General features: G+C 45.7%; 6 protein-coding genes across 7 annotated transcripts in view; 5 read left to right on the top strand and 1 right to left on the bottom strand.

Moving 5' to 3' along the window:
• The window catches only part of stradb (STE20 related adaptor beta), a 9,588-nt gene extending 5,252 nt beyond the window's left edge, over positions 1–4,336 (bottom strand). Inside the window, exons 1-5 of the mRNA XM_080519732.1 lie at positions 4,214–4,336; positions 2,971–3,058; positions 1,575–1,683; positions 1,390–1,474; positions 1,048–1,114 (exon numbers count right to left, since the gene is read on the bottom strand). Coding sequence (XP_080375858.1) covers positions 1,048–1,059 — 12 coding nt within the window. The 5' untranslated portion in view covers positions 1,060–1,114; positions 1,390–1,474; positions 1,575–1,683; positions 2,971–3,058; positions 4,214–4,336. The remainder of the gene's footprint in view (positions 1–1,047; positions 1,115–1,389; positions 1,475–1,574; positions 1,684–2,970; positions 3,059–4,213) is intronic.
• trak2 (trafficking protein, kinesin binding 2) lies at positions 1,918–14,413 on the top strand. 2 transcript variants are annotated; one of them, XM_080519730.1, is made up of 16 exons: positions 1,918–2,045; positions 4,513–4,628; positions 4,889–5,110; positions 7,378–7,454; positions 7,565–7,681; positions 7,994–8,218; positions 8,300–8,378; positions 8,959–9,089; positions 9,162–9,236; positions 9,319–9,450; positions 10,440–10,519; positions 10,596–10,736; positions 11,728–12,023; positions 12,106–12,609; positions 12,711–12,810; positions 12,884–14,413. In XM_080519730.1, the coding sequence occupies exons 2-16, from the start codon at positions 4,574–4,576 to the stop codon at positions 13,650–13,652; spliced, it is 3,003 nt and encodes a 1,000-aa protein (XP_080375856.1). In that variant the 5' UTR covers positions 1,918–2,045; positions 4,513–4,573; the 3' UTR covers positions 13,653–14,413. The 2 variants fall into 2 exon arrangements, with proteins under 2 accessions (XP_080375856.1, XP_080375857.1); XM_080519731.1 differs by lacking the exons at positions 1,918–2,045; positions 4,513–4,628; positions 4,889–5,110 and adding an exon at positions 5,296–5,383.
• A 1,040-nt stretch (positions 14,414–15,453) lies between these two features.
• On the top strand, positions 15,454–18,870 carry atp5f1b (ATP synthase F1 subunit beta). The gene is made up of 10 exons (XM_080519918.1): positions 15,454–15,612; positions 16,530–16,703; positions 16,788–16,962; positions 17,046–17,167; positions 17,243–17,427; positions 17,514–17,672; positions 17,747–17,869; positions 17,953–18,165; positions 18,244–18,445; positions 18,528–18,870. The coding sequence occupies exons 1-10, from the start codon at positions 15,510–15,512 to the stop codon at positions 18,623–18,625; spliced, it is 1,554 nt and encodes a 517-aa protein (XP_080376044.1). The 5' UTR covers positions 15,454–15,509; the 3' UTR covers positions 18,626–18,870.
• Positions 18,871–19,715: 845 nt separating this feature from the next.
• pspc1 (paraspeckle component 1) lies at positions 19,716–22,695 on the top strand. Its single transcript, XM_080519561.1, has 9 exons — positions 19,716–20,145; positions 20,516–20,665; positions 20,744–20,895; positions 20,980–21,075; positions 21,178–21,374; positions 21,480–21,564; positions 21,643–21,800; positions 21,883–22,022; positions 22,317–22,695. Exons 1-9 carry the CDS (start codon positions 19,795–19,797, stop codon positions 22,491–22,493), a joined length of 1,506 nt encoding a protein of 501 aa, XP_080375687.1. The 5' UTR covers positions 19,716–19,794; the 3' UTR covers positions 22,494–22,695.
• A 1,216-nt stretch (positions 22,696–23,911) lies between these two features.
• trim25l (tripartite motif containing 25, like) lies at positions 23,912–31,830 on the top strand. The gene is made up of 16 exons (XM_080519588.1): positions 23,912–24,537; positions 24,714–24,809; positions 25,155–25,388; positions 25,476–25,635; positions 25,706–25,738; positions 25,814–25,849; positions 25,912–25,956; positions 26,044–26,094; positions 26,163–26,210; positions 28,074–28,136; positions 28,214–28,435; positions 28,519–28,635; positions 29,757–29,792; positions 29,864–29,932; positions 30,032–30,097; positions 31,151–31,830. The coding sequence occupies exons 1-16, from the start codon at positions 23,935–23,937 to the stop codon at positions 31,723–31,725; spliced, it is 2,454 nt and encodes an 817-aa protein (XP_080375714.1). The 5' UTR covers positions 23,912–23,934; the 3' UTR covers positions 31,726–31,830.
• A 2,771-nt stretch (positions 31,831–34,601) lies between these two features.
• LOC308147450 (uncharacterized protein) lies at positions 34,602–66,422 on the top strand. Its single transcript, XM_080519585.1, has 36 exons — positions 34,602–34,699; positions 35,888–36,048; positions 39,397–39,971; positions 41,382–41,402; positions 41,480–41,542; positions 44,221–44,274; positions 44,374–44,418; positions 44,499–44,525; positions 44,700–44,744; positions 45,623–45,667; positions 46,167–46,220; positions 48,997–49,065; positions 49,168–49,236; positions 50,548–50,616; positions 55,083–55,151; positions 56,191–56,259; positions 57,463–57,531; positions 57,963–58,031; positions 58,116–58,187; positions 58,260–58,328; positions 58,524–58,595; positions 58,675–58,743; positions 59,746–59,814; positions 60,260–60,328; positions 60,721–60,789; positions 61,195–61,263; positions 62,076–62,144; positions 62,239–62,307; positions 62,389–62,469; positions 62,658–62,693; positions 62,771–62,807; positions 62,963–63,520; positions 63,649–64,100; positions 64,176–64,368; positions 65,611–65,805; positions 65,893–66,422. Exons 2-36 carry the CDS (start codon positions 35,895–35,897, stop codon positions 65,898–65,900), a joined length of 3,822 nt encoding a protein of 1,273 aa, XP_080375711.1. The 5' UTR covers positions 34,602–34,699; positions 35,888–35,894; the 3' UTR covers positions 65,901–66,422.
• The last annotated feature ends 1,059 nt before the right edge of the window (positions 66,423–67,481 follow it).

The following is a 67,481-nucleotide window of genomic DNA, read 5'->3' as shown; positions in this document are numbered from 1 at the left end:
TGATTGAAAAATAAATCTCCAGATAAATAACGCTATACAGCCAAAAACAACCCGGATAGCTGCAACTGTCAAAAATAGATAAAATGAATAAAACAGTTAATTCAAAAATTTTTATAAAATACAGAACACTGGCAAAATTGAAATGATTTAAGTTTTTACAGCAAAAGAAAAAAAAAGTAAGAACTAAGAAAAATAAAGAAAAAATGGGAAAAATTAAGAAGAAAAATTAGGAAAAAAAGAGTGAAAAAAATTAAGAAAAAAATTTGAATTAAAATTAGGGGAAATCGAAGAAAGAATAATAAAAAAATAGAAAAATAAAGAAGACATGAAGAAAAAAGAAAGAATAATGAAGGAAAAAAGGGGAAAAAAGGAATTAAAACAAATGAAAAAAGGAGCGAAAAAGAGGAAATTAGGCAATGCGGCTATAAATAGTTAAATAGCTAAAGTGTCCAAAATGCATGAAACGTATAAAGCAGGAGAATCCATGAATCCATGAATCTCTAAAAATGTAATAAAGTATATTTTCTTTATTCCAGATTATAAATTCTGCAGCCCCAGAAAACAACTCTTTTAGTCAATCAATCAAACTACTGCTAAAACCGAGCTGTTTCAGGATCAGATGGATAATAAACATTTAAAAAGTTTAAATTCTACTAAAAACCTCATTTCAGTGAGATTGTTTGGTGACAGTGTTGTAAAAAATGTACAATTGCTGAAAAACAATATAATAGTGAAATAGTAAAAGTGTTGTAGAATTCATATCTTACAATCGTTTGTGCATTATTGGCTTCAGTTGTTACATTTTAAAATATTTAATTTTTAATGCTGCTTCACTTAATGCTGCTTCAAAATGTTATTAATATAACTACATATCTCATTACACTATGAGCAAGTTATTACATTATTGGATTTATTACATTTAAAATGATGAGATTAATGGAAAGTATGGTTGTTCCATCTGCCTTCTTATAAGATGTTCTGTGAGTTTGTGTGTACATTTTTTGATTGACGCACAAAACACACACGCGTACACGCGCACACACTTACCAAGAAAGACATGGAGTCCTTTTGATGATAAAATCCCCGACACCAGCATTAAATCTCTCACACACTGCTGCAGAGAGAAATAGAGGGGATTGTCACACGCACGCGCGCGCGCACACACACACACACACACACACACACACACACACACACACACACACACACACAATATCAAATACATCATATTAAATACACGCAACACACATTAAATGCATGCAACACACACACACACACACGCACGCACGCACACACTGACTACATATAACACACACCATATCAAATATGCAAAATACACACTCACACACACACACACACACACACACATCCATTCATAAATCTGTTTACCTTCACGCATCAGCTGGTGTCGAGGTCACCCTGCGCACTTCACGTCATGTGGATGAGGGAATACGGCTGCGATTTAACTCCACCGCTTCATTAAAGACGCAACAATACAGATAAAGCGGATTTCGTGTAGTTTCTCCCCAGTTTTTCGCAAAATTATGTCCACATAAGGAAAACAAGGCGCCTACCTCTACTCGACGGCAAGTCTCCTTTCTTCGACCGAAACACGCTCAAAATACGATTTCGATGTCGATGCTCTCCACGACATTCCCACACGAGCACCTATATTTTGGGATTCTTTCAAAGAAAAGAGACAGATCACACCTTTTTAAAAGAAAAACGGAAGGTTTTGCTCGCAAAACACTTTTTAATTTAATACAGATTCCAGGCGCGTGTTTATTACGTCAAGACCACGTCCCTCAGTTTAACGAATCCTACTACGAGGACGCCTGAGCTCGCCCATTGCTGAACTCTGATTGGTCAATACTCGCTGTCAAGAAACTTGATGAACCAATTAGAATTGAGAGTAGGGTCGACCGATGCCGTCGCAATAGTAGGTAAACATCTGCCTCCTCCCTCACATCTCTGTTCCGCTCCATTGTTTGAGGCGTTTCTCAACGGGCATCGACCGCATGTAACGCTGGAAATCCCGACGCAGGGTAAGACTTCTCAACATTTAACACTTCTTTTACGTCCCCATCTTGTGGAGGATGCCTTATTTTGGGACTAATAAGCTCGTCGTTCGCCACCGCGGTGCGAATCATCCGTTATGACGCGTTAGCTATGATGTTAGCATCTTCTACTGTACGAGCATGTAAATAGTAACATCAATGAATATTCTATTCACATACCAACTGGTTAGTCTCATTACCACTGTAAATCAATAATACTGTGCGTGTTGAAGTATAATACTGAAGTGTTAAATATATTTGAGCTCGTTCTTTGCGGTGTTTCGAGGTAGCTGGTTTTCGTGTTAACTGTTGACCGACTTCCTTTAGCGTCCCTTGTTGCTGCTAAAATCATACGATTAAAAACCCGAGCGAAATCCGGAGCTGACCCGGCTAACGCCGTTTCACCACATTTACATAATCGGTTAAAGCATCGGACCGTTTGTGAGTCGTATTTCAACATCTGCTGTTACCAACAGCTAGTGACAGGAGTCGGTCACCACTTAACAGGGGGATCAATTAAGCCGTAACACCGTACGTAAACAAGCGAAACTTCATCTAGCTTTTTTATTCAAAATGTTATATTTTATGTATTTTCGGGTCATTTTGACTCAGACTGAAATATATAGATAAGATATATAATATCCCGTAACAGAAAAGATATATTTATAATATATATATATCTTTTATGTTGAGGTATATTATATATTTGACTTTCTGCTGAATTGTATATGGCTCATTTTACCTCACTGCTGATGTAACAATGTAAATTTCCTTGTGGGACCAATAATGCCAATGTAATTTGATCTAAAACATCATGAAACTAGTATAAATACCATGTATTCAGTGTAGAAGAAGACACAAAGACATCTAAATGCACCGTTGTGAATGGTATTTCATGTGAATGCATATTTACTGAGCTGAAAGCGGGAATGTCTGCTGATGATCCAGCAGATTACCATGGTCCAGTCAGTGTCACATGCCTCTTTCCTCCGGACCGTCATCTGGAAAAAAAAAAAAAAAAACCATGACATTTCACCTTGGAGGCTTAGTAGACCCCCCACCCCCACCCATAACCAACACCATCCAGGCCCTTGTGTCCAGCTGGGATTCTGTTTTGAGATGCTGTCGTCTCCATTGTAGGTCACCGTGGATTAAAAAAAAAGAGCTGATGTAAAGAGAACGAGGCGTTCCCCTGTGGGCCTCCGCCGTTCCACCAGAGAGTCACTTTCAGGGCCGCCGTGTGGATGTGGCGCTCCACACCGTGGGCAGCAAATGAAGCACTGCCGCCCGTGAAGTGACTCACTCGCTGGTGGAATAATATCGAGCCCGGCGGAAAGAGGAACAGACGTACTAATAGACAGGTTTTGTGGTGCGAGAAATCCAGTCGCGTTCAGCAGCAAAGGGTCTCAGTGTGACCGTTATATAAGCCGAGAGGACGAGCGTGGCCCGAGGACGCCCTCCTCCGCGTGCTCAGACGGAGGTCAGCCATCTGCATGACACTCGGATTATCCTTCAAAAGATGTCCAGCTTTTCTTTTAAAGTGCAATAATGCAGCCGTGTCAGTTCCCGTCTGTTTTAGGAATCACGTTTCATCAATTAGCCTTTTGCCTGATTCAGCGATCTGCAGCCTTCATTACCAAAAGAGACTTTTTTTTTTAGATTTACCACCAAGAAAATGTGAATTTGATGCCAGAAAAAGGTATTAAATAAAGTGTCATAGCGATGATTTAGATTTTATTAGATTTTTCAAAAATATTTTCTTTTTTTCAGGGATTATTTTCTTTTTCTGTTTTTTTCTCGTTTTTCTGTTTTCATTCTTTCTTCTTGTTTATTTTCCTTCCATTTTGTACATTTTTTTCCCCTTTTCTTTCCGTTCTTTTCCCTTTTTCCCCTCTCTGAAAAAGAATAAAAAAATACATGTTATATTTAGTTCAAACATTTTATTTTGATTATTTTCCCTGCATCTTTTTTGATTTTTCTGACTAGTTTCCTCTATTTCTTTTACATTTTTATCCGGTCCAGCTATTCTGGATGTTTTACCTGATTCTAACCAGGAGATCAGACCATTGGAAAAACTGTGTGAAGTGAAAATGGAATAAAAATCGTGTATTTCCTAATCCTTTTCTGATTGGCTACAAGTTGTTGCTGGTCCTCACCGTGAGAGAATCACCTCTGGGAGAGCGAAGCCTTGTCGTCTGATTCGTTTTGACTCATTTTGTTTCTGTCGGTTTCAATGAGAGTCTTTCACTAACTCACACCGACACTGAGGGAAACAAAGGAACCACAAACAAGCGACGCTCCGATTCGTTCCCACGGAATTCCTGCTGCCGGCCCTTTAAGGATCCTCCGGGGACGGCAGCCGGATGTGGGACGGGTTCTTAGAAAAACAAAAAAAAACCACCATGTGTGCTCATGGCGAGAGATGTAAACAAAGCTGCTTCGCCCTCTGCCGCAGGTGAGAGAGCGCCGCCGCCGCCATGTGATGTCATCGCGCTCTGCGGCTCCCGCGTCCCGTCATGTTCGAAGTGAAACCGCGAGCGGTGGAGAAGAAGGAGTCCAGCACGGAGACGGGTCAGCGGTTTTTCATTTCACGTTGCACAGAAAACCAGACGACTGAATACATTGTCTTTCCGGATGAAACTTGGTTTTGGATTTGGTGAAATAAATTTTGACGTAAACGCCAACTTGTAGTCCAGTGGGACTTGTAGTCCAGATAATACGGTAAAACTGGGCTTTGGCGAGACCCGTGTGATCGTTGCCTGTGTGCCAAGTGGATGTTTGTATATTTCAAAAAAACAAAACATGCAGTGATATTTCCTGTCTCGCTGCAGATGAGGGCGTGGGCAGCAGCGGCGGCGGCGGCGGCGGCGGGCGGCACTTCGGCTCGGGCTCGCTGGGCTCGGGGTCGCTGGGCTCGGGGTCGCTCTACCTCTCCGACAGCCAGGACTGGGCCGTCTCCCCCGGCTGCTCGCCGGATGACGCCCCCGCGCAGCCCGCCGACAACAACAGCGCCATCTCGCCCGTGCTGGCCGAGGAGACGTTCCGCTACATGAGTGAGTGTCGGCGAGCAGATGGCGAGAGGATTTAACTCTGGATGTGATACTTTGTTTGTCTTTCTGGGAGGGAGGGAGGAGGGAGGGAGGGAGGGAGGGAGGGAGGGAGGGAGGGAGGGAGGAGGGAGGGAAGGAGGGAGGGAGGGAAGGCGGGATCCAGCCGCTGAGTGGAGAGTCAGTATCAGAGTCACGGGACAGGCAGAGAGGACACTGGGATCATGCCGGTGTGGAACGTCCACGGCAAGGAGGCGTACGACGGCTTCGCCGTGGAAGGTGAAAGAGTCACTGAGGCGACATCTGATATTTTAGGGACTTTTTTTGTCTTTTTTTTGTGTTTTACCATTGGATTATGGTCCATTTTGCAGGTTCTTTGGCATCTATTCTGAACATTTTTAAGGATTCTGCATCCATTAACGTCTATTTCTGATGTTTTTGCATCTGTTTTTAGTTGGTGTGTCGTACTTTTTTGTGTCTTTTAACAGTCATTTTGCATATTTTGAGGTTGTCTGGCACCTCTTAGAGACCAATAAGTAACTCTAAGTAATGCCTTTATCTTTACCTCATTTTTTTGCTTTTGTTTTGTTTGCATATGCATATACATTTGCATATTTTGAGGTTGTTTGGCACCTGGTTGAGACCAATAAGTCAACATTTGTGTTCATTTTCTGAACATTTTTTAAGATTTCCAGTTGCTTGCTGGTCATTTTGTGTCTGTTTGCTAATTTTGCATCAGTTTATCGTAATATTTTGTGTTTTGACGGCCATTTAGCATCTCCTTGTGATCCATTTTTGCATATTTTGAGGTTGTTTGGAATGTCCTTGAGACCAATAATCCATGTCTGTGCATATTTCATTAACATTATTGCATCTTTGTGGTAATTTTGTGTCCCTTCTGTAGTTTTGCATCCATTTCTCATGCTTTTATGTCTGCTTCTCATAGTTTTGCATCTCTTTCTGGTTGCTTTGTGTCTGTGTGGTGCATTTTTCATTTAAAGTTGCGAGAACAGAGAATGAATGAAGAAAAGTGAAGAGGAGAATGAGTACGAAGTGTTGCACGTGCAGATGAAGGGCACAGCGAGGAAGTCTGGGTTTCACGTTCCTGGACGCTCCACTTCTTGCACATGATAATCAAACTATTAATAGGGCGTACGGAGACGTGTCGGTGGCTGCGCGCTTGACAAGCGTCCAGCTCGAAGGAGCAAAGCAAGAGGAGACATTTTATCGGTGCCAAAGGTCAAATGTTGTTATTCAACAAAGCGGAATGCGTAATTCACCACGACTGGACTTTGTGCGGTTTATTGTGATCAGAGGTCAGAGATGGGGTGACTAAAACATGGCCGCCGAACACGATCCGTCTCTTCCAGCGAGAGATAAAAGTGATAGACGTGTTATTTTTATACCAGACTGTTGAGTCTGACCTCTTTTTTTTTTTTCCTTCTCCAATCAAAGAGGCTTTCCAAGGCCCCCGTTTCCACGACAACGCTTCTTAAGACAACACCTTGACCGTTAAAGGAAGGTGTTTGCATTCACACTGCAGCGGCGGACACACCGTCAACGGTGTAGTTAGTCTGCCGGGCCACCGGGGGGCGATGTTGCTTGTTTTTGGAATGAAACCTAACAGACATGTATGCAGAAAAAAATACACTATAAACGGGAAGGAAATCAAGAAAAGCTGACATTCGTATCAGGGGAGAGTCTCAACTATAAAACTACTTATGTTGCATTCTTGAAGTTTCAATTACAATTTTGGGAAAATGTACCTTTTCCAGTTCTTCCAGCATATTTTTTTCCAAACTTGAATGGAAATGTGGTTAAACGGTGCCCGCAGGGACGGCTACGGATTTGGGCTTCAATTGGACGATCCAGGAAGTCAGTCACCACTTAACAGGGAAACCGGTTCATCCGAAACACTGGTGGTTTGGGTTTTAAAAAGGGGCGGGGTTAACCGAGTCGGGTCCAGCAGCTGCTCGTGGAAAAGCCCCCCCCCCGTGTGTGTGTGTGTGTGTGTGTGTGTGTGTGTGTGTGTGTGTGTGTGTGTGTGTGTGTGTGTGTGTGTGTGTGTGTGTGTGTGTGTGTGTGTGTGTGTGTGTGTGTGTGTGTGTGTGTGTGTGTGTGTGATGCTTCGTCCATCACTGGCTGCTGATTTGACGACAGTAGTTCAATAGTTGCATGTTTCCGCACGCACATCCTCACGATTCGAATCGTCTCGTGGTCTGACCAGTCTGTCCCCCCCCTCCCATCCCCCCACCCCCCCTCCCCCGGCGCAGTCCTCAGCGGCGACCACGTGGAGCAGATGACCAAGACCTACAATGACATGGAAGTGGTCACACACCTTCTGGCTGAGGTAGGCCACACCCACCAACCCCCCCCCCCCCCCCCCCCCCCCCCGATTCCCTTTATTGTTTTTTTCCCTCACGATTGGGATGAGACGCCTGACGTGCTCTGATTGGACAGCGGGACCGAGACCTGGAGCTGGCGGCTCGGATCGGACAGTCGCTCCTGCAGAGGAACCACCTGCTGCAGGAACGCAACGAGGCCGTGGAGGAGCAGCTGACGCAGGCGCTGGACCAGGTACACGGATGACCAGCCGGTATACATCGTAGCGCGATATAAAAATGTCTGTCATCGAATACATCCCGCGATTATTGCTAATTGGTTAGCCCGGTTGCTACGCCAACGGTAACCTTTCTCCAGCTCGTCGTGCATCGCACAGCTTGACGTCGAATAATCCAAATGTAACTGAAGCAACGCTACATTTTTATGCATTTTTACAACCTATATATATATATATATATATTTAAAAATATATATGAATTTTAACGCTCCACTGTAAAGTATGGCGGCGGCACCATCATGCTTGTCCCCTGACTCCGGCCCCCCCAGGTCCACCAGCTGCAGCATGAGCTCAGCAAGAAGGACGAGCTGCTCCGGATGGTGGCGAGCGCCTCGGAGGAGAGCGAGACCGACTCCAGCGTGTCCACGCCCCAGCGCCAGGCGCCGCTGGCGGCGGGCGGGCCGGGCACCGCCGCCGCCGCGCTCAGCCAGCTGGAGTGTCTGCAGAACAAGCTGCAGGACCTGGAGGAGGAGAACCTCACCCTGAGGTCCGAGGTACGAGGCGGGTTAGGGCGAGGGCTGGCGAGGAATACCCGACGAGATCCCCTCACTATGTTTGCCTCCCGTCCGCCGCAGGCGTGCCAGCTGAAGAGAGACACCATCACGTACGAGGAGAAGGAGCAGCAGCTCGTCAGCGACTGCGTCAAGGAGCTCCGTGAGTGTGGCGAGAATATTGTACCGTTCACTCGCGTTGCCCGACTTGAGTTATTGCGCAGAAGAAGAATGTAGGAAAAAAAAAACATTTTATTTGTTAAATCGGGACTATTAAAACTTCCAGAAACTCAAACGTCACATTTGTCACCATGGAAACCAATATATTACAAGGTTATTTAATCCACCACACCACTCCTTCCATAATTAATCATGGCTGATTGACTGTTATCACTGTTTGACACTGATATACACACATTTTACAATTTCCGTGTGACCTCCTACTTGACCTTTGACCCCATAACAGCTAGCCAAGGTAATGATGTCACTACATTATGTGGCAAACCAGAGGATAGGAAACATTTTTGTGTTGGTTTCACGTCAATCGAATTAAAACGGACAGAGTTATGATGAAAATACTTCTTTTGACCTTTTCGTGACCTTGACCTTTGACCCAATCGCTCTCAAAGCCCAGTCAACTGGTCTTTGGATGATGACAAATCATCCCTGAAAAACGTCACACAAGTCGGGTCATTTGCGTGCAAAATGTCGGCCCCGAAGTGAAACGATTCCCGGCGTCTCAGGCGAGTCCAACAGCCAGATGGCGTCGCTGAGCGACGAGCTGTCCCAGAAGAACGAGGAGCTGGTCCGGCACCAGGAGGAGATCGCCCAGGTGCTGGCGCAGGTCGTGGAGCTGCAGCACCGCGTGAAGGAGGTGGGACTGAAGGACCGTCGCCCTGCCGCGCGGCGGCGTCTGGAGACGCTCACGTTGTTTGTTTGTGCGCAGCTGGCGCTGGAGAAGGAGGAGCTGAGGATCCACCTGCAGGCCTCCAAGGAGGCTCAGCGGCAGCTCACGGCGGAGGTGAGTTCACGGCGCCGGCTCGTCGACGTCGTCCCTCGCGAGTCGATTGTCAGTGACGAGGCCGACGTGGGTTCGTTTGCAGCTGAACGAGCTGACGGAGAGGAACTCGGAGTGCGTGGAGATGCTGCACGAGTCCCAGGAGGAGCTCAAGGAGCTCCGCAGCAGGAGCGCCCCGGGCATGCGGCGCCACCTCTCCTACGGCCTCTACCCCATGGTGAGCCAGCCACCATCCACACGCTCTGCAGGAACGTCTCCGAGTGTTTTCAAAAAGTTGCATTTCCCACTATTCCCACAGAGTTTTCAAAAAGTTTTGTTTTTCCCTGTTTCCACAGAGACTGAGTGTTTATAAAATTTAAAAAAAAAGGCATTACCCCCATTTCCATTGGGACGGAGCATTTTGAAAAGCTTTTGTTTTTCCATCGTTTCCATGGCAAAGGAGTGTTTTCAGAAAGTTTTGCTTTCAAAAAGATGCGTTTTCACCCGTTTCCAAGGAGATTGAGTGTTTTCAAAAATTTGCATTTTTTTCTCCATTTCCACCGATACAAAGCGTTTTCAATAAGTTGCATTCCTTCCCATTTACTGAGAGTTGGGTAGTGTTTTCAAAAAGTCAGATTTATTTATTTTTTTTCCCCGTTCCTTCAGAGCTGGAACATTTTCAAAAAGTTGAGTATTCCCCCATTTCCATGGAGACAAATTATTTTTAAAAAGTTGCATTTCCCACTATTCCCACGGAGTTATCAAAAAGTTGTGTTTTTCCCCATTTCCACAGAGTCAGTGTTTAAAAACAAAAAAAATCCATTGGGACGGAGCATTTTCAAAAGCTTTTGTTTTTCCCTCATTTCCATGGAAAATTAGTGTTTTCAGAAAGTTTTGCTTTCAAAAAGATGCGTTTTCACCCGAGTGTTTTAAAAAATTTGCATTTTTTTTCTCCGTTTCCACCCATACAAAGTGTTTTCAATAGGTTGCACTTCTTCTCCCATTTACTGAGAGTTGGGTAGTGTTTTCAAAAAGTCAGATTTATTTATTTTTTTTACCCGTTCCTTCAGAGCTGGAACATTTTCAAAAAGTTGAGTTTTCCCCCATTTCCATGAAGACAAAGTATTTTTAAAAAGTTGTGTTTCCACCCATTTCCACAGAATCTGAGTATTTTCAAAAGGTTTTTTGTGTGTGTGTGTGTGTGTGTGTGTGTGTGTGTGTGTGTAGGACTCGTTGGCGGCGGAGATCGAGGGAACCATGAGGAGGGAGCTGAGCGTGGAGGACGAGATCGCCTTCCAGGACCAAAGGTTGGTCTCAGTGTTGTGTTTGGAATCAACCTCCTAGCTTGGTGCTCTCACACGCCGTCCGTCTGTCTCCCGACAGAGTTTCCCAGAAGCGCGTCTTCCAAACGGTGCGCTGTGTGAACGCCACGTCGTCGCGCGCCAGTGCCGCCGTCCCCCCGATCCCCGGCTCGGGCCACAGCTCCTTGGTGATGACCACTCAGCCCTTCCAGTCCAACCAGGGGTGAGGAGACGCTCCGGGCGTGGCGTCGGTCAGAAAATGGCGCCACGCGTTAAAGTCCTAGTGAAATGTAAAACACTACTTTGCAAAAAACGATAGCTGGGCTACTACTTCTAAGGTTCCTCCGACTCTGCCCCACCACTGTTGCCGCATAACAAAGTTATTTGAATTTTGAATCGTCGGGGGAATCCTTCTTCGTGACGTCAAGAGTTGTGCAGATCTCCATCTGTTGTGTTTATATCGGCTTGTTTCCCTCTTAAATATCCAAGTTTTAACAGTGTGTTGAAGTTATAGTCGGCGTTTTATGAGCCTTGACGAAAGATTGAGCCTGGAAGAGACCAGAGAGAGGAGAGAAGGAGCACAGGCAGCGGGAGCGGCTAGCCGTTAGCTCGCGCGGCTAGCGGGAGCCGTGAGGTCGGACGGCTAGTAGACGATCAAGTAATACCTGGACTCATCTTCGGTGATTCCACGCAGTCAGAAAAGCGCTTCGACATGATCCAGGAAGTCGGTCGTTCTGCCAAAAGTCATGAGCCTCAAAGCCTCAAAGCCTCAAAGGTGGCTGGCGGCTGCTGAGGAGACGAGGACGAATGGAGGACAAAGCGTCTTCTGCTTCCTCAAACATGTTCCAGACGGCGTCACCGATGGCAGAACGACACATTCTGCGTCTTCTTCATCAATCACTGGGTTTGAAATGACGACGATGATGAAATTCAGCCTCTTCATGGTCAAAACTCTGATCCTCCATAATGTAAACACAACTTGGGCGTGTGCACAACTCGTGACATCACTCTATTATTGTCAGAAGCTCCGCCCAGCAGCGGAAATACCGCTGTTTATCGGCTATTTTCTCGCAGATTGCCGTGTTTTAACATTTTGCCCTTGAGACCAGTTGGCATAAAAAATGTCCCTAGAAGCGACAGCCAGAGTGTTTTGGAGGTGGAATTTTCATTTCACTGGGACTTTAAGTTTCTAACACTCCTTCATTTGCCCGCAGTGACGAGGTGCGTCTCGGCCAGCCCGGCTGCCCGGGAGGGAACGACCTCACCAAGGCGCTGCACCGCCTGTCGCTGCGGCGGCAGAACTTCCTGTCGGAGCGGCAGTTCTTCCAGGCGGAGCGCGAGAAGAAGCTGCGAGCGCTGGGTGCGACGGAGGCCGACGGCGGCAGCGGCTGCAGCTCGCCGACGGGCAGCGTCGTGTCGTCCTTCTCCAACCTGTCGGAGCTGTCGTTCGGCTCCAGCGTCTTCAAGACCTTCCTGCCCGAGAAGCTCCAGATCGTCAAACCCATGGAAGGTGCGGGGGAGGGGATCCGCGGCGGCGGCGCGGTCGTTCCCCGTCGAGCGCCATCACAGATCGTGGCTCTTGTTCCCCTCAGGCTCGCTCACGCTCCACCACTGGCAGCAGCTGGCCAAGCCTCACCTGGCGACCATCTTGGACCCGCACCCCGGCGTCGTGACCAAGGGGTTCCGCCCGCTGGCCCAGGACTCCGCGTACCGCCTGTCCGACACGGAGGAGGACGGGGAGGACGAAGACGGCGGCGGCGCGGCGGTCTTGGAGAAAGGCGCGGCGGAGCGCGGTAAGGAGGAGGACGAGGAGGACGAGGAAGGCGGGATCACCTTCAAGGTGCGCTGCTCGTCCACGCCGGAGGAGAGGAAGGACAGGAAGAACCTCCCGGCCCAGACGTTCTCCTCGCCGCCGCTGCCGGCGTCTCCCGGGGCGCCCGCCGCCGCCTCCTCGCTGCAATCCGACGTCTGCCTGGCGCCTCGGCACGTCGCCCAGAAGTCCAGCCAATCGCCGCAGCCCATTCTCGGAGCCCCGACGGCCGCGGGCCAATCGCAGATCCAGATCTCCACGACGACCACGGTGACGTCCTCCTCTGGTAACCGCGCCTTTCAAACACACACAGAAAACACTTGAGGCTTTGTCTTTTCTTTTTTTTTTTTCTCCCCCCCCCCTCACCGCCTTCTCTGCTGTGTTCAGTCCAAAACCCCGGGAAGAGCCACAGCTCCACCTTCTCCACCTACACCTTCACCACCTGCCGCATCCTGCACCCCAGCGACGTCACGCAGGTCACGTCCAGGTGAGTCGCCGCCGGAAGACGCGTCCGGCGAGTCTGACGCGGCTAACCGACGTTCCGTCTCCTCCTCCTCCAGCTCCCAGTCGTCCCTCATGGCCAACACGCCCAGCTCCATGAGGACGGGTCCCAGCACCCCCGTCACCCCCTGCAGGCTGAGCTTGGGCGACTCCTTCCCCCCCCGGCGGGCCCCGGCGCCCCCCGGCGGCCTCGCCAAGCTGGTCCTGGAGCGGGGCATCTCGGCACAGGTGTCCACCGAAACCCCGCCCCCGTCCCCGAGGCCCACCCCCCGCCGGCCGCTCCTCCGCCTCCTGCCGGGCACGCCCCCCAACTCGCCCTCCCGCTCGCCCCCCGCCCCCTCGCCGGCGCCGGCGGAGGGCCGCCAGCACCAGTCGGCCGACAACTTCCTGGCCTCGCGGCCCGCCGAGCTCTTCCTCCAGGACGTTTACGGTTTGAACCTGGGCCGCGCGCCGCACCCCGACCTCCCCAGCCCCTCCCAGGAGACGGCGGGCGCCGCCGGGCCCGACCCGGCCAGAGTGGGCCTGGTGGAGCGGCTGCGGCGGCTGGGCTTCTCCAAGGTCCTGCACGGCGCCGAGTCCGAGGCCCCGGCGCCGAAGGACTCCTCCACCTTCGTGTCGGCAGGCGGCGGAAGCCTGCTGGACGGCCTGCGGCGCAACCAGAGCCTCCCCGCCATGATCGGCGCCCGGGCGGGGAAGCCGCCCGCCAACCCCCCGCCTCCTCACCCCACGTCCCTCGCCCTCCCCCCTCCCCCCTGGGGGAACCCCAAAGAGCGGCGCAGACGCCTCGGCTCCGCCTCCCAGCCGCCGTCCAGCTCGCCCAGGCGCTGAGGAGAAGGCGCCGACGGGAACCTCCTCCTTTCGCCGGGGCGTCGGAACGATCCCGCCTTCACGACTTGATTGGAAAAAAAGAAAAAAGAAGAAAAGCACAAGCTAACTGAGTGGAGCCCTCCATGTTTGTCGCCACAGTGCTCGTCCATACGGCCTTAGCTTGCCTCTCGGTAGGTCTCTCTCTCTTTTAAATAGATTAAGCTCCCGGACACGAAGGAAACGCGGAAGTGTGCGAGGGTTCGTGGAAGTGGATTTGTTGGGAGTGGAAGTGTGTGAATAAGAAAGCATCAGACGACGAAAGAAGACGGGAAGTTTAAAGGGCTGTTTGAGGCCTTGCGTCAAAGCCACGCTTGTATATATGAGTTGCACTGGATCAAGAATACCACTAATATTCCAAACGCTTGCGTCGCTCTTTTCTATTTAACCTTTAGTTTTAAGATATTCTAACATATGGTGTGCCTGCTGTAACGTTTCCGTCCTAAGATTTTAATATATGTAGTGTTTTTATTTGCTTTCCACGTGAAGGGAAACCAAGCTAAAAGTGGCATCTTATTCTTGAAGGATTCAATGTTTCTTTTTGGGGATTTTTTTTACAAAAAACAAGGGAAGACACATTCAGACGCACAGTGAAAGCAGGAGGTTCAGGTCCTAACAGATAAATCATCTGTCTTGTTTCTCTCCCGCTGTGATCATGATCCTTTGATGGGTATTATTAAATTGCCTCTTTTTTTTTGTTTTTGTTTTTTAATAAAGTTATAAAAAGTAAACGACTGTCTTGCAAGTTTCTTTTAGTCAGATTTAAGATATTTAATTTTCATTTATATACATATTTATAATTTATTAAAAGATAAACTAAATACACTACTAAATTACAACAAAAAGATAAGAAAAGACTAAACAGAGTTGTCCCCGTTCACATTGCCATATTTGCCCCATGGAGGAAAGAATTGATTTTATTAATTTATTCTTGAGAACGTTAAAGAACAAGGAATAAACGCATGATCAAATAGAACCAGCTCAAACAATTGTATGGGCAAGTGCTCACAATGCAGAATACACCTAGATAATCTAGATCTCTATGATAAGTAATTTTAAAGTTTTTACACAAAAAAACAACAGAATAATATATTTTGAGAATTAACAATATAATAGTCATACGAAAGGGACAAGTGAAACGGCGTATTGTTCCTGTTTTTGGAAGAGTTCTTTAAACATTTTGACAGTCGTGATTGTATTATTTAATTTATGAAAATATTTTTTTAAAATTCAACAGAGAACTTCGAAGGAAAGGGTTTATCTTTACCAATCTGTATTTGTGAACATGAAATTTGCCAATTAGAATCATTAAATATGAATTCTATTTCTTTAATTTTTGGAATCAAAATATGTGATTACACTTTTACATTGAATTCTAACAATGTAGTTTTACGCAGTATATAATTCTCAATTTTAGCCCGAAAATTAGTTGAATATAGGCATTTAATAAAGATTAGTTAGGATTCGGTTCCACTGCTACCTATTACAGAAGGTACATTTATTTTCAATAAATAATAATTTGGATAGGTATGAATTTGTGTGTGTAAAAAATATACATATATATAAATATGAATGTGTACTTGTATGGTAACAACTATGATCTATGTCAAAACTCCTCTGGGACTCACTCTCCTCTATGGAGGGCAGAATGTCAGCAGTTTACCGGGTTTAGCGACCTCAGCACGCATGCGCCGCTGCGTCTGACGTGAGCTCCGTCTCTGTGTCTGTACGTCTTACGTCAGATGCAGTGTGGGCGGAGCCTCAAGTCTTTATAAATCCAATACCTCCGCCGTCTCCTTCCACCTTCAGCCATCTTTAACCATGCTAGGAGCCGTGGGACGCTGCTGTACCGGGGTTCTGCAGGCTCTCAAGCCTGGGGCCCAGCCCCTCAAGGCCCTCGTCGGATCCCCGGCCGTCCTTTCCCGTGAGTCCCTCGTGCACGCTCCGCTGCTGTCTATGAAAGGCCTTGACTCACGCAATGACTCGCGACACCGGTGACGTTAGCTTATAGCAGCACGCTAGCTACGGCGCTCCTGCAGGCCTCGCGATTAAAACGACGAGTTTGCACTTCACTCGAGCTGATCTGCGTCTTCACATCGATTTGAACTTGAAGACAGACGTGTTATGGATGATTGCTGTGGGTGGAAGTTACCCAAGCTGTGCGATTTGTGCTGCAACAGAGATGACCTTTGTGTAATGACATGAGGCGGAGCCAGCCCGTTAGCATAGCTTGATAGCAAGGTTACACTACCACGTCAGCCACATTAAAATCACTTGATTACAATAACAGACATTGCTTTTACTATTAATGCTATTATTAAAGACGCATGTGTGCTTGTTTGTCTCTAAAGGGAGGGGCCGTAGGCAACATTAGCTTTCCGTCGGCGTCATTCATTTGTCACGTTGAGAAGATTAATGCCAATTGATTTTTACTTTAATACATTATTGCAGCGGGATCAAAATGCAAAATCACGCCGTGACTTGCAATTCTGACCTGCCATTGAGAAGTTTATTGAATGTCCCTCATTGCAGAGGCCTGCAATGTGTTCAAGGACATGACTGACATTTGGTCACAGTGGGACTCGAACCAGCAACCACCTTGTAGCTGCCCTTCACGGTGTTGGTCAGTGGGATTTTTACTGTGAACAACACAAGGTCACAGCTGTGGCTCACGTGCGTGAGGGCCAGCAGCAGTGATTGGACACAACGTGCAATCCACTTGCAGGCTTCGCATTTTAAAATGAAAACGAGGAATTGAACCTGCAACTTTCCAATTGAGAGAAGACCATTCTTCCCACTGCCTTATCGCATGTTAACGGTTTCCAACTTTTCTCTCCACAGGTAGAGATTATGTTGCGCCCGCCGCAGCGGCCAGCGTGGCCTCCGGCCGCATCGTGGCCGTCATCGGCGCCGTGGTGGACGTCCAGTTCGACGAGGGTCTTCCCCCGATCCTCAACGCCCTTGAGGTGGCCAACCGCGAGAGCAGACTGGTCCTGGAAGTCGCTCAGCATCTCGGTGAGCAACATGCTGTTACAACCTTATAAACTCCGGTGAAGGAGCTGGCGCTGACTCGACTGTGGTGCTGTGGCGTTTTTCCAGGGGAGAACACAGTGCGTACCATCGCCATGGATGGTACCGAGGGTTTGGTCCGTGGACAGCAGGTTCTGGATACCGGCGCCCCCATCAGAATCCCAGTGGGACCCGAGACCCTGGGCAGGATCATGAATGTCATCGGGGAGCCCATCGACGAGAGGGGTCCCATCTCCACCAAACAGTGAGCGCCTGTCACAGTTTCAGTCAATCCTGGGTCGTTGGCGAGAGTCTGGGTGTTCAAACGGGGATTTGTTTTCCTCGCAGGACTGCACCTATTCACGCTGAGGCCCCCGAGTTCACCGACATGAGTGTGGAGCAGGAGATTCTGGTCACAGGCATCAAGGTGGTCGACCTGCTGGCCCCCTACGCCAAGGGAGGAAAGATCGGTACGTACGTCAAATAAAAGAAGTTTCCCCATGCGGACTTGGTGGAAGGCTGACCGGGTTCCGGTGTGGTTCCAGGCCTGTTCGGCGGCGCCGGTGTCGGCAAGACTGTGCTGATCATGGAGCTGATCAACAACGTGGCCAAGGCCCACGGTGGTTACTCCGTGTTCGCCGGCGTGGGCGAGCGTACCCGCGAGGGCAACGACTTGTACCACGAGATGATCGAGTCCGGCGTCATCAACCTGAAGGACACCACTTCCAAGGTGAGGCGCCATTTAAGACCCGGAGGAGTCAAATTGAGCCTCGCCTGCTTCGCCTCTCACGCCTCTCGGGTGTGTGTCCTCCTCAGGTGGCGTTGGTGTACGGACAGATGAACGAGCCCCCCGGCGCCCGCGCCAGAGTGGCCCTGACCGGACTGACGGTGGCTGAGTACTTCCGTGACCAGGAGGGTCAGGACGTGCTGCTCTTCATCGACAACATCTTCCGCTTCACGCAGGCCGGATCAGAGGTCCGTGTCGCTTCTCTTCTCGCCGCTGGAGTTTTAAACCGTGCGCTAATGGCGGTGTTGTTCTCCTCCGTCAGGTGTCTGCTCTGCTGGGACGTATCCCCTCCGCCGTCGGCTACCAGCCCACCCTGGCTACCGACATGGGCACCATGCAGGAGAGGATCACCACCACCAAGAAGGGCTCCATCACTTCTGTGCAGGTGACGTTTCAGCTCTGATGGTTTAAAAAAAAAAAAATCATCAGTCAGGACTCTACAATCTAACTTTCTCTCCGTCTCTGAAGGCCATCTATGTGCCCGCCGACGATTTGACTGACCCCGCCCCCGCCACCACCTTCGCCCACTTGGACGCCACCACTGTGTTGTCCCGCGCCATCGCTGAGCTGGGAATCTACCCCGCCGTGGACCCGCTGGACTCCACCTCCCGTATCATGGACCCCAACATCGTGGGCGCCGAGCACTACGACGTGGCCCGCGGCGTGCAGAAGATCCTCCAGGTGACGACCGCCGCCGTCGGTGTTGCTTCACCCCGTCTGTGAGCGTTCAAGAAACTGACGGCTGCCGTCTCGTTTCAGGACTACAAATCCCTGCAGGATATCATTGCCATCCTGGGTATGGACGAGCTGTCTGAGGAGGACAGGCTGACCGTTTCCCGCGCCCGCAAGATCCAGCGATTCCTGTCACAGCCCTTCCAGGTGGCCGAGGTCTTCACCGGCCACATGGGCAAGCTGGTGCCCCTCAAGGAGACCATCAAGGGCTTCAAGAGCATCCTTGGCGGTGAGTCTGACACTCAATCTGCGCTCCTATGTGAGGCCGAACTTCCACCAGCTTAACTTCCTGTTTGTGTTGTCCTCCCCAGGCGAGTACGACCCCCTGCCAGAACAGGCGTTCTACATGGTGGGCCCCATCGAGGAGGTGGTCCAGAAGGCCCAGAAGCTGGCCGAGGAGCACTCGTAAACCGTCGAGAACAACTAAATGAGTGGTTCTGTGGTTAGGAGCACTTGGTTTGTAAAACATGTCAGATACGAAAATATACCCGTTGCGTCATCCTGGAAAAAAACGAAAAGTTCTATTTAATGTTTCCCATGAGAGATGGAATTAAACACTTGTCTTTACACAAAAAAAACGCTTGTCAACTGTACTTCCTGTCTGAACTGTGATGCAGCTGTTGCATACTGAAATAAAAGTGTAGCCGGAACATGTGTGTTTGGAACTGGACGTGCTTCACATTGTAATGGCTGAGGGGATGATTGACTTTCAAAATAAGAGTCACGAAAACACTGACGTAGGTTAACAATCTGGAAGTAGACTATAAAGTGTTAAATATCCTTTTTTGGTAGAAAGTATTGCTAAAATGTGTGAAATTAATTTAAATAAACTGCTCCAGTTAAGGTCCTATTTCAACATGGGTAATTACTTTAAAATACTAGTTACTCTAGAGATGACAGTTGGTCAGAAATGGTTTTTGTTTATACAACTTTCTGTTCCGCTTGAAGTGATCGTGTAAACAGTTGTACTGCTACTCAATAGCTTATAAAGGAGTAATTTCTGTATTCTGTTGCATTGACAAAATGAAGATGAATAGGAATATTAAGATTAAAATTGAGTAGCTATTTGGGTCAGAGTTGAATAGAATGTGACTTATGTTCTTAACTTGAAGCTTAAGATTTATTTTAACCTATTAAATCTTCATTTTATGAAACCTGGAATGTTTCAATTTGTCCTTTAGGATGATGATTGATCCTGATAACATCTGGGTAATTTTGTGTTCTTAAATCAAATCCCGTGTTGATTAGGGCTTTTAACTTAAGACTTTTTGGGCTTGTAATTGAAATTGCATGAAACTAAAATAAAACCAATACTTTTACTGTAATTAGCGAGACAATTTATTGCAGTTAAGTAGCGCTAATCACTAAATGTATTCTTCGTTTATTGTTTCTGTACAGTGTTTGGTTGTGTCAATAAAGTTTTGGAGAAACACAAAACCGTGAACTCTCGCGAGAGGTGGATTCAAACGCGGCCATATATAAAGAGGGGGGAGGTTCGGAGTCTCTCGGCTGAACCGGACTCATTTATTTATGTTATTAGTATAGACAATAAACCGTCCGGAACCTGAGCCAGCCGCCATGCAGAGCAGCGATTCCCCTCCACCGGACAAACCCGAGGCCGACTCCCCGGCGGCGGAGCGCCAGTCCCCGCAGAACAAAGCCAGCCCGGCCGCCGCGCAGTCCCCCGCCGCCGAGCAGGAGGCGGCTGCCGCCGGGGAAGGGAGCTCCGAGGGGCCGGAGGAGATGACCCTGAACCTGTCCAGCTTCCGGCGGCCGGGGGAGAAGCCGTTCACCCAGCGGGCTCGGCTCTACGTCGGCGGCCTGCCGCTGGATATCACCGAGGACGAGTTTAAGGACCTGTTCTCCAAGTACGGAGACGTGAACGAGGTGTTCATCAACACAGACCGGGGCTTCGGGTTCGTCCGCCTGGTGGGTCACTTCTGCTTCACCTGGAGCGTAATTTGACACCGGCATCAACCTGGTCGAACGTACCTACATCGGTTACATCCTTATGTAACTTGCCAATTATATTAAAAACACGTTTTAAAATGAAGATAATTGTGGCAAAATCACATGGATTTGGTGTAATTTGACACAAGGGTCAACTTGTTTTACCTGTAGCACGTACCTAAATGCTGTTTGATATTAAAAACATGCATTAGTTGTGTTTAACGCAGCATTTAGAAAAACTTGTGTTGTCCTGCCAGAAACAGAACTTTTAAAAAAAAAAAGTTGCGTTGTCACCTGCCAATCAAAGACTTGGATTGACACTTGTGGTTGTTGGTCTTGGTCCCTCCAGGAGAGTCGGACGCTCGCAGAGATCGCCAAAGCCGAGCTGGACGGGACCGTCTTGAACAACCGGCCGATCAGGATCCGCTTCGCCACGCACGGCGCCGCGCTCAAAGTCCGCAACCTTCTCCCCGTGGTGACGAACGAGCTGCTGGAGCAGGTAGCGGCGGGCCGCACGCCTCCTCCTCGTCTCTCTTGGCGGCGTTGTGGCCCTGACGGTGTGCCCGTGTGTCTCCAGGCGTTCTCTCAGTTCGGGCCAGTGGAACGAGCCGTCGTGGTGACGGACGACCGGGGGCGGCCGACGGGGAAGGGCATGGTGGAGTTCGCCAGCAAAGGGGCGGCGCGGAAAGCCCTGGAGCTCTGCACGGAGGGGGCGCTGCTGCTGACCACGTGAGCGCGACAGGCGGCGACCTGTGTGTCTGTTTGCTTTTACTCTGCGGTCTGATCGCGTTTCCTCCTCCTCCTCCTCCTCAGCACGCCGTGTCCCGCCATCGTGGAGCCGTCGGAGCACTTCGACGACGAGGACGGCCTCTCGGAAAAACTGCTGCAGAAAACTCCCCGATACTACAAGTGAGTGAAGAAATGGCTTTGGGCGGATTTCCGTAGCAGCGTCACGGTGCCACCTTTTCGCCCCGGCACATGCACTGCACCGTTCTCCCATCGTTCCCGCAGGGAGCGCGAGCAGTCGCCGCGGTTCGCCCAGCCGGGCACGTTCGAGTTCGAGTACTCGTCCCGCTGGAAGGCGCTGGACGAGATGGACAAGCAGCAGCGGGAGCAGGTGGACAAGAACATCCGCGAGGCCAAAGAGAAGCTGGAGGCGGAGCTGGAGTCGGCCAAGCACGAGCACCAGCTAATGCTGATGAGACAAGGTGAGGACCATGCCCCCTCCCCCCACCACCCGGCCCAGGTGGATTGTTCTTCGTCGAGGAGTGCAAGAACTGTGTCATCATGGGAAAACGCCCGCTTGTGTGCAGATCTGATGAGGCGCCAGGAGGAGCTGCGGCGGCTGGAGGAGCTGAGGAACCAGGAGCTCCAGAGGCGGAAGCAGATCGAGCTGAGGTTGCCGTGAAACGCCGCGGTTGCCGCGCGGAACGGTTCTGGTCGGGCGGCGTCACCAGACGATTTGTCTCTTCGCAGACACGAGGAGGAGCGGCGGCGGCGGGAGGAGGAGATGCTGAGGCACCGCGAGCAGGAGGAGCTACGGCGGCAGCCCAACTACGCGGAGAACGTCTCTCAGAGGGAGCAGGAAGTGAGGGCGGGCGAGCCCGGCCTGCGAGGCGCCGTCAACATGTCCGGTGCGGCCAATTCGCCACGGCGACAAATAATCCCAGCTGCTCTGGCCGAGGCTTCACTTGTTTGTGTTGTTGTGAGTTGCAGACGGCTTCAGCCAGGCGGCTCCGGGCTCCGTGGCGGCGGGCCAGGCTCAGATGATGACCACGAGCGGGAGGACGGCGCCCGGCGGCCCGGAGGGGGCGGGGAACATCGGCTCGCCGCTGACCGCGGACAACGGCGCCATGGTAACGGAAACCCGGGTCCCGGTTGCATGTTTCTAATGAAAACGTTTCACAAAAGTTTTGCGAACGTTTTGACCCTGTGTTTTAACCCGTTTCCATGGATACAGAGCGTTTTCAATAAGTGGCGATTTCGCCCCTTTCCACTGACAAAAGTTAGGTTGTTTCCACGGAGACGGCGTTTTCCAGAATAGAAAAAATGCATTTCCACTGCCTTCGTCGCCGTGGTAACGAGGGTTTAGAATCTTCCTCTGTTTGTTTTGGAGCGGTAACCATCTCGTCTCTCCTCGTCTGACGTAGCGGACCGACCGCTACCCTCAGAGCGTGCCGTCGATGGGAGGCCGAGCGGAGGTTGAATCCCCGAAGCAGCAGCAGCAGCAGCCGCCCCCGCAGCCCGGACCCGCCCCCGGGTTTGGACGGGGGAGTCCAGCAGGGGGCGTCTTCGACGGGCCGAACAACAAACGCAGAAGATACTGACTCCCCACACTTCCCGAACGCCCGTCGATCGCTGGTCTGAATGAGTGACGCTGCTGCTTTCTGCGTCGTTGCTATGGCAACCGTCATGTGGATTTCACTCAACAGGCTGAATTGGGACTTTAAAAGGTGGACGCTGAAAACTCTTTTCCTCAAACCTTTTGTTGAAATAATAAAGGAATCTGGTGTTTTTCCTTGTTTTTGTCTCTCCTCTCACAAATAAACATGTTTTGTAGTAAAATGTGCGTGTTTGATTTGACTTTTACCAAGTTTTCGATGAGCAAGTAGTTTTACTGCGTGCAATTCTCACTTCATCCTCCAGGGGGTGGTGTGGTGCCTTCACGGTCTGAGTGGTGTTTCTATTGATTGATATTGAAGTGAAACTCTAAAGCAAGTATTCTTGATTCTTTTTTGTCATCTATTTTTTTTTTTTTTTAAAGTCAGATTACATTTAGTTATTAGCAGTAAATTAGAAAAAAAAATCAGAAATCACGAACGAATTAATAAAGAATTCAAATTGTTAATTGAAGTAAATTTACTCAATTAATACATGAAGTAATAAATTGGTTACTTGAGGGTAAGACATGAAAATAATTCCAATTAATTGAAAATTGAAATCTTTTGTTTCCCTTTTTTAAAAAGTAAAACTTATTTTCAGTTTCTCCCTTTTTTCTTTGTTAAAAGTATTTTTTTTTGTTGTTTTATTCCTTTTTCAGTTAATTTGAATTTCATTTCTTTTTTCCCCTTTTCCCATTTTTTCCTTTCTCAGTATTTTAACCAATTTCATCGGGGGTTTTTGTACAATTCGCTTCTGGCTTTTTTTAGCAGTTGTTTTTTTTTGTAAGTTTTACAAAACATATCAAAGCAGAGCAAAACGAGACCACACCAAAAAAAACAACAACAAACCCCTTATCTCCTGAATTCAGTCCATCATGTCTATTTATATCCTACTTTTCTTTCATCTAAATGTTTTTTTTTTCTATTACTGTTTGTATGGTTGAAATATCCCTATCTATCTATCTACCTATCTATATCCTACTTTTCTTTCATCTAAATGCTTTGTATGTGTTTGTATGCTCAAAATAGAGATTCATAAATAGTTATTTATTCATTTATTTATTTATGTATTCTAAATCTAATGACCCTCCAGCTCCCATTTTTTCTTGCCACAGCCTAATTTCACCTTAAACTTAATCAAACTTGGATTTCGATCTCCTCTCTTCTCACTCCTTGACGTTAAAGGTTGGTTGACGATAGGCTCCGCCCCTCCTCTTCCAGTTTGCCCTGCCTGACCTGCCTGGTGACTCTGGCTCCGCCCCCCCACCCCCTCCCTTTTCCCTCTTCCCTGCTCTCACCTGAGAGGAAACACACCTGCTGGGGCTCTTGAAGCCTCTCTACGTCTCCTGCTCCTCAGAGTCTGCTACCCCCCCCCCAGCTCGTCGCCATGACCTCCAAGCTGTGGACGGAGGAGCAGTTTAACTGCCCGGTGTGCCTGGACCTGCCCAACGACCCGGTCACCATCCCGTGCGGCCACAGCTACTGCATGGCCTGCATCAAGGACTACTGGAGCAAGGACGACCCCAAGGGGGTCTACAGCTGCCCCCAGTGCCGGCAGACCTTCTGCCCCAAGCCGTCGCTGTCCAGGAACACCATGCTGGCCGAAGCCGTGGAGCAGCTCCGCAAGGGCGCCCTCAAGTCCGAGGTGCGAGAGTCTCTCCGGTCCCGGTCCCGGCCCAAGATGTCCACCTCGGCGGTGCCGTGCGACATGTGCAAAGGCGAGCGGCGGCCGGCGGCGAAGAGCTGCCTCTCCTGCATGAGCTCCTTCTGCGAGGCCCACCTCAAGCCCCACCAGACCAAGAAGGCCCTGAAGCAGCACGAGCTCATCGCGCCCACCGCCAACATGGCCGACAAGATCTGCACGCAGCACAAGTACCTGCAGGAGTTCTACTGCCAACAGTGCCGCATGTTCATCTGCTGGCTTTGCACCAGCAACCAGCACAAGGGCCACGAGTGCTCGTCCACCAAGGCGGAGCGCTACGAGAGGCAGGTAGGGACGGAGGGGAACGCGGAGAGCCGGAACGCGGAGAGCCGGAACGCGTAGGGCGGCTTTTGTTCGGTTCAATGTGACGAACTCTTTCCTATTGAGGAAACCAGTTCCTGACCGCATTCCTGTGGTGACGGCGCCACCCGTCACTGTGTGTGTGTGTGTGTGTGTGTGTGTAGAAAGTTCTGACCGAGCTGCAGGCCGAGAACCAGCAGAGGCTGAAGGAGCGAGAGCAGGAGCTGAAGGACATGAAGAAGATGATGGACGGGATGAAGGTGAATCCAGACGGACTGAGGAAACCCCCCCCCCCCCCCCCCCCCCCCACTCCTCCCTCATGTTTTATTGTTTTAACAATCACAGTGACTAACAACTTCCCCTCTAATGTCATTCAGACCTGCTGGTAACTTTGGGTCAAAGGTCAAAGGTCATATTTTCCTCTCTGCTTACAAATTGAATTAAATATGCAAGAAAACTGCGATTCCGTTACGGAAAATGTGCAATTAACTGAGCAAAACCTTGAATTTATGAGATGAAGGGGGAAAAAAATGACTAAGATTAAATTAAAGCGACGTCTTTCCTTTCGAGGTGCTGACGGGCGCGTTTGTTTTTTCGCTCCGCAGCACTCGGCGGACGGCGTGCACTCGGACGTGGGCCGGGCGCTGCTGGAGCTGCAGCGCTCGGTGGAGCGTCTGCAGGAGCTCCTGGAGGAGGTCCTGGACCAGGCCAGCCTGGAGAAGCTGGGCCAGGCCCAGGAGGTGGTGGCGGGCCTGGAGGCGGAGATCGTGGAGCTGAAGAAGCGGGACGTGGAGATGAAGGACCTGGCCAGCTGCCAAGACCACATCCACTATCTGCAGGTGGAGTCCTCGCCAAAGTTCCACTCGTCGTCGTGGAAACGGGATGTGGAGGGGGCGGTGGGGTTTAAAATCGTTTTCTCCCGGTAGACCTGCGACTCCATGGCCACGCCCCTCGAGGCCGGACGCCTCCCCGCCGTGCAGGTGGACCCCGACGCCTCCTTCGAGCCGGTCCGAGACGCCGTCCTCAACCTGCGGGACCGAATAGAAGACCTGTGCAACCAGGAGCTGGGGAAGATCACCAAGCAAGGTCTGAGTCGCCCCCCCCTTCCCCCCTTCACGTTCTTCTCCCCTCCATCACCTTTCATCTTCCTCCTCAGTTAACGACACCACCCCGTTCACGCTGGGCGACTGTAAGTTGGACCCCCGCCGCTCTCAGATTAACTTCCTGTTGACTTTCTGACCGACGGGCTCCTGATGTGTTTCAGCCGGACGCAGCGGACAGAAAGGAGGCATCTTCAAACGTGAGTTCTTCTCTTTCCTTGTCGCTTTGCGAGGCACTGAAACTCCACACTCCCTCCACCAGTGTTCTCCGGCCTCGCGTCCCGCAACGCCAACAGCCGCCCGCAAGGTAAACGCCGCCGGACGAGAGACGGCCCAGGATCGCTCTTCCTTCATGTCTTTAAAATAAAACGACGCTTCCTGTCCTCTCCCTCAGCCTCGCCCAACATCTCGGTGGGAGGACGGCACGCCGAACGACGAGGACTTGGTAGATTTTAAATTCTTCATATTCGTAAAAAACGTTTTATCACGTGACGGCGGTATTCTCTGGTCCAGGTATCGGCAACAGGAGTCCTGACGTGAGGAGCAGAGATCAAGCACGAGGTGAGTTTTCATTTGTTTGTTGTCATTTTCATTCAAAAGTAAAAAAAAACAAAAACAGTCTGAACAACAAAACTTCCAATTCAACACATTTTGAATGAAAAGGAGCAGAAGAGAAGATATAATGTCTCCCTTTCTAAACCTTAAATCAGTCTGTTACACAACCTTCTAAATATTTACAGATTTAATTTGATGTTTTCAAGCATTATTTAAGACGTTCAGGATCCGTTCAATCAGAAGCAATTAGTTGATGTTAGTGAAGAAAAAACTGTTTTGAGGCATTTTTTTGGGGTCACTTCTGATAGTTTGTGTCTTTTTTTTGTGGTCATTTTGGAAATTAGTGGTGATTTTCTTTTGGTGTTTTTGTGTCCTAAGCTCATTTTCCAACTTTGTGTTGTCCTTGCTGAACTTTGTGTGGTTGTTTTTGAGATCTTTGTGGTTATTGTTGAACTTTGTGTGGTTGTTGTTGAGCTTTGTGTGGTTGTTGTTGAACTTTGTGTGGTTGTTGTTGAACTTTGTGTGGTTGTTGTTGAACTCTGTGTGGTTGTTGTTGAACTCTGTGTGGTTGTTTTTGAGATCTTTGTGGTTATTGTTGAACTTTGTGTGGTTGTTGTTGAACTCTGTGTGGTTGTTGTTGAACTTTGTGTGGTTGTTTTTGAGATCTTTGTGGTTATTGTTGAACTTTGTGTGGTTGTTGTTGAGCTTTGTGTGGTTGTTGTTGAACTTTGTGTGGTTGTTGTTGAACTCTGTGTGGTTGTTGTTGAACTCTGTGTGGTTGTTTTTGAGATCTTTGTGGTTATTGTTGAACTTTGTGTGGTTGTTGTTGAGCTTTGTGTGGTTGTTGTTGAACTTTGTGTGGTTGTTGTTGAACTCTGTGTGGTTGTTGTTGAACTCTGTGTGGTTGTTGTTGAACTCTGTGTGGTTGTTTTTGAGATCTTTGTGGTTATTGTTGAGCTTTGTGTGGTTGTTGTTGAACTTTGTGTGGTTGTTGTTGAACTCTGTGTGGTTGTTGTTGAACTCTGTGTGGTTGTTGTTGAACTCTGTGTGGTTGTTTTTGAGATCTTTGTGGTTATTGTTGAACTTTGTGTGGTTGTTGTTGAGCTTTGTGTGGTTGTTGTTGAACTTTGTGTGGTTGTTGTTGAACTTTGTGTGGTTGTTGTTGAACTCTGTGTGGTTGTTGTTGAACTCTGTGTGGTTGTTTTTGAGATCTTTGTGGTTATTGTTGAACTTTGTGTGGTTGTTGTTGAACTCTGTGTGGTTGTTGTTGAACTTTGTGTGGTTGTTTTTGAGATCTTTGTGGTTATTGTTGAACTTTGTGTGGTTGTTGTTGAGCTTTGTGTGGTTGTTGTTGAACTTTGTGTGGTTGTTGTTGAACTCTGTGTGGTTGTTTTTGAGATCTTTGTGGTTATTGTTGAACTTTGTGTGGTTGTTGTTGAACTCTGTGTGGTTGTTGTTGAACTTTGTGTGGTTGTTTTTGAGACCTTTGTGGTTATTGTTGAACTCTGTGGTTGTTGTTGAACTTTGTGTGGTCGTTTTTGAACTCTGTGTGGTTGTTTTTGAGATCTTTGTGGTTATTGTTGAACTTTGTGGGGTTGTTTTTGAACTTTGTGTGGTCGTTTTGGAACTCTGTGTTGTCGTTTTTGAACTTTGTGTGGTTGTTTCGGATATTAGTGATATTTCTGAGTTATTTTGAGCTCGTTTTTTAACTTTCTCTTATTTTTTTACATTTCTCTTGTGGTCATTTTACCACACATGGATGACATTGTGTGTGTGTGTGTCTCTGTGTGTGTGTGTGTGTGTGTGTGTGTGTGTGTGTGTGTGTGTGTGTGTGTGTGTGTGTGTGTGTGTGTGTGTGTGTGTTTGCAGACAAAGGAAACACACACTCACCCAGACCGCGGGAGCGACAGAGAAGAGAGGACAGAGAGTCGGGTAGACCAACTTCCTCATCACCTCTTCCTTATTGAGTCACGTGTAGATCTGTCATCTCGTTTCTCGTCTTCGTGAAGCGTCGAGGGAGAGCCGGTCCAGTCCCACCCCGAGCCGGAGGGACTCCCAATGGAGCCGGTCCAGTCCCACCCCGAGCCGGTCCAGTCCCACCCCGAGCCGGAGGGACTCCCAATGGAGCCGGTCCAGTCAGAACCAGGGTTCCCTGGCGGCGACCACTCCGATCCCAGTCACCGTGACTCCAGCCTCTCCGGCTCCGGCTCCGGCTCCGGCTCCGACTGGAGGCAAGCTCCTAGTCTGCTATCTACCGCCACCATGTGGCAGGAGCAGACATGGAATTTAGTTCATATCTTCCCGATCCATCCAGGTTTCAGTCGGATGGCGTCCATCACCAGTATCTTCCGCTCGCATCGCCGGGGCACCACCCCGGCCTCGCCCGCCGCCCCGGTCGCTCTGCCCAACAACACGCCAGCTGGGAATGCATGTAAGGCCAGACCACACCCTTAATCCACTCTTTTGCATCAGTTTGTAATTTTTCTGTCACTTTAATGCCATTATGCATTGGTTTATTGTCATTTTCTCTCATTTTGTGCCATTTTGCATCCCCTTGAGGTCATTTTTCCATCACTTCTCATTTTACGTGACTTCAGTCTATTTTCTGTCTCTAAATGTTATTTTGCATCCCTTTGTGGTCATTTTTTCTCTTGTTTCTTCATATTGCATTAGTTTGGTAATTTGCATGTCTCTTCTCACCATTTTGCAACCCTCTGCAGTCATGTTGGGCCATTTTGCATCCCTTTACGTTCATTTGGTGTCGTTTTACAACCCTTTGTGGTCATTTTGTGTCATTTTGCAACCCTTTGTGGCCATTTTGCATGCCTTTGTGGACATTTTGCATCCCTTTGTGGACATTTTGTATGAGTTGTGGTCACTTTGTGTCATTTTGCATCCCTTTGTGGTCATTTAGTGCCACTTTGCATCCCTTTGTGGTCATTTAGTGCCACTTTGCATCCCTTTGTGGTCATTTAGTGCCACTTTGCATCCCTTTGCGGTCAATTTTTTGGTGCCATTTTGCATCCCTTTGTAGTCATTTTGTGCCATTTTGCATCCCTTTGCAGCCATTATGTATCCCTTTGTGAGCATTTTGTGCCATTTGGCATCCCTTCTGTGCCATTTTCAACCCTTTGCAGTAATTTTGTGCCACTTTGCAACTCTTTGCGGTCAATTTGTGCAACTTTGCATCCCTTTGTAGTCATTTTTCTGTTATTTCTTGCCATTCTGCATCCCTTTATGGTAATTTTCTCTCATTTGGTAAGTCTCTGGGACATTTTTCTGTCATTTTGTGCCATTTTGCGTCTGTTCCTGCAAATGTTTCTGTCACATTTTGCCATTATGCATTTGTTTGTGGTCATTTTGTACCGTTTGGTAAGTCTCCGGGTCATTTTTGGTCCCTTTCGGGCACTATGTCTGTCCAGTTTCCAGTCTTTTCCTGACATCATATGAAAGGTTGACTTCCCCAGCTGGTGACTCTGACGTCTTTATTTGGATTATTTTCATTTTCACGTATTTGAGCCCAACAAACACCAATAATCAATGTGATTCCAGGGGGAATGGCTGCAGTTCCAGAAACGCCCACAGAAAGTAAGACGTCTGTGTTTATTTGTCAAATGGACACATTATAGCCACTCTCACGCTCTGCTCTCATTGGTCAGTTAACCCTGGACTCTTCCTGGACTCGCCCACACCGGGGACCATGAACCAGCCCCCAGCTTTCCCCTTACGTGAGTCGCCGTTATCGGCAAAACAAGTGCTGACTCGTGTTGAAAATGTCCGAAAGGTGAAGAAAAATGCTGATTTCACCTTATTTTTTTTTGTCCCAGTGAGAGAGATCAGCATCGACAGCATCCAAGCGCCGGAGCCGCGAGCCAGGGAGGAGTTCCTTCAGTGTGAGTCTCCAGAGTGAACAATATTCAATAGATCCAACGAAATTCACGAGCCGTAATATAAATGGATCGCTCTGATTTATTGTTAATTTTGATAGTGTTGGTTGTTCTTAATGTTCTGGCTCTAGTGGCCAAAGAAGGAAACGTGCACTTTATTCTAAAGTCTCAAAATGACTCTATGATCACTCCTGGCTGTTTCACCGGCCAACAAGTGGCCATTCAGGGTGTTTATGGGACATTTTTCTGCTTTGTGGATCAAGTAACGCTTTTACTTTGATGTTTTGTTATAAAGGCAATTAAGATGAAAGGGGGAAAAAAGAAAACAAGTTGGATTTATTTATTGAGCATTCTTTTTTTTTTAAGAAAAAGAAAAAAACAAAAACGGAAGGAATGGATAAAAGAAAATGGGCAAAAAAGTAATAAAAACTGAAAAAAGTTTATTTATTTGGTTTATTATTTGGTTTTTTCTCTTTTTTAGAAAAAGACAAAAAAAACAGGAAGAATGGGGGGGAAAGAACAGGGTAAAAGTTGGATTTGTTATTTAATATTAATTCCGGTTTTTTTTAAAGAAAAAGAAAAAAGAACAAACAAAATAGAAAATAGTGGAAAAAAATCAAAAAAGAAAAGTTTGATTTATTATTTAATGAGTGTTTTTTCTCTTTTTTTCGAAAAAGAAAAAAAAAGCAAAGAATGGGGGGAAGGAACAGGGAAAAGTTGTATTCGTTATTTAATATAAAAAATGTTTTAAAAGAAAAAGAAAAAAGAACAAACAAAATGGGAAAATAGTAAAAAAAAATCAGAAAAAGAAAAGTTTGAGTGTTTTTCTCTTTTTTTTAGAAAAAGAAAAAAGCAAAGAATGGGGGAAAGAACAAGGAAAAGTTGGATTTGTTATTTAATATTTAATAATAATTTTTTTTTAAAGAAAAAGAAAACAGAACAAACAAAACGGGAAATGGGGAAAAAAAAAAATTTTTTTAAAGAAAAGTTTGATTTATTAAAGAGAAAGGGGAATTTAAAAAAACTGACTATATAACAAGAGTTAAATATCTTTCCCAGACTCTGTGACCTTGACCCTTGACCCCAACACGGCTCACCGCCGCCTGGTCCTTACTGAAGGCAACACCAAAGCCAGCCTGCAGGGGGCGCAGCAGGCCGTCCCCGACACGCCGCAGCGCTTCGACGGCTGGACGCAGGTGCTGTGCGGCGCCCCGCTGGGCCGCCAGCGCTGCTACTGGGAGGCGGAGTGGCGCGGCCGCGGCGCCGTGGTGGGCGTGGCCTACGGCGCGCTGGCCCGGAAGGGCTCGGAGGCGCGCTCGGGTCTCGGGTACAACGCCCAGTCGTGGGCGCTGGAGCTGTCCGACTCGTGCTGCCTGGCCGTGCACGACAACGAGAAGCGCGACGTCGCCGTGGCGTACTCGCCGCGCCTCGGCCTCTACCTCGACCTCTCGGCGGGGACGCTGGAGTTCTACGAGGTGGCCGGCGCCATGACGCACCTGCACACCTTCCGCGCCAACTTCACGCAGCCGCTGTACGCCGCCTTCGGGGTGGGCAGCGGGGTCGGCGTGGGGCTGGAGTTCGCCCGGGGCCAGTTCACGGCGAGTACCGACAGCGTCAAGATCTGCCCCCTGTGACGGCGGCCATTTTGGAGCGAGGGACGTCACGGTTCACTAAAATGTATGAAATCTGTTTGTTCCTTTTAATTCTGTTAAATTAAAATAAACTTCCTGTTAAGAGTGTTTGGTCGAGAGTCTGCAGACCACGTTTCTAATTAATGTCTTTTAAATTGGAGAGTTTAGAAGATCTCTCTTTAAATAAAATATCATTGAAGCAATTTTAAATACAAACCAGGATTAAAGAAACCTTCCTATTTGAGATTAGGAATGAATTAAAATCAGAAAATGTTGTGGAATTAATTAAACTGACGTAGTGACTCGAGTTTTATATGAAACTCTCTAAATTAGCAGTATTACTGAATTTATTTTGGACTTCCTGAGTGGTTTTCTCTACAGATGTACACTCACACTGCCTCCACTAGAGGGCGCCGTTGGATCTTCCATGTTGAAGAATTTTGGGTGTCTTTAGTGTTTAAAAGCAGACTATTTCTCAGATGAAGAGTCAAAATGTTGATATAAATGTAAATAATAGAAGATTCTCAGTTCAAGAAAACAATGACAAAACAGCAAAAAGTAGAAAAATATAAAAAAAACAGCACAGCAGCATGGTTTGAAAAAGGAGTGCTCCACAATAAAAGCTCCTCTGCAGTAAAACGGAAATAAAAAGGGGGGAAATGTTGGAAAAGGAACAGAAAAGAGAAAAAATAGAAATGTTCCCCCTTTTTTCTTTGTTCTTTTTTCCATACCATTTCCCCCTCTTTTTAAAAAAAGAGAAAACCGAAAAGAAGAAAAAAAGTCGTTTCTTTTTTTTAAAGAGAAAAAAGAGGAGGAAAGAAAAATTTTATTTTTTTGATTCAAAAAACAAACTAAGGTGACTAAGTTACTTAGTAAACCGCCACCTGCTGTTTTCAGAATATTTCAACAAAACAATTTTTTTCCCCACCAAAAGCCATTTTTTTCTAAATCACTCATCGCTCCTCTCCATCCTAGTTTTATCGTATGGTGCCAATTGTCAAAAAAAAGATGTTTGCTTGAAAACTCACTTTGATTCCCCTGAGATTGCCAAAATAGAAGCTTTACAAAGGGTAAAATTATGCCTTGAATGTGTGTTTGAGGGGGAAGAAACGACGGCTGCCGGTGTTTTTCTTTTCTCTTTTTTTAATTTGGCGGGGGATTCATAGTTCTTTGCTCCGGAGAAATCCCCCTGAGAAGGAATCTCCCCGGCAATTAGACTTTATATCGGCGGCTCCGGGACGCAATTTTGAAAAAGCAGAATATTCCTGGATCCCTGTTGTTCAAGACTGATATCATACCGAGCGCTTTTATTTTTTTTAGGTTTCTCTTGTCGGAGGCACAATAAGTAATCCACACAATAAAATGTTAAATATGACAAAGATAAATAAATGCTTGGATCTTTGGACAGAAACTAAAAACGACACATCTCATGAGAAGCGTCGTTCTCGGGGCCAAACGACCAGCTGCAGAACATTCTTGAGGTACGATCGGTTTATTTGAGGCTCGTGTACAAAGGGATGTTTGTGGAAGTTGCTAAATTGCAGTGACGGCAGCACAGATGACAGCGATCAGGAGACGCTGTGAAAGGTTGGCTGGGAAACGCAACGTTTCATCAAGTTCTTCAATGTAAAGTGTGTAAGCAATTGACTCCAGGAAGGATTTGACTTTTAAATGTGTTTAAAAAATTTTTTGGGCCATATGGACAGATTTGGGGTGTTTTTAAAAAGTTACACTGAGACAAAGTGTTTTCAAATTGTTGTGTTGGCCCCCCGTTTCCACAATGACTGTGTTTTCAAAAAGTTGCATTTTTCCTTGTTTCCATGGAGACAGAATCTGAGCATCTTCAAAAGGACATATTTTCCCTTGTTTTACACAGAGTTGGATTGTTTTCAAAAAGTTGCATTTTTCCTTGTTTCCATGGAGACAAGAGTCGGAGCGTTTTCAAAAAGATGGATTTTTGTCTCTTTCCACAGAGACAAGCGTCGGAGCGTTTTCAAAAAGTTGTGTTTTGTCTCTTTCCACAGAGACGAGAGTCAGAGTGTTTTCAAAAAGTTGCATTTTTGTCTGTTCCCATAGAGACAAGAGTCAGAGCGTTTTCAAAAAGTTGCATTTTTGTCTGTTCCCATAGAGACAAGAGTCAGAGCGTTTTCAAAAAGTTGCATTTTCATCTGTTCCCACCAAGACAAGAGCTGGAGCTTTTTCAAAAAGTTGCATTTTCGTCTGTTCCCACCGAGACAAGAGTCGGAGCGTTTTCAAAAAGTTGCATTTTCGTCTGTTCCCACTGAGACAAAAGTCGGAGCGTTTTCAAAAAGTTGTGTTTTCGTCTGTTCCCACCGAGACAAGAGTTGGAGTGTTTTCAAAAAGTTGCATTTTCGTCTGTTCCCACTGAGACAAAAGTCGGAGCGTTTTCAAAAAGTTGCGTTTTCCCGTGTTTCCAAGGAGAGGCCATTTTGAAAAGCTGCATTTTCCTCGGAGCATTTTCAAAAAGTTAACCCCCCCCCCCCATACATTTCCATGTAGACAAGAATTTTCCAAAAATTGCACTTTTAAAAAGTTGCATTTCCCCCGGTTTCTAGATGGACTCTGGGCATTTTTGAAAATGTGCGGGTTCCTCTGTTTCCATGGAGATGGAGCATTTTCAAAAAGTGGCGTTTCCCCCCCCTGTTTCCGCAGACACACAGCCGGAGTTGAACCTTTGAATAGAAGAGTTTAGTGGTTGTTGATGAGAGATTAGATCTCCGCCCACCGTCTCTCCTGAAACAGGGAGAGGGCTGGACTTTCCTTCTTCTGCTGGAGGTTTAGAGTTGAAGTCAGTTGCTGCTGCTGCTGCTGCTGAAGGTGCAACTTCATGTTCTGCCTCCTATAACGACCTGGAAGAACTTTGGACGATGGACCCGAACTGACCCAGCAGAAGTTTGCCCCTCGTGACCTCCACAGCCAAGAACTCACCCGAGACCCGAGCCGACAGCAGAGTGAGGTATGCACACTTGTCAAAGCTTGTTGGGTATCATTAACCTGGAGGGACGCGTCCGGGATGCTTCTTTAATTCCACTTTCCACCGAGATGGAGATTTTTTACAAAAAGTTGCATTATTTCCACTGAGTCGGAACCTTTTCAAAAAGTTGCAATGTTTCCGTTTTACCCCCATTTCCACAGAGTCAGAAAGTTCTTCAAAAAAAGTGAAAGTCTTCATGGAGAGGAAGCGTTTTCAAAAATGTGATTTTTTTTTTTTAAGTTGAAAAGTTGCTTTTTCCCCATTTCCAAGGAGACTGTTTTGCAAAAGTTATTCCCCCCCTTCCATGGAGATGGAGCGTTTTCAAGAAGTTGCACTTTCCCCCCGTTTACAAGGTGCATTGTCGAAAAGTTGCATTTTCCCTGTTTCCACAGAGGTGTGTTTTCAAAATGTTGCATTTTCCCCATTGCCACGGAGGGGTGTTTTCAAAATGTTGCACTTTCCCTGTCGACATGGAGCATTTTCAAAAAGTTGCACAGCCCCCATTTACACAGTGCATTTTCAAAAAGTTGGATGTACCCCATTTCCATAGAGGTGTGTTTTCAAAAAGTTGCATTTTCCCCCTGTCTTCGTGAAGAATATTCAAAAAATTGCATATCCCCCCATTTACATGGTGCATTATTGAAAAGTTGCATTTTCCACAATTCCATGTAGGTGTGTTTTCAAAAAGTTGTACTTTCCCCATTTCCATGGAGGTGTTTTCAAAAAGTTGCATTTTCCCCATTTACACTGTGTATTATCAAAAAGTTGTGTTTTCTCTCTTTTACACGGTGCATCTTCAAAAAGTTGCGCTTTCCCTGTTTACAGGATGCGTTTTCAAAAAGTAGCATTTTCCCCATTTACACGCAGAAGAAACATTTTCAAAACGTTGTCTTGTTTCCATGGAGACATGCAGTTTTCAAAAAGTTGCCTTTTCCGCCGCTTACAGGCAGACATTTATCAAACATTGCGTTCACCCCCGTTTTCATGGAGATGGAGTTGGTAGAGCAGGACATCTCCCAATCGGAAGGTTGCAGGTTCAATTCCCCGTCTCCACCTGTCCACATGTTGAAGTGTATTTGAGCAAGATGGCCGCTTCCATTAGTGTGTGAGTGGGTGAATGTTGACAACCAATGAAAAGCTCTATATAAGTGAGATCTGTTCATGTTCCAGGGCGGCCATGTTTCCCTCTCTGCATTGGCTCCTGCTACTGGGGGGGCTCCAGGCTCTTCTGGCTCAGGACTATGAGGAAGACTACGAAGAAGAGGAGGTGGTGACCCCCAAGAAGAAAAACAAACTCTTCTCCTCTAACTCCATACCTCAAAACGCCAAATGTAAGTATAATGTCCATACGCAAAATGACACAAGTCACAAATGCCACGAATGAAGATCACATGATTCCGGTCTGAGGCGTCACGTGTCATCATGTGCTGTCATGACCTGTTACCACTGTGATTTCAAAAAGTGGCGTTCAAAAAGTTGCGTTCTACCTGTCTAACTGATAAATAGTTTTCAAAAAGTTGCATTTTACCCCATTATCACCGAGACAAGTGTTTTCAAAAAGTTGCATTTTCCTCCCATTTTCACCCTGACAAGCATTTTTTTTAAACATTTTTTTCTAAAAGTTGCATTTTGCACCATTTTCATGAAGACTGTTTTCAAAAAGTTGCATTCTACCTGTTTCCATGGAGACACTGATAGAGCGTTTTCAAAAGTTGCATTTTGCGCCATTTCCATGAAGACTGTTTTCAAAAAGTGGCTGTTTACTTGTTTCCACGAAGACACTGATAAAGTGTTTTCAAAAAGTTGCATTTTTACCCATTTTTACCAAGACAGGCAGCTTCAAAAAGTTGCACTTCCCCCCATTTTCACCTAGACAAGCATTTAAAAAAAAAGTTTTCTAAAAGTTGCATTTGCCTCCATTTCCACAAACACTGTTTTCAAAAAGTTGCGTTCTACCTGTTTACATGGAGACACTGATAAATAGTTTTCAAAAAGTTGCATTTTTCCTCCTGTTTTCACCCTGAGAAGCCTTTTTTGAAAAAAACTTTTTTTCTAAAAGTTGGATTTTGCACGATTTCCATGAAGACTGTTTTCAAAAAGTTGCGTTGTACCTATTTCCATGGAGACACTGATAGAGCGTTTTCAAAAGTTGCATTTTGCGCCATTTCCATGAAGACTGTTTTCAAAAAGTGGCTGTTTACCTGTTTCCACGAAGCCACTGATACTTTGAAGTGTTTTCAAAAAGTTGCATTTTCCCCATTTTTACCAAGATAGGCAGCTTCAAAAAGTTGCACTTTCCCCCATTTTCACCTAGACAAGCATTTAAAAAAAAATTGTTTTCTAAAAGTTGCATTTGCCCCGATTTCCCCAAACACTGCTTTCAAAAGTTGCATTTTAACTGTTTCCATGGAGACACTGATAAAGCTTTTCAAAAAGTTGCATTTTTCCCCATTTTCATGGAGGGTTTTCAAAAAGTTGCATTTTTCCTGTTTCCATTAAGACTGTGCCAAAGCATTTTCAAAAAGTTGCATTTTTGCCCGCAGTTTGCATTCTCCCCACTCAAATAGAGACAGAACATTTTCAAAAAAGGTTGTTTTCGCGTTTCCATGGAGACGAAGCACTGAACTATGTGTAAACCCTTGAGGGAATCTAGAATTTTCCGCCACAGGTTAGAAAAAAAGAAGACGATCCTAATCAAGCGCCGGACGACGTAATCCTGGATTTGATGGATTCTCCTAGCGATCCATCTCTGTCGCCTAGCGCTCGGCGCTCCGCTATCCAAATATTTTATTCGCGGAAGAATCCCGTTTCCCCCGGGCGCCGTCCCTCCGTGACGCCTTCCTCTGGAAGATTAATGTGATTCATCCTCAGCCTATATTACATCTGTGACCTCTTTCCGCCGCATGGAGGTCGGCGCAGGAACTTCCTCTTCAAAGGGAAGCGTCGCGTCACACTTTTCTGAAAACGACGTCGGCCAATAAATCAGCTTCCCCCCCGCCGAGAGGCTCCGCAGGTACAAACGTCAGCTCACAGCCTTCCTCCAACGACAAAACGTTCTCCACTGGCTGTTGAATGGAAACCAATAGTTACACATTTATTAATTAATGTTTATATTTTTACTGTAATAAAACTTTATGAAACAAACATCCTTGTGCTAACTAAAGTTACCGTTCCGATATTAATTTAACCAGGACCTCGCATTCTGGCCCCCAATCATGGCCTCTGGCGCTTTTAATTCTGATCAAATGTACATTTTCAAAGTATTAATTAACAAGGACTTTTATTTTGAAGGAGTTTGGGGCGTTTATGTTGATATCCAGCTCACCCTGAACCTAGCTAGCCCCTAAATGTCAACTGTGAAGATTCCTTTTTGTCATTTTTAATAAACAAGGACTTTTTTTTCGAAAGAGTTTGAGGCTTTTATGTTGAAATCCAGCTAACCCCAAAATATCAACGGTGAAGGTTTCTTTTTGTCATTTTTAATAAACCTTTATTTTGAAGGATTTTGAGGCTTTTATTTTTAAGGCCTTTGAAAACCTAGCCTAGCCATTTTGAAGGATTTACTAAACAAGGACTTTAATTTTAAAGGGATTTATAGCTTTTATTTTGAAAATCTCTTAGTTAGGATAACTCCTTTAGTATCCATTTCAATGGTTTTAATAAACAAATACTTTATATTTTTAAGGCGTTTGGGGCTTTTATTTTGAAAGTCAGTTAAGCTCCAGCATACCTACCGCTTTAATATCCATTTAGAAGGTTTTAATAAAATAAAAAAGACTCTTAGTTTGAATGAGCTTTTTTATTTTTTCAAAGCCAGCCAACTCCTGGCCTAGCTAACCCTTTAATATCCATTTGGAAGGTTTCAATAAACAATATAATTAAAATAAATACATATAAATATGTTAAAATACAGATGGAGCGTTACAAATCTCCTCTGAGTAATGAAGCAAAAAATTTGATCTGAGGTCAGCACTTTGAGACAGGTGTGGAATAAGTGAAGTAAATCCCCCGGGGCTCTTTGTAAAGTGCAAGTTTAGACGTGCGCAGGTTCACTTTTGTGGTTATAACAACAACTATTTCACGAGCACAATACAGCGCAGAAATCCAACTTAACCTCTTAATTTACGACAGACATGTTGGTTCCCCTCGTCGACTGATGTCATACAGATCAACATCTCACTGTTTAAGCTCGGTCTCATCTGCGTCTATTAATACATATATATATATATATATACATATACAGTATATATATCAACATTTAAAGATGTCATGACGTAGAAATCTCACATTTCCGTGTTAAAACGTTTGAAAGAGTTTGAAAGTGAATGAGTGAGTTTTTTTTAGTTTAGTTCAGAATCACCCACAAGGGGGCGTCACCCCATCTCTTGTTCAAACATTTAAGGTTCAAACCCTGTTTCCATGGAAACGAAGGGTTTTCAAAAAGTTTCGTTTTCCCTCTGTTATGGTTAAATTATATCTTGGCCATATGCTCATCACATTTTGCACATATATTCTCTCATAATGGCCCTTGTGAACTGAATCGTCTCATGTAGGTCTAGCAGACTTCCTCACTCAGGCAAAAAAAAAAGAAAAAAAAAAAGATTGGGGACCAAGCAGTGATCCTTGTGGTACTCCACAGCTGATTCCGCTTGAGGCTGATTGATGTGTTAATTATCCAGCTCTCGTGGACGAGGACTGCAGTTTGGAGCTGGCCTTCCTGGTGGACAGCTCCGAGAGCGCCAAAGACAACCACGCCCAGGAGAAGCGTTTCGCCTCGGACGTGATGGAGCGCCTGCAGGGCCTCCGCCTGCAGACGGGCCGGGGCCTGGTCTCCCGCGCCGCCCTCCTCCAGTACAGCAGCCATGTCATCATGGAGCAGACCTTCAACCAGTGGCGGGGCACGGCGGACTTCAAGGCCCGCATCGCCCCCATCGTCTACATCGGACACGGCACCTACACCACCTATGCCATCACCAACCTCACCCGCCTCTACTTGGAGGAGTCGCCCGTCAGCAGCATCAAGGTGGCCGTCCTGCTCTTCGACGGCGTCTCGCACCCGAGGAACCCGGACATCTTCTCCGCCGTGGCCGACGCCAAGAACCAGGGCGTCCGCTTCTTCACCATTGGAATCACGCCCGAGGCCAACGAGCCCGGCAACATAGCTCGGCTGCGACAAATCGCTAGCTCCCCGGCGTCCCGCTTCCTCCACAACCTGCAGGACGTCCAGATCGTGGACAAAGTCATCAAGGAGTTGGTGAGGAATTATTTTTTGCAAGGCACTGATTGGAACGTGAGCTGGATACCATAATGTTCAGGCTATAAGGCTACGTTCACACTGCACGACTTGATACACAATTCCCAGTGGCTTACCGTCCTGTACCCTAAAATCCCGTATCATCTCGTACTGTCCCGTACAGTATTGTACCGTACAGTACCGTACTGTCCTGTACAGCACCTTACAGTACAGTAATGTACCGTCCTGTACAGTACCATATAGTACCTTACAATACTGTACTGTACCATACAGTACCGTTCCGTCCCGTACTGTACAGTACAGTACTGTACAATCCCGTATCATCTTGTACCATCCGGTACAGTACCGTACCGTTGAATCCCATTTCATCTCATATCATCTCGTACTATACCGTACCATACTGTACCGTACTGTACCATCCCGTATAGTACCGTACCATCCTGTATGGTATGGTATGAGATGATATGGCATTGTACGGTATGATATGGTACAAGATGATATGGATTGTATGGTACAATCCATATCATCTTGTACCATATCATACCGTACAATGCCATATCATCTCATACCATACCGTACTGTACCGTCCCAGATTGTATCATACAGTACTGACCGTCCCATACTGTACCGTACAGTACCATCCCATACAGTACCGTACCATCCTGTACAGTACCGTACAGCAGGCAGTAGAGTGAAGACATCAAGTCTTTACAATTACTCTCCCTATATTTATCACTTCGTAAAAATAGTTCCTGAAGTGGGAATAAAAACCCGGAAACCCCGAACCAACCCCTCGTTTACATTCATGCCCTCCAGGTCATGTAAATACATTCCCATTAAAAAAAAAAAAAAAAAAAAAAAAAAAAGCCTCGGCGTTCGTGCTCACACTTGCATAATCACTACGAACTCACTCCTCCGGTTCGTACGCCGCCTGTGAAACGACATCTTTGTGTGATAATTCCCTGTAACCAGAGGGCAGAGATTTGCCACAGATGGCAGCGCAAAAAAACAAAAAGTCATTATGAAGGTCGACCTCTCTCCTGCGATGCAAATGTCACTTGAAAGTGTTTGTGTTTTGCCCCGTTTACAAAGAGTCGGGGCGTTTTCAAATAGTTGCGTGTTTCGACGGAGCGTGTTGTAAAGGGTTGCGTCCCCCCCCCCCCCGACGTTTCCATGGCGACAAACATATATCTCAGCAACTCAGACTCTTAGACTGCAGGACCAGACCCCCGGTGCTCGGCGAGGAAACTTCACGAGTCCCCCGCATGTGTTCCGCGTTTAATTCCGCCACAGAATTTTGCAGAATGTGTTTCCAGCAGGTGTTTCCTGCTAAATCACCACAATGTGATTGTAGTGGCCATGAGAGCCATATGGGAACAATCTAATCATGTCTTTGTTTCTCCTCCCCAGACGGAGCTGGCAGATGAAGGGGTGAGTCTCCATGTGAATGTTTCTTCGCCGTTCGTCCCTGAGCGCCTCGTCTCACTGCCGTTTCCTTGTGTTTGAAGTGTCCGCTGGCCCAGAGCAAGTGTGCCTGCGAGAAAGGCGAGAGGGGAGCCAGCGGCCCCGCCGTGAGTACACTCATTCGTCTTTTTTATAACCAATCTTTATACGACGGCCGTTTCTCAAGATGTGTACTTGTGACCGGGCGTGCTTGGGAAACGTCGTCAGTCAGAGAACAAGTGCCGTAATTTCCCAACTATAAGACTCTATTTTCTGCATACGCTTTGAACCCTGCGGCTTTATATAGGTGGGTGTGGCTTTTATTCTGGTGCATCTATATTCCGGAAATTACGGTATTGATCCAATTCAAACTACGCACATTGTGGATATGCGTTTTCAAAAAATTGCATCTTTTCAATGGAGAGAGTTTTGAAAAAGTTGCATTGTTTCTGTGGAGTTGGAGCATTTTCAAAAAGTTGCATTGTTTCAATGGAGACCGAGCGTTTTCAAAAATGTGCATGGTTTCCATGGAGATGTAGCATTTACAGACAGGTGTGTTTTCCCAGTTTCCTTGGAGACGAAGTCAGAGCATTTTCAAAAGTTGCATTCCCTCCCCGCCTTTTAGAAAGTGAAAACCATTATAAATGGGATATATTTTCCTCGTCGCATTACCGTCAAAGAATCACAAACTTTGTACCATGTAGTGTATTTTCACTCACAAGAGCAACTCGTATTTGTCTTTTTCCTCCACAACAAATTTCTTTAACAGATGCAGCTTCTAGTCCAGGAAATACGGTACCGCCACACTGAGGACTTCACATAGACGTCGTCTTTGATCTAAGCTGAAAACACTTGGGTTGTTTTTATTTGACGGTTGGCTTGTTAGAGCTTCCTGTCCCTTCCTGCTCCACACACAAGGATGAATTGTTTTCTTCTGCCGTCCCCAGAAGGACAATAACTTTGAAGAGTCTTTGCGTGACGACAAACCACCAGCAGGGGGTTGGCGTGGTTCAGTGAATCCTATGTTTTTTGAGACACGTTCGGTTGTTTTGCATTCTTCCTCAAGAAGAGCGTATATTTACACGGTGAAATTGCGCAAATCGCTTCGATCGGGACGCAACTTTCCTCGCCCCCCTTTGGCTGCGGTTTTCCTTTGATGTACTTTGACAGAGCAGAGCTATTGTCGCGCCCAAAACACCCCCAACAAAAGTCGCTTCACATCGAGATGAGACGCAGACGACAACACCAACAGTCCACACAAAATGACTCAACTGCTCCCGGACGTCTCGTTGGTGGTCGTTACATGAAAACAAGCTAAATTCCCATAGAAGCGAACAATTAACCACTTCAGACGCTGCCAAATATTCGAGTTTTGCCTTCAGGCAATGTCCTTTGTTGAAATGCCCGCAAATACATTTCTGCTTTAGTTCGCCTGCTATTTTTGTATGGAGGACTAAAATTAAATAAATAAATACGCAATTAAATGTGCCGTTGATAAATTCAAATTGGAATTCAGTATAAACATTTCTCAAAGATTCATTAATTCATTTTACGCAATAAACATATTCAATTGTTTCACTATTTAATTATCTATTTCATGGTCCGGTGTTGCGCTGCTTCATGAATTTAATCAAAAATATTGAATTCCAATTTAAAGGAGCTATTTATTGATGTGTGTATTTATTTCATTTTTGGTATATTTAGTCCACCATATTTTTGGGTGCAGTCATGTGAAAATAACGCCGGACTTTTCCTGAAAATTTATTTTGACTAAAATGAAAGTAAAAAGACGATGGTGGAGCGTCAACTAAAATCCACACCATTTAAACGAAATACAGTTTATACTAATCATGTTAGCGGCGAGCGCTAACCACTAGCGGGATAAGGATTAACGTCATAAACTAAAGTTTATACTAATTACGTTAAAGGCTAGCGCTCGCCACTAGCAGGACTAGTATAAACTTTATAAACTAAAGTTTATACTAATTATGTTAAAGGCTAGCGCTAGCCACTAGCAGGACTAGCATGAACTTTATAAACTAAAGTTTATACTAATTACGTTAAAGGCTAGTGCTAGCCACTAGCAGGACTAGTATAAACTTTAGAGAAAAAAAAATCAAACATATAGCGCATTCTGACCGCTAGCCTCGTCATTAGAAGCTAGTGCTAGCAGCTCGCCTTACTGTTGCTACAACACATCATTAGTATGATAAAACTAACCCGTCTCATGGCGGTCTGGTGCTAGCCTCTAATGGGACCGATATAAGCTTGAGGAAAAACCAAAATTAAAACATATAGCTTGTTCTGACCATCAGCGCTAGTGATTCTATTTCCACCTCAGCATGCTCGCTACATTGCTGCAGTCATAAATACTTTGACCACTCGAGGGTGTAGTCTTTCTTTAGCCTGTTTCATTCGTCGATACAGCTGAGATGAAAAATGTAAAACATTCGGGATTTGGATTGGCTTACCTTTGGAGTGGCGGATTGAAACCAAACCACTTTTTCTTTGGTCAAATTGGAATCGGAAGTTCCCGAACAGGTTCTTAGACAAACCCTCACACACACATTTTCACACACTCTGAGGCAAATTTGAAGTCACCGATGAAGCGATAATGCCGAGCTGGGTATTTACAAAAATGGATATTTACCCGCTCTTCGTTAAAAAAATTAAATAAATTGTAATTTACACGGACTTGCATAAAAATCTGCTTCAGAGCCACTATGAGCATGCCAAACCTGTAGGGGGCTGTGTAGCAAGAAGAAAAAGACACAACATCCCGTGATTATGATGATTTTGTCCGCAGGGGAAGAAAGGTCGACCAGGAGACGACGGAAGCCCCGGACAAAAAGGACACAAGGTCACTGACGAATCATTTCTTGTTTTGTTTTGTTTTTATCGGGGGGTTTTGAATCATTTTGAAGTTTGCAGATTAAACTAAAACTCCCATTCCCTTCAGGGTGAGGGCGGACTCAGCGGACTTCCAGGTCGAGAAGGATCAGAGGTGAGTCCTTAAATCACCTTTACCACTTTTTACAGATTCCCACCCCGACCTTACATAACCCCGCCGTTCTGTTCACGCAGGGCAAACCGGGATACAAGGGCGAGAAGGTAAAGCAAGGATTCTCTGTTTACCCAACGAGCTGGATCCCCACCTCAGACTGACAGGAGCTGTTTGTTTTCCAGCTGTGATCAATTTGTCTGCGAGCGCCTTTATTTTGACGGGGGATTTAATTACTGCGTAATTACGTAAATTGTTCTTCTAATGTTCTTCTTCTTGTCCAGGGCGAACGAGGCGAGTGCGGCACGCCTGGAATCAAAGGAGACAGAGTACGTTGGATTTAACTGCTGGCGTAAAAAAATGCAGTTTAATTTTATGTTCCATAGCCAGAAATCCTTTTTATACCCATTTATCAGATTTACCGCGATGCTGCCGTGTTACATAACCTGGTTATTTTGTTGAAATAACAACAGAAGGTTAACAAAGGACGTTTTAAGACTTCAAACTCAAGTTGAAGCAGCTTTTAACAATGTCCGGATTATATATGTCTATGTTTATTTATTTTATTTTCAAGTTAAATGCACCAACCGGGTCAGCCGTCTGCAACCTTTATGACGATTTTCTACCAAATCAAGTTGAACTTTTGTGCCTGATTTTAGTTGGTTCATCCTTATTTTTCTGACAATTTCGACATTTTAGAATCAAGTAGTTTTGCTTAATTTTTTAAGCTTTTTTTTTTTTTTTTTTTTTGGAAATTCTCATCAACAGAAAAAAGCTAAAAAGTAAAAAACAAACAAACAAACTGGGGAAAACAGGAAAAAATTAAATATAATAATAATTTTAAAAAGACATTCTACTCATTTATCCCCCCCCCCCACCCCATTTTAGGAATTCTAGCCATGATAAAAATGTCTCATGGGAATTTTTTTTTAATTCTAGTCATTTTTACATTGTAATTATTTCCTTTTTTAAAGCTTTTTTTTTTTTTTTTAATCAAAGACATAAAAAATATTATGAAAATAAATGTCCAAAAATGAGATGAAATGTTTGTTTAGGTTTAATTTAGTGTTGTCACTGCTGTCAATGTTTAGGTGGACAATTTAACTTATATACAATATGACTGTCGCTACCGTGCAATAATTAGTTTTGGAAAAAAAAACAAAACAGAAGGAAATGCAGACATTTATGACGTTGATTGTTCTTGCAGGGTCCTGAAGGCACCGTCGGGCCTCGAGGAAACCGTGGACTTCAGGTAAAACCTAACCCCTTTTTTTTTTATTAAACACAACTGATCTTTCATAGTCTTTTAGAAACGCCTGATGCCGCAGAAGCGAATAGGACTTGAAGTAATTTGTAAAACTTGACCTGCAGAATTTGAGCAAGAACCAGATTATGATCTGCGTGGATGAAATGTCCTCAAAAAAAAAAAAAAAAAAAAAAATATTGGAAACCATGAATCTTGGTGAAGAAATGGCCCAGTTTGTAGGATTTATGGGGGGATTCACCTCACAGCTTGGATTCCTCAAGCGTTCGTGCCTCTACAAGCCAGACGGCCTCACACGAAATTAGTCCTAACGTCATAGCTCGTCGACGGAAAGACGATGTATTTCCACACCTTGGTTTTCCACTGGATCGTCCTCTCAGAAAAGACTCTTAACATCCCCCAAAGTGAAAGATCAGTTGTGCTACTTTCAAAAATCTTAATTGATAATCTCCCGTCACTAATCTTTGGAGTGTCATGTCTCGTAAAGGGTGTGCCTGGACCACTTGGAGACGGTGGACCTGAAGGACCGATGGGCAAGAAAGTGAGTCCAGTCTCTTTGACGTGTTCTAAACCTCCCCAACTTTTTGTCTTCTGGCAGATTCTCTTTCAAGCAGCGGTGGTTCCGCTGACATGCTTCGAATTTTTAAATATTTCAAAATGTCATATAATGTCCTATACCTGTGGGACGTTGCTCCGACTCGTTGTATGTTTCAGTATATTGTGTTGGAGACCTGGGCGTCCCTCATGGTTCCTCATTGAATAAGAAGCTTTCTGATCAATCTCCAGATGACCTACGCTTTTTCTCGGCAACGCAACAATGTCGGTATCAAAAACGACAAACCTTTCAGGAATTCGGACTGAGAACTGAAAACTATCCGAGCGATGACACTCTGATGTCTTTACACACCACTTCACAGAAATAAGTGCTTTTAGGTTCAGGTATGCAAAGCTAAGCTAACTACTGACTGACAGGCGTTGCCAGAAGGCGAACGAATGCCGATTATGAAGACCTGTCATGGGTGACGATGTCAGACAAGTCACATACCATCGCTAATAGATATACCACGTACAGCAGAAGCCCAGGTGGACTTTAAAGGTCGAAGGATCCGATGACAGGAAGTCACTTGGAAGCACGGCGGGGCGTCAAGACGTCAAGGAGATACCGCCGTAATGCTTTTGTGGTTGAATGGCCACAATCCAAACCGCCTGTCAGAGACCAGATAACGACTTTTGTCTCACGGCAGGAATCTCAGACTGTTTCGTGTTCAACTTTTCAGGATTAACGTCGGCTCCGTCGACACTTTACGAATCCAGAAGTCGGCACGTTATGTCGGTTAACTACAAAGCGAGTCGTCCAGGTTCCCGTCGCTCCAGCCCCGCGGTGCGGCTCATCGGTGCGTCGGTTCAGGCCTCTGTGGAAGCAGAGGAAAGAAAGTAACGCTTTCCAGTCCCGCCGTCGTCTTTAACCACTAACAGATGACGTTCGTTTTCTTCAAAAACAATGTTGGATGCTTCACTGAACGCCGTGATGGTTTTCCCAGCGGAGAATAAACTAATAAAGAGGTTTATTAGAGTAGAAACGGAGGCAGGTGTTTCTCAAAACAAGATCCGGAGAGCGTTCTCACGATGGATTTGACGATTTAGAAGACTTTCATCTGCGGTGCAAAGCACGTTAATTATCTTATATTAAGAACAGCAACAATAAAGCTTTACATACAAAAACTAAAGTTGCATTCATTTATGAAGATTTTAGCTTTTTCTGACATTTTTAGGGATTTTTTCTCTTAACCTTTCAGCGGTTTACAGCTGTGTGCTTCCAATTAGAGCATTTTGAACAAAAGCAGCATTTTTTTGTTTAACCCTTTTTTTTAAATCACCCTTTTCATTTTTCCTTTTCTTTGTTTCATTTAATATTTTATTCATTTTTTTAAACTTTTTTTCTTCCATTTTCTTTTCTTTCTTTTTTCATTTTTTAGATCATTTTTTAGTTTTTTTCTCATTTCTTTTAGTTTTTTTCATCTTTAAATATTTCATCTGTTTTCTTTTTATTTAATATTTTTTGTTAAATGCTTTTTTTCTCTCTTCCTTTTCAATTTTTTTTCCTCCTTTTATTTTAACAATTCTTTTGGGATACCTTGTATCGATGGCAGTTGAAATGCCATTGTTACGTTTGCGTTGGACAGTGGGGCTTAGCGAAAGGTCGATCGAGGAGGGAGGATTATCTTTCATGAAATGCTGAAACACTTCTGGAGATGAGTAATCTTCAATAGTATGCAGAAACCCAATATGCAGACTCAACACATGTGACTTCAAACACGGCCGGGTGTCTCGACCTTTTTTTCATGGAAATCATAAAGCGGCTCGAACACAGCCGACTTACGAGGAGCGTAAATCAAACTTCCTGTCGCTCCGTCCGCCGGCCTTTCCAGTCCTCTAGTATTCTGATCAAAGGTGACCCACATTCTCCAAACCAGATGATCTGAAGCAGGTTTGATGTATAAAGTGCTTCCCGGTCTGGCCCACATTAATCTCACCCGCAGATAGTGGAGGAACGGAGACGTCATCGGGACGCTGACATTTCACATGCGTTTCCGTGAGATTCATCCGCCGTAAATAACGGCACAAAATGCCAACCGCTCGCCCCATGAACTGATAAAGCTCATCAGGGCGGCTGTTCTCTCCGCCACTTATTCCTGAGTTACGATCCATCACCGGCTGGAACATTCGCCACGCCTCTGAAGAGGCTCTTCTGTTATTACCCCGTCAGCTTATTTGTCTGTTCGTACACTTTAAGACCCCCTCCTCCCCCCCCCTTCGCGGTTCCACCTGCCAATCCCACCATGACCCCCCCCCCACGCCCCCCCACCCCCCGTCGAGCGTTTCCCACCTTAATTATTTTGGAAGAATGTTTCATGTTGATAGTCTGGCTGTCATCCTATATCACCTGAATGGCAGACTAATGTCTGGTTTCAAACGTTGTCCCGACTTGCTCGAAAGGGCAAGGGGGGGGGGGGGCGGTATTCAAACACCTCCACGCCCTTTCGCGCAACGGTGATTTATGGCTTTTCAGAGAAAGACTTGCATTCTTTACCAATAAAGAATTAAAAGAACCCCCCCCCCCCCCCCCCCCCCCCCCCCCCCCTTGGTACAAGTCTGAACCCCCATTCAGGACAACCTGAATTCGATAGAAAGGGAAGGTTTGTTCCGGCCGGCTATCAGGAATCCCGGGCATCGCCACCGATGCTCTATACTTAGCTTGATAAAGCTCCTTGTGTGTTTTAATGCGTCACTGTTTGTACATGTCTGTCTTTTTATAGGGGGAACGGGGACTTTCTGGGCCACCTGGAATTCAAGGGGAAACAGGGATCGGCCTTCCGGGACCTAAGGTGAAACCTGTCACCGTTTTCCAAAATGTCACGAGAACATACCCATGACGCATACCCTGGTCCGTTTGAACGTTCCCAACATTTATCCGTCTCTCGCTGCAGGGTGCCGTCGGTTTCCAGGGGCAGTTGGGACCACCCGGACCCCCCGGACTGGGCGAGCCAGGACCACCGGTATATGTTTTTCACCTGCCATTGGAGTTGGTCGTCTTTACAGAAAATTAGAACGTTTTGGACGTTTAAATTGGACTCAAACGACCAAAATGGTCTTTTTTGTACCCCATTCCGTTCTTCAAAAGTTTCATAAAGAAACATCTGTGTCACCATGAAAACAACAAAATGATGTAATACATACTTGTATGTCAGGTGGCGCTGGAATATTGCCACAGAAATACAGCAAAAATGGAGAAATCGACCAATCTGGGAGCATCAGTAGCTTCTGCAGCTCCACCTGAAGGATGTCGTCCACCATTGTTGTTGTTGTGAAGTGACGCTACGTAGAGTGGGGTTATCTGGTCGAGAGGTGGGGCGATGACATCATCGTTTTCGAGCTCATCTCAGCACATACGTCAAAGCCGAGGCAATTTCTTCACTCTGGAATCCATTTTCAATGAAACTTGTTAGATTGCGTGGATGTTCATGTATCCGTCTGGACGGGAAACGTTTTAAGAACGACGGGGTGGGGGGAAAAAAAAAAAGATTTCTTTGGCTTATTTGGATGGTGAGTTAGAGATATTATCTAAAGGAACCAAATGGTATATGAAAGAGTATTCGAGCCACAGATTTTTCTCAAAATTCTGACATTTAAATCCAGAATTCTGCCTTTTAAACACAGAATTCTGACTTTAAACTTTGAATTCTGACTTTTCAATCCAGAATTCTGGCTTTAAACTCAGAATTTTGACTTTTAAACCCAGAATTCTACCTTTAAACTTCGAATGCTTACTTTAAACTCAGAAGTCTGTCTTTTAAAGTCAGAATTCTGGGTTTAAAAGTCATAATTTTGACTTTAAACTTAAATTTATGACTTTTAAACTCAGAATTTGGACTTTTTCCACAGAATACGGACTTTTTTTCCACAGAGTTCTGACTTTAAAGTCGGAATTGGGAGAAAAAAAGTCTGAACTCAGGGTTTTTTTCCACAGTGGCCCTTATCCTCTTCCCTAGATGGTGTCATGAAACCAGGAGCAAAAACGTAGCAGATTAAACCTGGTACAAAAAAAATGGGGGGGGGGGAGGAAGAAAAAATTAAACAAAAAAGGAGAAATAATTGAGAAAAAATAGTGGGGGGAAAGGAGGGAACAAGAAAAAAGGGAGGAAGAAAAGAAGGGAAAAGGAAAAAAGAAAAAAGAAAGGGAATTGGACAAAAGATGAAAAACAAGAAAAAAATTAGAAAAAGGGAAAAAAGGAAGGTAGCAAAAAAGGAGGGAAAGAAGAAACCTGATAAAGTGATGTGTAATAATCCAGGTTGTTTCTTCTGTCCAGGGACCTCAAGGGCCACAGGGAGTCCAGGGGGAGAGAGGACTGCTCGGGGAAGGTCTTCCGGGACCAAAGGTAAGACTCCAGATTCCCAGGACGTAAGGACAGGAAGTGATGTAGCATTTGGGATCGTCCCGACCGAGGAGCGTGTCGGAGCGGAGCGAGAGGAAACTCCCAGCACACCTCCACAAGACGAAGGAAAAAATGAGTCAGACGAGTCTGTGTTTTCTCAACATGTACAGGCAGCGAGTCGCGTTTCTGCGCAACGTCAGCCCCCTAAAATAGCTGGGACGTATCATCGCTAATGTAAACACTTGCATTGGTGAGTGGAAAGAAAAAAAATTGTGGAAAAACGACTCGAGTTTGAAAGTGACAGCAGCCTATCGTGTTTTTATAGTTCTCTGGAAGTGCTTTTTATCGATACTCGCTACCTGCCGGGGCTCTTGAGAGTTGGAACATGTTGGAGAGGTTTGGCGCTATTGGAACATGTGTGAAAAAGCAAATGTCAGACATGGCAACATGTGTTCCCCGCAAAGCCTGTAGATATCCTGCAGCTTTTATAAAGCCTCCACATGTGTACATTTGGAGTAAAGCACCAAAACACAGCTGAATCCTTTGTCTGGAGGAATCGTCTCAAGCCGATCGGAATCGCGGTGCCGAATGTTAAATGAGCCTGAGCATAGCTAGCAGTGCTAGCACCAGTTGTCTGGTTGCGTATTGCTCCAGCAGATGATTGGTTAGTGAGTATCTGTGTCGGCCATCTTGGTATTTCTAACACTTCCAGAGATTAACTGACCGGTTATGTCGGTTGCTTGACCGTAACATCGTTAACCAAAGTGCTTCACAAAACCAATGATTAGTACATTTTGTTGTTTCAAATGTCTTTACTAAGAATCCAAGGAACTGCTACATATCGATTCACATGAGTTTAATTTTGCCAAAAATTCAACATCCAAGAAAAGGATACAAAAACAAACAGATATTATAAAAAAAAACACAGAGTAAATAAAAGACCCGCCCTTCCCCCTTAGGGTGCTCTCACTTTAATAAAACCACCTTTTCAACCCATCTACTGACCTCTGGTGTTGCTATTTAAGAATGCACTGAAAGGTTTCCGTATTTGTTCAAAATCTGCCAATTTGTCATTTGTTATTGCTCCAAATGTCCAAATGAAATTGAGGAAGGAAAACAGTTCTTATATGAGGATTGTTTTCGCTTTAATTGATAATTTGCACAACAGACATTAAATGTGGATTTACTCCATGATTACCTCAGGGTGATCTTCAAACCATCGATGGGACGCCTCCAAGGGTTCACCACTACCAGATGGACAAATTGTAATACAATGAGTATCAGAACTACTAGTTAAACATAAAACAAACATCAGAATAAGTGTAAATAAGCTGTATTGGCTGGCGTTTGGAGATTTCCATCGTCTCAACTATCTCTGCAGTGTTTGATTTGGCAGACGGATTCAACGAGTTTAACCAACATATAAGAACAAGATCTTTAAAGATATTTTAAAGGAGCCATGACGTGAAAATCTCATGTTTTCTTGCTGAAACTTGTATCTTGGTGTTGGATCTCAGTCGAAACTGACAACCTGGAGTTTGAAAGTGGCGTCACCTTACAACAGGAGGTTTTGATTGTCATCAACACAGGAGGCTAATATCATCGATCCACCTCTGCTATATTTGGCTGCTAACCATGAGCCACTAGCCGCTAACCACAAGCTACTAACTACTAGACACTAACCGCTACCCACTAGCCATTAACTGCTAGACATTAACTCCTTGCCACTAACCACTCACCACAAACTGCTAGCCACTAACTGCTAGCCACTAACTGCTATCCACTAACATCTAGCTGCTAGCCACTAACTGCTATCCACTAACATCTAGCTGCTAGCCACTAACTGCTAGCCACACATCGCTAGCCACAAACTGCTAGTCACTCACTACAAGCCACTAACTGCTAGTCACAAACTGCTAGCCATTAACCACTAGCCACAAACCATTAACCACTAGTCGCCACCTGCTAGCCATTACCTGCTGGCTGCTAATCAGTAGCGGTTAACTACTACTACTAATCATAATTGACAGTTCCTGCGGCCAATCAACACGTCTAACATCCATACCATCCAACATATCTCATGTACTCTCATGAGTGGAAGTTGTGGTATGAAAAAGTGCCAGAACAAGGTCTATGGTTGATTTTTTTTTTCTTCCCCTAAATACATTTTAAGAATTGATCAAAGGGAGACTCAATACGTGGGAATACCATCTGCACACTCATTTAAAATCAAAATAATTGGCAGATTCCCCAAATTGTAGCGCTTGTACAAAGTGTCCCGTGTTCAGACCAGACTCGGGGCACCACCGGTACGCTGGCACTCCCTCATCTGGTGGACATCTTTCTACACTCATACCTCCCTTTAAGGCCTCATCTTGTTTTGCAGTCGTACAGTAACACTGACATTTGTTTCTTTTACCCTGAAGCCACACGGATCTCCCAAGGTGAACAGACAAGAATCCCTTTCAAGCCGCAGCGTCTTTGTTTTTGCCAAACTTATCATCAGCGTTGGAAGCTTGCGAGGACGTGCGTGCTGTCACATAGACCGAAATCCTTTGTTGTTACACTGAACACAGACAGATTAAGTATGATTAAGTCGGTGGAATGTCATTTTTGGCTCCGTTGCAAACTCCGACAGAACAGCTGGAACATCACTGGAGAAAACTCCCCCAGAAAGTTTTCCATTAAATATTCCTTTTTTAGGACCCATTGGACAAATTACCCATTGGGTAAAATGTTTAATAAAAACCTTAAAAGAAAGAATCTGAAAATTACAATTACTCAAAGATATAAGAGCCTAAAAATGAGATTGAAACCTGTACAACTGTTTAAAAGAGCCAGAAATGGTTGAAAAGTATATAGGGCAAAATTGTTAAAAAAAAAAAAAAAAAGCTAAGAAAAATGCAAAAAATAAATTATTTGACAATGCTTAAAAAAGATGAAAAAACAAACAAAACAAAAAGCTAAAGAATGCCCAGAAAATACCCCCCCCCCCCAAAAAATTCAAAGACATGCTTAAAAAAAAAAGAAGAAAAGTTCCCCAGACAGTCCAGTGTCCAGCTATTATCTCTTTGTCCTCCGAGGGCGCCACTGCCGAGTTTCCATCTCTGGAGTTGGTGTACCCCCTTCCTCCCCCTCCCTCCGCCTCGGGGCCCGCTCCTTCTTTTTACCTCTGTTTTTCCTCGACAGATTTGACGGCTTCATGCTCGCAGATGGCGCTCCTCGCACGACGTGCCTCGACAAGAAGCAGATTCACGACTGCAATATATATATTTTTTATTTATTTTTTTAACCCCAACAACATTCGCACCTCGGTTCGTACGGCGAAGCGACGAATCGCAGTTATGACCCGCATGCAAATGTAGCGTCGCTATGCTAATGAGCCTTCTTCTGCGTGTGACTCGATATTCCCGTCGTCCTTGGGCGGCCTTGAGAAAAGGCGGGAAAATTCCCTCGGGGTGGGGGCGGGGGGGGGGGGGGTGTCAACCTCTGCAGAGTCTATAAAAGAACAACGTTAAGCAGGAATGTCTTCATTGTACCAACTGTCAACCTGGAATTCAGCCCTCACTATATTTTAAGGTTTTGGTCTTGACTCGGTTTCGGCCCTTTAAAGACTTAGTCTTGTCTTGGGACGCCCTGGTATTGGTCTTGTTTACCACACTCTGCATGTATTTTGAATTTAACAGGAAGACACAAACTCCCCCATCTGTCTTCTACATTTATGGTGTTGCAAATCACTCGCATTCCAGGGAGACCCCCCCCCCCCCCCACCACCACCACCACCACCACCACCCCTTTCTCTCTCGCAGCAAACTCATACAAATAAATCACCCCTTTTGTAATTTAAAGTGACTGAAGAGTAAAAGGTGCCGGTGAGGTGCAATAGAGCAGGTTATTTAAACATCAGGGGGGGAAAAACACGATTATGTCTTTTATATTTGATACACAGCAGATCGATTGTCTTTTCTCATTAAAAATAATTCAAAATTGTCTAAAAAAAAAAAAAACCTGCAAAAAAAAAAAAAAAAAATGCTAAAAGAAGTGACAAAAAAAAAAAATATACAAAAAAATTGTGAAATATTGCTACAAATAGTATAAAAAATACTAAAAGATGCTTAAAAATGCTCAAAATACGTTAAAATGCGAAAAAGGCTAAAGAAATGTTTTAAGAAATTCAAAACGATCCCAAAAAAAGCTGGACAAAATGCAAAAAAAATTAAGCTACAAAAAGTGCTAAATGTTAAAAAAGAAAGAAAGAAAAATACTTAAAAAATGCAAACAAGTTCTAAAAGAAATTTCAAGGAAAAATGCTGACATGAAATGTTTCCCATCCTGAACTGTAATCGAAATTTCATGAATGTAAATATGTGTGCATATATTACTACTATACTATACTATATTATATACTACATATATACGAAGGTATACTGTAGTGCCTGTGTTCAGTGTTTTCTTCTCTGTGTCTGCAGGGGGAGCGAGGCCTGGAGGGGCCGCGGGGGTCGCGGGGACAACCGGGCGCCGGAATCAAAGGAGACAAGGTGGAGTGCAGAGTATAAATATATAATATATAATGTATTATAATAATGTATATAGTTATATATCGGAGGAATGGCAGTTAAGAAATGAACTTCAACCTTCGGCCTGATGAGTGTGAATTGTTTTTGTTTTCCAATGGTACCGACTCCGCTTGATTCGGTTTTCAGTGTTTTCGTGAAAGTACCTGATACCAGGTACTTTTCTAGTACCTGCCGCAACCGCAAAAGCGACTCGTTCAAAAACCCTGATCACAACAAGGACGTTCACGAACAGAGACTGAAGCACAGAAATCCACCCCGGTGTTTCGAATTAACCGGCTTCCCTATTAACTGGTGACCGATTCCCTCAAGCATCCCTCATCACAGCAGATGTGAAAGATCTGTAGCTGCTCTTGGCAACACCGTTTAACCTCATTTCCAATGCAGTTTGAAGTATTGTAGCATTTCTTTGTCTCATTTTAACATCGGCTGCAGCTCACGGCTGGTGGCAGAAGTCGGTCACCAGTTAACAGGGGAACCAGTTGAACCGAAACACCGGACAGTGAATCACATCGTTGACGATAAAGCGTGATCGAGTCGAGTAGCGCGAGAACTGTGTCATGGAAAAGTGCCAATAGTTATCATTAGCATGTAGACAGGCCGGTGACAGCATCGTTGCATAATTCAGCTCACCTCACAGGAATGAAGAAAGAGGAAAAAAAGCGAGCCAGATCTGCTTTAAAACAGAAAGTTTTGTGAGCGCAGGTGTTGCTGACAGCTTTACGCACATGATTGCAGCTTGTACACGTTGTAATGACAAAGCAGCACAGGTGGGCGTTCGTACGTCTGATGCAAACGACGGGATCTCGCCGAGGTCACGGAATCACGTGTAACGAGAGGTTTTTTTTTTTTTTTTTTTTACCAGCGTGTAGGTGTAAAAAGCACCGTGTACCCATCAACAAGCCCTGAGGGACGCCTTGGCATCCTTTACAGCCACATGTCGTAAATCCTCCGCTGTTGATTGTGATGCACTTTAAATACCGTCGTCTTGTCTGTTCTGCAGGGGGATTTTGGACCTCCGGGTCTTCCCGGGCCGATCGGCCTCCAAGGAGTCGGCATCCAGGGCGAGAAGGTGAGCGCCAAAACGTAGTTTGGAAGTAATACATTAAATATGTATCAGTCTTATGAATTGAGCAATAATTTAAATGAGTTACGTTTTCATAAAGTGTTGAATGGGTACAGAGCTGATAGCATTATCAGTGTTATCGCTATCGCTAACACCCAAACCCTAATAAGTCATGAACAGTGTCTGACATTACTTTCTGCTCATATTTGGTATTTTTGATAATTAGCTTCTATTATGCAATCAGTTTGATTGATTTTGTCATTGAGGACCCAGTTATGTAATGTTTTCACTTCAGAACACAAAACTTTTGTTGCGTTTTGTGGTGTCCGTTTACGTAACAATGGCACCAGAAGCAGCTGACAACTTTTTGAAAACGACCCCCAAGGCGGAACTTTTTGAAAACACTCCCACTCAGTGGAAACAGGGTAAAAAAGAAAATTGAAAATGCTCCGTCTCTGTGGAAATGGGTGAAAACACCACTTTCTGACAACAGCACCTGAGGTGGAACCTGTTGAAAATGCTACTTTAAAAAAAAACTTTGAATCAATTGCCATAGAAACAGGAGAAATGCAACTTTTTGAAAATACACATACTACATGGAAAACTTTTCGAAATGCATGGAAACGCATGTTTTTGAAAACACTCTTTGTAACTGCCGTGTAACTGACATCGTTGTCAAAATGTTGCCATGTGCAACTTTTCTGAAACGGAAATGCAAAAAACGATGCATCTCAATGTAAACCTAGGTGTCAGTTTTTGTGATTTCTTCTAAATTGCAGGCGTTACCAAAAACATATTGTGGCTGCACCCTTTAGAAACAAAGATCAAAACAAAGATTTCTGTGAAATGATGTAATCTTTGATTGTTACGTTGCCAACATGATGCAGGAGTTGTGTAAGTGTGAAGGATTTGACACAGCAGCTGGAGCGGAGATCGTTTCCTGCAGACGGCGGAGCCAAAACAAAAATTACGTTTTAATCCCCACAGCTTGAATCTATTTAAAGTACAAGGTGATGAGTAACAATGGGAAAACCAAGTCACTTGTAACGTATTCTTTGAAGTCTTTTAAAGCATCAGAAATCCTCGCGGTGAATTGTGGCCGTTTGGACGTCCAAAGTTACGTCAGTTAATTAGTGAATTTCATTCTTCTTCCATTAAAGCCTCTCCGGTCAACAGGAATCAGGAAGTGATTGTTGGGTTTGTTCGCAGGGCATGGAGGGTCCGAGGGGGCCGCATGGAGGCAGAGGTCTACCAGGAGAGGGATTCCCTGGATCCAAGGTTTGGACACTCACAGTATTTACAGAAATACCTGATACCAGGTGCTTTTATCGTACCTCGTCACAGGAGATGTTAAAAACCAGAATGAACTCCGTACCTGTCCTGGCGAACGCCGTTTAACTAATTTCCATTCAAGTTTAAAGCATCGTAGAGTTTGTTTTTCTTATTTGGACATCAGTTACTGCTAACGGTTAGCTTGTGGCAGAAGTCGGGTCACCAGTCAACAGGGGAAACAGTCAAACCAAAACACCGGACAGTGAAGCACACCTTTGTTAGTTTGACCCAACTGGTAATGTGTTGTAGCAATAGTAATCCGGTTGTAACAGTTGGTGCTATATTGTAATGGGAAACGAGTGAAGCTGAGACGCGGAGTGTAGCGGCAGAACCGTGTCATGGAAAAGGGCCACAAGACTTTTTTGTGCCTGGTACAGGGAGACCAGGGGTTGCCGGGCGAGGTCGGTGCCCCGGGAGAAAGAGGAGCCGGAGAACCAGGAGCTAAGGTGACTCAAACTCTTCCCTCGTTGATTTGGTTTTTTGTGTTGCATTTAAAGTCTGTACATTGACTTTGAATGCGCTAATTTCAGGGTGAACCGGGATCTTCAGGGTTGTCGGGTTTACCTGGACTACCAGGAGAAGACGGAGCACCCGGTCAGAAGGTAGTCCCGAAGTCCCAAACACGTCTCCGTCAGTCAACAAGAGTCCATGTAATGATGTGTTTGTGTCTCCAGGGTGAGCCGGGAGCGACTGGCATCAGGGGGCCAGAGGGGTCGCCGGGAATCGGTACCCAGGGCGAAAAGGTAAAGGAACACCTTTAAAGGTCAACCTTTTCTGATGTCAGTGTTACAAAGTGGACTCTCAGGCCCCGTTTCCACGGCAACGTTTCACACAAGACGTGTGGAGAGAACAATACGCTATAAACGTTAATAAAATGGAGAGTAGCCAGTTTTGCGGTCACTCGTTATCACTGTCGTGTAAACGGGGTGACGTTTCAGGGTGACCAAGGCCAGAGAGGAATACGAGGTTTGACTGGTCCACCTGGTATCGCCGGACCATCAGGACCCAAGGTGAGCAGCGTTATTCTCGCCGTTATTGTCGGCATGGTAACGATTGAGTTGTCGCCTGATTGGGAATGATCTTCTTCAGGGAGAACCAGGGTCACAAGGCAGGGCGGGATCTCCAGGTCCACCGGGACGATTCGTCAGCGGACCTAAGGTACCGACTCTCGCCTCTACCAGAGATGTAGCACGATTGAATTCACCCAATCAGAAAGACGAATTCTCATGAGGTCCAACGAGTGAGAAAACTCAAAATGACCTGTAGAAAATGACTGCCCCCGTTGTCCGCCCCACATTTCTCATCACCCTTTTCGCCACTGTTTCCCAAAGTAATTATAGGTCAGCGCCAGGGTTGCCAGATCAGTCAAACCCACACACCTCCATGAAAACCAGCGCAAATCTCAACCTCTGCACAAATCAGGCAAAACACTATTATATGTGTAATAAAGAACACGACATAAACACACGACTGCACTCAATAAAAGTTTAATGGGAGACCCGCCCAATCTGGCAACGGTGGTCAGTGTCTGACAAAATGATGAGGGACGAGTTCCCCCTCTCCTCTCCTATCTATTCATTAATTTCTTCTTTTTTTTTGAAACTTAAAAAAAATTCTAGTTTTCTATTACATATTTGATTTGATTTAATTTACTTTAGTTCAGGTTAATTTAATTGTATTGTATTGTATTCCTTAACTTCTGTTTTTAGTTTGTGGGTCTTGCTTCCCTCAAGGTGCAAGCGGAATTCGGCGATTGGGGGAAAAAAAATTTTAAAACTAGTTTTTCAAGTTCCTGCAATAATTCCGATTATCCATCAGTCACATGTCAATGAGGAGGAAGTTGCATGTTTTATGACTGGATCGTTCAGATGGCGGTCGCGTTGAAAGACTTCGGATACAGATCTGATTTGGTTCCACATGATGGAGCTCTGCCCGTGTGGAAAAATTGGAATTATAGTCGTGTTTCCCTGCAGTGTGAATGTAGCCTCTGACACAAAACGACCACACAGCGAACAGAGAGGAACAAATTCATCATTTAGAGTTGCAAAAATGACGATCGCGAGATTCTGTCCAACCTCTCGACAGACAAAGACCTAAACATCCTCTGATACCAGAACATGCTTGTGTTTTGACAACTTTTCTCTCACCCTGCGTTTCCAGGGTGATCCTGGTCCCAGCGGTCCTCCTGGTCCCATTGGGGAGACCGGTTATGGACTTCCTGGTCCAAAGGTAACGCCGTCGCTCAGCGTCTTCAGCTATCTTGGCCGACTGCCTGTGGAAACACACTCCGAGTCAGATTCCTGTCAAACAAGTGCCAGCATGTTGCCACAGCTGAGACCTTTTGGAAAATCAATTATCAAACAAACGAGTCAAAGGAAGATCCGGCAGACGATACGCTCTTTTAATCAGAGGCGAGAAGCACAGAGAACCTACATTTGCCTTATTTCAATCCATTTTTGAGAGTGCCATTTTTAGCAGGTATAGCAAAAAGTGCAAGATCTCTGCTGTCCTATCAGGATTTTATCTTAGTGACAAAAAAAAAACCTTTTTTTTATTATTATATGGCCAACAAATTGTCAGAATCAAAGGGTTTCTGTATGTATGACTTTAAAATCGACAAGTTTCTTTGAGGTTTTTTTTAAAGTTTTTAATACGTGTCTGTGTTTTGCTGAAGGGCGACCGAGGAGCGCCGGGCCCCCTCGGTTCGGTCGGTGCCAAAGGTGACGGCTTCCCCGGCCCGATGGTGAGGAACCCACGATGGTGCCGCCGTTGTCGCCGGTCTGGTCATAAATCTACGCACCTCCGCCGTCCGGCCACATTACACCTTCCTCACATTCATCTTTAGTCTTCTTCTTCCCATGGAGCCTCAACCGTCCATCTGTCAGAGAGTTTATGACCAAAAGTTACAGTAGCTGGACTCGTATATCTGCCGAGCGTGTTCCCCTGACGAAGACCAGGGCCAGGATGAAGGACGACATCGTTTAGATTAGAAGATTGATGTCACGGATGAAACGTTAAATCTGAAGCAGATGTTTAGCTTGGAGCAGGTTGAAGAAGAAGAAGCGGACATTGTCAGAAGCAGACAGAGTTTGTCTCATCAGTGTTTCTCGACCTCAGATTGCCGTTTCATTTCAGGGCCCCCCCGGTCTGCCGGGACTTCCGGGAGAACCCGGCTCAGAAGGAGTGGGCTTCCCCGGACCCAAGGTGAGTTTGAATGACAACCATTGTCAGTCTTGGAAATCAAAGGTCCAATAAGCACTTCCTCATAAGACTACAGATTGCGCACACATCTGGACACTATATCGGACTCCATAGAACCACTGTCTGAACACAGTATGTAACAATATGGTACGGTACCGGGACTTACCATATTGTACCATGCCGAGCCTTAATGTAATGTATTGTGCCTTACCTGCCTTACCAAACCTTGCCGTACCATACGTACCTTAGCATACCATACCCTAACTACTACCTTACCTTTTCTTGCCTTACCTTAAAAACGTAAAGCGGCGCCACAGCGGAAACAAGGCAAAAGAGGATTTCAGTCGGTGCCGGAGCCCATTTGTATGATAAACTACAAAGCGCTGACTCATCTCCTCTTTACTTCAGGGAGACGTTGGATTTCGAGGTCTGCCTGGTTTACCCGGACCTCCAGGCGAAGGCCTCCAAGGACCGCTGGTAACTTTAAAAAACCCTCTCTTAACATTTCCACTTTCCTCCGCTCACTCACAGAAACTCAGACTGTTTCCTATTTCTGCAAATATGAGTCAAGGAAATGATTGTCAGGTGTTCACTTGTGCGGGGAGGTTTTTCTTGCATTTCACTTCACACCCCAGCAGATGGGTGTGATTGAGTCATTCTCTCTGAAGAATTGCAGAGAGCAGGAATAAAAATTGTTGTGTGCAAACATGCCCACCGCGAGAGGCTGCTACTCAAAGCTTGCATTTGGGGGTATTTATCGTGATGCTCGGAAGCGGAGTGTGAATCTCCACAGACGTACGTGCCTGATGAGAAACGTGGAGTCTAACGGGCTGTGAGTCTTGACACATCACATCGAGTTTTCATGTGCTTGTTGTGTCCTGTGTTTACATTTTCACTAAAATCCCACCCATTTTAACTGGAAAAATGTTAGCAATTTTTGTTTTTTTTGGGGGGGGGGGGGGGGGGGGGATTTTTGCAGGAACAGTTTGCTGAATCATTAAGAAAACTCACAGCACACTATTTCCGACTTCCAGCATGTTTTGATGTGTGTTTTTGTGTGTGCGTGCCCCCGACAGCATGGACTGGTCACGCTCCAAAAAACTGAAACCTAAGATTGCCTCTTAAAGAGACAGGCACACAGAATCAGTGACGATGAAGTTAACGCTCATACCTTTGAACGGCCAGGATGTGAAATTTTTGTTCCAGTTCCTCTATTGTCCGGTTCTAAAGGTTTTTGTTCCGAAACTCCGACAGAACGTCTGAAGCTGAGTTATTATTTTTGTTTACAGGGAAACGCGGGACGACCTGGTCCGCCCGGGCCGGTAGGGCCACGAGGACAAGGGCTTCAGGGACCAAAGGTCAGCCATGTTTATTAATTCATGGCACAATGACAGAACGTTTTCTTGGTTTGTTCTGGAACGCACCACCGACCGTCTGATGTTTTTCAAACAGGGTGAACAGGGCTCTCAGGGTGTGGTAGGACAAAGAGGGCTCCCCGGAGAGGGTTTTCCTGGAGCTAAAGTGAGTCCCCATCGTCTGCGGTCGTTTTGAATATCCTCGTCACGTGACGAGTCTCATCCTGACGTGTGTCCTGTGTGACAGGGCGACCGAGGCTCGGCGGGGGAGCGGGGCCTGAAGGGAATCAAAGGAGAGCTGGGAGACTCCGGAACACCCGGGCAGCCTGTGAGTGGCGCTGTGGGCTCCGTGTTTAATTTTCTTCCCGAATAAATTTGAACAACTGATTTAAAGGGCGTTTAAGGGGGACTGGATACGTGACAACGTCTGCTGATGACTCCTTTAAATACCAATCGTAGACGCTAACGTACGTTCAGTCCTGTCTGTTGGTTTTGAATCTGTCGGTTTCTTTTCAGGGACAAGTCGGGGTCAAAGGTGAAGCCGGCCTCACTGTGAGTCTCGCTCTGTTCGTCAGTCGGTCGTCACGTTCGTATCTGTTCTGAGCTCATGCTGTGCGTATTCGTTTCAGAGAGAAGACATCATTCGGATGATCAAAGAGATCTGCGGTAGAGTGTCTCCTGATCTATGAAATATTTATTGTCTCTATTGATTTAAATGTTCCAGGAGGAGGTTTTGGTTTTCTTCTCTTATCTGTGCCTGGTTGGATTCGGTTGCTCGGGCCGGCGGGGTGATCTCACGCCGCGGTGTGATATGATTCCAGGATGCGGGATCAAGTGTAAGGAGCGGCCCATGGAGCTGGTATTCGTCATTGACAGCTCGGAGAGCGTGGGCCCCGAAAACTTTGAGATCATCAAGGACTTCGTCAACGCGCTGGTGGACCGGGTGACGGTGGGACGCAACGCCACGCGGATCGGCCTGGTGCTGTACAGCCTGGAGGTGAGGCTGGTGTTCAACCTGGCGCGCTACGTCACCAAGCAGGACATCAAGCAGGCCATCCGGAACATCCCGTACATGGGGGAGGGCACGTACACCGGCACCGCCATCCGCAAGGCCACGCAGGAGGCCTTCTACAGCGCCCGTGTGGGCGTCGCCAAGGTCGCCATCGTCATCACCGACGGCCAGACCGACAAGCGGGAGCCGGTCAAGCTGGACATCGCCGTGCGAGAGGCGCACGCCGCCAACATCGAGATGTTTGCGCTGGGGATCGTGAACACGACGGACCCGACGCAGGCCGAGTTCCTGAGGGAGCTGAACCTGATCGCGTCCGACCCCGACGCCGAGCACATGTTCCTCATCGACGACTTCAACACTCTGCCGGGTGAGCAAAACCAAAAATTTTAATCTGCCCTTCTGTTGTGTGGGTGGTGATGGGGGGGGGGGGGTTTAAGGCTAAACTGAGGACAGACTAGGAGCTACGGTGACCAACTGTTCTCTGGTTCTTCTCAGCTCTGGAGTCCAAACTCGTCAGTCAGTTCTGTGAAGATGAGAATGGCGCCCTGATTTACAACAGAGTAACTAACGGCAACGGCTATAACGGCTACAATGGCAACAATGGCAACAACGGTAACAGGAACGTCATCAATGGGAACTACGCCAGTGGTGGCTACGGTTACCGGCCTGTGACGGATCAGGGCACTGGCGTCCGGCAAACGGGCGCCGACAACCACGGCCAGGGCAGCCGGGTCCAAACTGCCCAGACTGTCCAGACCGTCCAGCACGGTGGAGGTGGCGGTTCCAGCACCGCAGGCTCCAGCACCACAGGCTCCAGGACCGCAGACTCCAGCACCACAGGCTCCAGGACCGCAGGCTCCAGCACCGCAGGCTCCAGGACCGCAGGCTCCAGGACCGCAGGCTCCGGCACCGCAGGCTCCAGTACCACAGGCTCCAGCACCGCACACGTACGGCCTGTTGGCGTCTGAATCCGCGACCTACGGTGCACAGAACTCGCCGTAACTTTGCTGTTCTCTCAACAGGGTGGAGTGTCGCGCCACACTCAAACGGTGACCACGCAGTGGGGAACCGAACGCGGCGACACGTTTGCCCGTAACACCGGAGAAGGCTCCTCCTCCTCTTCCTCATCGTCGTCTTCCTCCACAAATCTCACCATATCGTCGTCGGGCGTGTCGGTGCAGCGTGTGCCGGCGCCGAGGCCGGCGCTTCCCAAAGGTACCGCTCTATTTTTATACCGACAGCTTCCTTCAAACACAAAATCTCACGCAAGTCACAGAAGAGGAGGAGGTGATCAATCAAACCTTCAGACATCAGTCAATCAAACCAGCAGAGCGGCTTTTGGTTTTTGTTTCCTTAAAGCAGCGTGCTGGAAATATTTAACCATTTGAACCATCTGTCACATTTTACATCATTTAAAGCAAATACTAATAGTCGGGTAAACCATCCATACATCCATCCATCATACATCCATACGAATGGTGTTACTGCATCATTTGTTCATATCAGAGGACAGGGAATTAAAAACACATATAATGTGTTTTTCCGAAATAATTTTTCCGACCTTTTTGTGACCTTTGACATGTTCGCTCTCACAAGTTAACGGAACCATCCTTGGCGCAACTTTCATTGGTGAAAGCAATGAGTTAATGACTGAATGAATGAATAAATAAAAATAAACGCAACCAAAAAGCATAACTTTCATCCAATTTTTGTTGGCTAAATAAATAAATAAATAAATAAATAAATAAACATGTCCAAAAAGCATAACTTTCAGTAAATATTTGTTGGCAAAATACATAAATAAATAAATGTGACCAAAAAGCATACATTTCGTCAAATATTTGTTGGCTAAACAGATAAATATAGAAATAAACAAATAAACAACCAAACATGGCCAAAAAGCACAACTTTCATCCAATATGTGTTGGCTAAAATAAATAAATAAATGTGGCCAAAAAGCATAACTTTCGTCCACCTTTTGTTGGCTAAATAAATAAATAAATGAATAAATAAATAAACATGTCCAAAAAGCATAACTTTCAGTAAATATTTGTTGGCTAACTAAATAAATAAATAAATAAGGCCAAAAAGCATAACTTTCATTCAATATGTGTTGGCTAAAATAAATACATGAATGAATGAATGAATGAATAAATAAATAAATAAACATGTCCAAAAAGCATAACTTTCAGTAAATATTTGTTGGCTAACTAAATAAATAAATAAATGTGGCCAAAAAGCACAACTTTCATCCAAAATTTGTTGGCTAAATAAATAAATAAATGCAGCTAAAAACATACCCTTTGTCCAACTTTGGTTGGACAAAGGTAAAAAAGTTGAGAAAGTAACATGGTGTGTTAGCATTGCTAGCTTTTAGCAATGCCACCGCGAAGAAGCACGCCACGCCTCGTCGCTTCAGGTTGTATCGTTCTTAATTGGTCCGGCGTTTCCCTGCAGAGACGGTCCCGCTGGACCCGCGCTGCACTCTGGTCCTGGACCAGGGAACGTGTCGGGACTACAACATCCGCTGGTACTACGACAAACAGGCCAACGCCTGCGCCCAGTTCTGGTACGGCGGCTGCAACGGCAACAGGAACCGCTTCGACACGGAGGAGGAGTGCAAGAGGATCTGCGTGCTCGCCAGGGCCACCGGTTAGAAATCATGACGCCACTTTGGCTTTTTAGTGGATCCAAATGTGTCGTGGTGGGGGGTGGATGACTTCCTGTTTGTGTTTGCAGGAGGCTGAGCGAAGGCGTCCTGCTGAATGGGGGCGGAGCAGCTCCATAGGGTCACTGTACGCAGATCCTCCGTCGCGTCTACTCAGGAATATAAAGCCGTCAGTCCCTCAGGACTTCTTCTGTTAAGATGGTGAAGAGATGATCACCAGAGCCAGTAACACAGCAGACATGAAGCCTCGTGTATCTCCACCTCATATATTTGTTTTATATCACATGTTGCTGCGGCACTTCCTTCAAGCTGTTTCTGTTTCATCCTGTTTGACAAAATGTGATGTTTGTTTGGGTTGTTTACATTGTTTGACTGCTCCGTAATCTAACACTGATGGACACACGCACGCGCGCACGCACACACACACACACACACACACACACACACACACACACACACACACACACACACACACACACACACACACACACACACACACACACACACACACACACACACACACACACACGCTGCCCTCTACTGGTGAGTTGGCCATTGTTCTAACTTGTGTTGTTCCACCGTCACAATAAATCTCATGTCAACCAACAAACGCTGAAGCTTCACCTTCCTGCTGCGACGGGGCATAAATCTTCCTGTGGGCTCGTAAAGACGGGATTCTTCCCCTATTTGGACACCAAGGCCCGGTTTCACGTTCCAGGCTCAAATAAAACCAGGACTAAGCTAATCTGGTTTTAATTAATCCACTCTAATGCAGTGGGATATGTGGTTTAACTTCAGATTAACTAGTTCCAGACTACAGACTCTCAGACGAAGGCAATGGTCTCCAACCTTTATGACCAAAAGAGCTGTTTTACAATATTTCCAACCAATAACATTAGTCTGGAGCCACAGAACATAATAAAATAAGGAAACAAACACTTTTAAAGAGTTGCTATACTTACAAAAAAAAATTATTTTGTGTCACAGGTACAATTTAGTTCTATTTTTAGTTGTTTTGGCCATTTGAGTTTTCACATCTCACAGCCATTTTAAACATTATTTAGCAAGTTAAGCTAACCAGCTGTTTATAGCTACACTGGACATTTTTTCTTCATTTTACTTCCTTTTTTCCTTCAATTAAAAAAAAAAAAATCCTTTCTTCATTTGATTTCTTTACATTTTTTCTTAATTTTTCTTCCTTTTATCTTTGATTTCTTTTGATTTTTTTGGCCTTTTTTCGTTAGATTTCTTTTCATCTTTTCTTTTAATATTTTTCCTTTATTTTTCCTCCTTTTTCTTTTGATTTTGATAAGAGAAGAGAACAAGTAACCAACATGACCCTCCAACAAGTTCAGGTAAGATTGATTAATTGATTTTATCTCTGGTGGACACACACACACACACACACACACACACACACACACACACACACACACACACACACACACACACACACACTGTGTTTTCAGTGGGGGTTTTTTATGGCAAAAAGTTTTTTTTTAATTCAAACAAGACATTCATTTGAATGTGCACTAGCTGTTAGCTTAGCATTTTGCTGTCCATGTACAATATAACAGTGTTGCATATCAAATTAAAGTGCAGACACTCAGCTAAATGAATGTGTACATTGTTTCATGCTCTAACTTTAACAGCAACTGTT

This window comes from Blennius ocellaris, assembly GCF_963422515.1.
Source record: "Blennius ocellaris genome assembly, chromosome: 24".
In the NCBI taxonomy this organism is placed as follows: Eukaryota; Metazoa; Chordata; class Actinopteri; order Blenniiformes; family Blenniidae; genus Blennius; species Blennius ocellaris.
Note: the sequence above shows the minus strand (reverse complement) of the source record. Positions and strands in the feature narration are given on the sequence as shown.

What these genes read in the sequence shown, in the direction of transcription:
- trak2 (XM_080519730.1), top strand. Translation starts at nt 4,574, where the DNA reads ATGTTCGAAGTGAAACCGCGAGCGGTGGAGAAGAAGGAGTCCAGCACG. An exon ending in TGACGCAGGCGCTGGACCAG is followed by an intron (nt 7,682 to 7,993) that starts GTACACGGATGA and finishes CGGCCCCCCCAG; the next exon opens with GTCCACCAGCTGCAGCATGA. An exon ending in CCCTTCCAGTCCAACCAGGG is followed by an intron (nt 10,737 to 11,727) that starts GTGAGGAGACGC and finishes ATTTGCCCGCAG; the next exon opens with TGACGAGGTGCGTCTCGGCC.
- atp5f1b (XM_080519918.1), top strand. Translation starts at nt 15,510, where the DNA reads ATGCTAGGAGCCGTGGGACGCTGCTGTACCGGGGTTCTGCAGGCTCTC. An exon ending in GGTCCCATCTCCACCAAACA is followed by an intron (nt 16,963 to 17,045) that starts GTGAGCGCCTGT and finishes TTTTCCTCGCAG; the next exon opens with GACTGCACCTATTCACGCTG. An exon ending in TCACGCAGGCCGGATCAGAG is followed by an intron (nt 17,673 to 17,746) that starts GTCCGTGTCGCT and finishes CTCCTCCGTCAG; the next exon opens with GTGTCTGCTCTGCTGGGACG.
- pspc1 (XM_080519561.1), top strand. Translation starts at nt 19,795, where the DNA reads ATGCAGAGCAGCGATTCCCCTCCACCGGACAAACCCGAGGCCGACTCC. An exon ending in AGGCGCCGTCAACATGTCCG is followed by an intron (nt 21,801 to 21,882) that starts GTGCGGCCAATT and finishes TGTGAGTTGCAG; the next exon opens with ACGGCTTCAGCCAGGCGGCT. An exon ending in CCGCGGACAACGGCGCCATG is followed by an intron (nt 22,023 to 22,316) that starts GTAACGGAAACC and finishes CGTCTGACGTAG; the next exon opens with CGGACCGACCGCTACCCTCA.
- trim25l (XM_080519588.1), top strand. Translation starts at nt 23,935, where the DNA reads ATGACCTCCAAGCTGTGGACGGAGGAGCAGTTTAACTGCCCGGTGTGC. An exon ending in AGATGATGGACGGGATGAAG is followed by an intron (nt 24,810 to 25,154) that starts GTGAATCCAGAC and finishes TTCGCTCCGCAG; the next exon opens with CACTCGGCGGACGGCGTGCA. An exon ending in AAGAGAGGACAGAGAGTCGG is followed by an intron (nt 28,137 to 28,213) that starts GTAGACCAACTT and finishes GTCTTCGTGAAG; the next exon opens with CGTCGAGGGAGAGCCGGTCC.
- LOC308147450 (XM_080519585.1), top strand. Translation starts at nt 35,895, where the DNA reads ATGTTTCCCTCTCTGCATTGGCTCCTGCTACTGGGGGGGCTCCAGGCT. An exon ending in ACGGAGCACCCGGTCAGAAG is followed by an intron (nt 58,188 to 58,259) that starts GTAGTCCCGAAG and finishes TTGTGTCTCCAG; the next exon opens with GGTGAGCCGGGAGCGACTGG. An exon ending in AGGGTTTTCCTGGAGCTAAA is followed by an intron (nt 62,308 to 62,388) that starts GTGAGTCCCCAT and finishes CCTGTGTGACAG; the next exon opens with GGCGACCGAGGCTCGGCGGG.